The sequence below is a fragment of the Pinus tabuliformis genome, chromosome 5_1 (genome assembly GCF_031772625.1).
Source record: "Pinus tabuliformis cultivar Carrire ecotype Pingquan chromosome 5_1, CPIR1, whole genome shotgun sequence".
Classification (NCBI taxonomy): domain Eukaryota; kingdom Viridiplantae; phylum Streptophyta; class Pinopsida; order Pinales; family Pinaceae; genus Pinus; species Pinus tabuliformis.
Window position 1 is genome coordinate 367,997,971 of NC_142305.1, and position 72,089 is coordinate 368,070,059.

Genomic DNA, 72,089 nt, shown 5'->3' on the forward strand with positions numbered 1-72,089 from the left:
ACTCATCCATAATTGTGTTTGCAATAAGTGTATAACAATGAACCCACACATCAAATCATTTGTATAGTGAGAAGGAAATGACAATTATGGTTGACTCTATCTCATGATGAAAGTATCTCATCCATAATTGTGTTTGAAGTAAGTGTTCGACAATGAATCCACACATCAAATCATCCATATATTTACAAGGAAATGACAAATATGGTTGAACTCCTATAGATTCAACTCATAATGAAAGTAACTCATCCATAATTGTGTTTGCAATAAGCGTATAAAAATGAACCTGTGCATGAAATCATTCATATAATTACAAGGAAATGACAAATATGGTTGAACCTATGTCAACAAAAATATCCCATAAAAATGATGACAGAACTCCATCTTCAAGTGTTCTTGATAACTCTCTAGATTGAATTGATGTACTCAAGAGAACAAGGAAAAAGGAAAAACCCATGATCTATCCTAAGATTTGATACTAGGAATGTAGTTGGATGTATTGTAATTATTAGTTATGAATAAGTGTTGTAATCTATTTTCATTCTTTTTGAAGTAATAGAATTTAATTTAAAAAAAATATATATTATTTATAAAAATATATATTTTAGTATATAAACACATTTTTTATTTCAACTTGTGAACGTTATATTAAATTACATATATCATATTTCACAGTTTTTATAGTTCCTTTCATGGTGCATATGGGAATCTCGAGTGGCTTTACTTAGATTCAACTATACAGGGGACGATATGCCCAAATAACTTTGGGCTCTTGACTCTCGACAGAAGTGAGAGTTGTCACATACAATACAACTGGTCTATCACGGAACAAACATATCTGTACCAGAAAACCAGATAGTTACGAATTTTAGGTGATGGGACAAGATTTCGAGAACTATAACCCAAAGACGCCTAAGTTTAATCTGATTGATCCTCTACCACGCAACAGAGTAATCGCTCCAGTAAGATGGGTGGGTTGCCATAAGATTCAAAGCCAAAAATCCAGGTATATATATAGAAACGCATTTGCTCTTTAATTTTATTATTATCATATTGAATTTATTCCCAAATTACAGCTTCATTTTAAGTGAAAATTACCTTCGTTCTTTAGACAAGAGTGTGGGTTCTACACTACCATTTAGAAGACTGTTGTGTGTGAGTAACGGTTGCGGTCCTTTGCCATGATTGGAGTCTCGCCCTGCAAAATTTCACAAGTGCTAGGTAGGGAAGGAAATATCAAAATACTTCACGAAGTACAAGGATCTGATCGGTCTCGATTTAAAATGTACGACCATTAGTGGCATAGTTAAAATAAGCCGCAAACATGAACGTGAACTGTTTTTTATAGGCTAGGATTGTCTTTTCTTTGGTAAGGACAGTCCTTTTGAATATTCAATTCATGTAAGCTTTTATTAAATAAATTTTCATAGGAAGGAGAATTTATTTATTTATTTTTTATAAAATTGGAATGGAAATATTTTTATATGCCATATTTTTTTTATTTTTTATTTTTTAATAAAATTGGTGTTAAACTCATAAAATGTAAACATCATATGTGAAAGATAAGCATTAGATTGCATATATTATTGAAATGACATATATTTATAGTACATGGTGTGAGCCTTGGCTCCATAGAGGATTAGATGTCCAACATTCCCCCACTTAATCCGAAGGGGTATGTATGAGTCCAAGAAGAGAGTTGTAATACAAAATGTGCAAAAAATGCATGGCAACACTAGGCTCAATGTGCACTCTGAAATGTTGGTATAAGGGGGGTGGTTTAAGAATGACCACCAACACTGGAACTCTTAGTCCAGTTCTGGGAACTCTTCCAAATCTAGCATGAAGCTAAGGTATTCTGCTAGAAGAAGTGCTCTTAATATTTTTAAGAGGGAAACCTTCAACCTTGAAAGGGAGGTCTCATCCCGCATAAAAATGGAGAACCTCGACCTGAAAAGGGAGGTCTCAACATGTGATGGTTTAAGGATGACCACCAACCTTGAAATGCTTAATGCAATTCCTGGAACTCTTCCAAAACTGGAAAGAAGCTGAAGTCTTCTCCTAGAGAAAGTGTCTCCAATTCTTTGAACAGATGTCTCAAGCCGCATATACGGTTTAAGGTTGATCACCAACCGAAGGCATGCTCAGGGGCATATTTGTTTGTGGATACAAATCTGAATTTGGTATGGCATGTTGTGGATCAGACTCACTTGATGTGACTTTTAAGTTTGTAGATAACCATCACTTCCTCACCTATCAGATACAAGGTGAGATTATGGAGAAAACTCAACTGCAAGATTGTTCAATACTCTAGAGCAAGTTCTGATATAAAACTGAAATATCTTCTTGCCTGTTGATTCCCATTGCCAAGAAGCGATCCATCCAAGATCAATCTTTGTTCCTGCAGGAGGCTTGTTTTTAAAGCACCTATTTGAAGAATGACTAGTTTTATGACAATGCTCACATGGATGAAGATCAAAACAATTATCTTTCATATGGCCAACTTAATCACAGTGTTGACATTTAACAACTTTTGGCTGTGAATGTGGAGGAGAAGAATCTGGAACATGTGAAGGTGAACCTTCATGAAGAAACCCAACACTATGAAATTTGATGGGCTTTGAGTAATTTGGAGTATGAAAGGACACATCCTTCTCATATCCAAGACCAATTTTGTGTTTTTTGTGGATATGCTCTTCCCAAGGTCTGATGATTGGCTTGGGAAATGTAGACTAAAATTCTGCATCCGCATGTAGGTTTGTTGCATCATTGGGCACTGGATCAACTAAAATATTATTGACTTGTTGTTGAGGGGGTTTGTTTCAATGTTTTGAATAGAAACATGTTCGAAATGATGACTCCATTACTGTAATTCTTGCTGTTGAAGTTGAGATTCAAGTTGCAAAAAATCAATTTTTTCATGTGCATTTCGTAGACAAGTTTGAATACCAAAAAGAGTGTCCTTGCTAATTTTAATTGTGCTTTCAATAGTAGACATGATCAAAGTTCTTAGTAAATCTACTAACCCATTAATCTTTACAATTATTCAAATAACTCAAATCAAAAAATGAGAGATGTTAGTTTCTCAAGGGCGCATACATTGAGCACAATTCTTTATGTTGTGATGGCCTAATGATGAGTGATGTAATGCTAGCCAACATGATTCACCATTATTCAAATAATTAAAATCAATAAATGGAGAGATGTCAGTTTCTCAAGGGTGCATATACTGAACACAATTATTTATGTTGCGATGGCTTAACGTTGAGTGATGCAATGCTAGCCAACATACTAGCCTAGGATAGTCAAAACATAACCTTTGTCTCATCCTTTTGGAGTTACCTTTTTAATGTTGAAATAAGAATCCCTCTTGTGAAAAGCTTTCCATCTCTCTTGCTCCCAACAAAACTTTATAAACAATATAGAATAACTCGAATTCACAGAAAATTATTTGTGCCAATAAATCTTCATGGCCATTTTCATTTCCATGCCATAAATAAAAGTTAGAAAACCAAAAAGGAAGGTTTTGGCATCATAAAGGAGATACCTGCAGACCTGTCAATCTATCAACGCTAAGGATGCAAGACAGAAAACAACTTTACCTTCCCACCAAAAAGGAATTGCAACACCAATAACCAAACTAGAATGGCTTCAGGAATTCTACATTTGTTAACATTTGAAAACTCATTGGTCCAAAGTATAAGAGATAATCACTCCAAACATAGCTCCTCCAAACTGGAATTAATTCCGAAGAATCCACAGCAAAGAAAAAGGCGAGCCATAGAAGAAGTGGTAGAAAAAATGGCATCAACACTAGAGAAATGCGACTCTCAAAAGCAAAGAGAAGAAGAAAACCACATGGAGCAAAACTGCATTGTCGATGGCCCGTTGTTTCAATCTCCATTGCCCCGTTTGTGGCAGCCTGTAGTTGTTGCCTATGCGGAGCGCCCATGAATTTCTCGAATGGAGAAAATTTTGGCATTTCATCACTGTCTATGCCAACGAATTACAGGCCAATTAGGGCACCTGCTCTCCTAACACACAAGTGGTGATCCTCGCCGCTGTCCCGTAGGCATGGAAGGTCTCAATTGTCACCGCGTTGTATTCCTTCCAAATCCCGTGTAGGAGAAAATCTACCCCCACAGATAGTGAACACTTCCATAATTTGGACTCTGGAAGGTATTTTCTTGGCCTTGTGGTGGCACTCAGTGAATTGATCGATGGTCATAAGATCTCAAATGAATGCCATGAATCCCCATCCATAAAGGGAAATGTCAAAATTCTACTGATTATGGATGTGTCGGCCTTGTGGTGGCACTTAGTGAATTGATCCATGGTCATAAGATCTCAAATGAATGCCACGAATCCCCATCCATAAAGGGAAATGTCAAATTTTTAGGGATTATGGATGTGTGGATCGACGAAATACCACCCATCCAGCAACCTGCGTGGTATGGAAATCTTGCTTTCTAGAAAAGAGCATCTTCAACGTATTTACGCAGTATGGTTAACAATCCAACACAGAGGCAGAGTATAATGACTTTTGTCAGACAACAAATTTTATTGGATCATTAGGACAAAACTGATAAGCACAAAGATGTCATAAAACCACTAGCTCAAACAATATTGAGCAGGTTAGGAACATACTAGCTCTAATACTGGATTATGCAAAAAAAAGTAACGGATCTGCAATATGGCGTTACAAAGATTGCACTAGACCAGGTGTTATATACCTAGGGGGGATAATATGGGGTACCAAGTGAGGTACCCAAGGTAATAATGTAATAATGGGATGGGCCATAGTAATAAATAAGGTGGTTAACCCATGTCATGTAAGGGACCACAAGTAGTTAATAATAATGTAATGGGCCCATGGTATTAGTTGATGGTATGAGGGAACCATGGTAATGACCCATGGTATTGTATATATGAGGCCTATATAGAGGCTAGAGACCCCACATGGAAGAGAGTGAAGGATAGTGAAGGATTATTGTATGAACAGGCATATGGCTTGTGGAGTGTTCTCCTTCCTTAAGGAGTGAATGTATGGTGTTGCCCTACCTTAAGGGTTTGATCTATAAAGAATCATTTCATATTATTTTTGGGTTTATTTGCATTGTCTTATGTTTTTATATCAGATCTATAATATTCCCGGGTTAGATCTATAACACCAGGACTGGACATACCATACCAAAAATAGGCTTGGAAAAAGGCAGCTAAGTCTTAGAGGGATAGATATTCTCTGGTGCAGGTTAGAAACCTGACAAATACAAAAGGTAGACTGCATATAGAAAAATGGCAAGCGAAAATGCACATCAATGAACCCAACACGTATACTGGATTTAATGAATGCAAATTACAGGAGAATGTCCATATGGGATTTTTGAGTACCGTACATATTATAAATATGATTGCACCTAAACTTCAAAATGCATGGAACTTCAATGGTCGAAGTGGGTGACTTGAACAGGAATGAACCAATGCTCCATGGGTTCAAACACATAATTCCGACACACTTACCTCATCACCATCATATTCTGAGAGGTGTAGATAAATAATGCTACAAATGGATGGAAAGGAAAAGCACAAATATAACAGTGATTTGCATAGAGGCGGTAGGTGTACCAAAATACTCAAGGTTATTCAAGAAACCTTGAGCTCTGATACTATGTTAAATTCACATGGAATGTAAACAACTTATGTGAAAGAAAAGCATTAGATTACATATATTATTGACATGATATACATTTATAATACATGGTGTCACCCTTGGATTCATATTCCAAGTGGTTTCTTCGATTCTGGTGGCTATTCACATTCCACACCAACCCATGGAGGATTAGGTGTCTAACAATTGGAATGGGAATATTTTATTCTCATAAGGATTTTCATTTTGGATATTGAGTTCAAGTTAGTTTTTATTAAATCAATTTTTATATGGAGAAGATTTTTTTCAAAATAAAATTGGAATGAGAATATTTGGAGAATGCTTAATTTCTAAAAATGTATTGTGTAAAACTATTTTATAAAGTTCTACTCTAACTTAAAGACGAAATGACCTTTTTCACGACATTTTTTCTACTTAATTTTCATCAAAATATGACATAGATTTTTAAAAAACTTGAGTTTAAATTGCTTAGTTTTCACAATTTGAGTGACCCAAGGATTGATTTTATAGGGTGCTAAGTCCATTTATGCATTCAAAAATATATTTTAAAGAACAAAAAAATCATGAAATTGTATTGCCAGATTTAAGTAAATTTAGGTGAAAAAGACTATTTCCTCTATAAGTTAGACTACACCTTTTATAAATGATATAAAAGGATCAATTACAACATGTCTAGTTAAGAAAAAAAATTATTCATGTCACTACCATAACACTCAAGCTAAAAAAAATTGGCACACAAATTTAAATAATATTTTATATTAACTGTAGAGCTTTGAAATTACACCTCTCCTACACACTTTCCTAGAACTTTTTCCACTCACCTGGACCTCCTAAGCTATCAAAATCATTGCATATTAATTATAAAAGAGAATTTAACGTGGTTTTCTAACTAGGTTTTGTGTTTGCTGTTTGAACTAGATTTTTCTCATTAGTTGCGGAATCCAGTCACTTTCCTTAGCTGATTCAACTTTCCACAGCTGTTTTTGTTAAACTCTATGTTGCAGGTGTCACTAGGAAAAGCAAGCCACATGAGCAAGTTAGAAATGCTTGGACATGGATCAGGTCCTATTGGTTTAGCCGAATTCATCAAGGGAAGCTGTGGTCAATGGTGGTCAAACGATGGTCCTACGTAAGAGTCCTACGGTAGCCAGACTCTGTTTTCCAACACGTGAAGGATTCTAAAAGATGCGTGGCCATTCCTAACTCTCTGGGGTATGTTTCCACTTGTAGACTGACCCATGATGAGAATCTAACAGCCATAGTTGATAGATTTAATATTTTCGACAACCAGTACGCTACATCCATGGACACTGTCTTTTACGTGTCCCCTGTTCACGCAGTCCTACAAGAAAATAGTTATGTAAACAATTATGTAAAATTTGTTATAAATAACGCGTTTGTATAACGCATAGGCTTAGTCTTTGTGAATGTAGTTTTTGCTGTTCAAGCCCACTATGCCGTGACACTAGTTTTATTGTTGTAACCGTGTTATGAAATATATGAGAAGACTCTATTTCTACATGATTGCGTGAACATAATCTTGGATTAATAGCCTATTGATCGAGGCTATGCAGAGGGCCCCTGTACGCTGAGGTTTTGTTTCTCTTGTTGCTGTAAAGTTTCCTACATTGTTTTCTTATTTCCATCTGCATATATTCCACCTGTGTATATTTCAATTCTTATGCTATTAAGATTCCACCTCTGTTCATGATTTTACAACTTTGCATAACACTGATCAGTGCATGCATGTTTTAGGATAGAGTAGGTAGCCTGGGCATCTGCATATAATTTTCACAATGACTAATGACATGGGATTAATTCTCTACTGACTTTGCTTTTCCTAGTTTTTAATTCCAGTTCTGTTTTGTTGATTTTAGTTTTGTTTCCTTGCTTTATTAGTTAGCTTAGATATCAAATTGCTCATATCATTGTCGGTTAGCTCTGAAAGCCATAGCTGGACTACTAGCGAGGGATCGAATTATGAATGTATAATTTGATTTTAGTTTTACTTTTCTACAATTAGATATCAAATTTCTCATGACATTGATGATTACCTCCGAAAGCCATAGATGGATTACTGGTGAGGGATCGAATTATGAATATGTAATTTGATTTTAGTTTTACTTTTCTGCAATTAGATATCAGATTGCTCATGACATTGATGATTACCTCAGAAAGCCATAACTAGAATACTGGCGAGGGATCGAATTATGAATGTGTAATTTGATTTTATTTTTACTTTTTTGCAATTAGATATCAGATTTCTCATGACATTGATGACTACCTCCAAAAGCCATAGCTGGACTATTGGCAAGGGATCAAATTATGAATGTGTAATTTGATTTTTTTTTTTACTTTCCTTGCAATTTTTAATTTCTTTGAGTGCAGTAGCTTAAATCATTTTTCTGTATTTAGACAGCAGTAGAGATGATAGTTTTATGAACATTAATTCATTATTTACTTGTTTTAAATAGCAGCACATTTTCCTTCTTGTTCATGTACCACTTTCATCACTAGTATGTTATAAGACCTTCTGAAGTGTTAATTTTTGGGAACCATTATAGAGGACACAATCGGCTTAAAATCTATAACCATACTTGCCTTCTAGAGACTCAGAAATAGGAATTCCATTCACATTAGGAGATAAACGAAAATAAAAACCCCCAAAACAAAATAAAAACTGAAAAACTACAAAAACATAAGAAAGAGGGTATCTTGCACATATAGTGCGCCACACTTCATCAGTTTACGACTCCCGGATTGATAATTAATGTAGAAATTTAGGACACACTAAATTGACCAAACATTTTGGTGTCGTTGCCAGGGAAGTGTAACTAGGTAGCCAATCTCTTCAAAAAATAAGGGGGGGGGGGGGGGGGGGGGGGGGGATAACTTTTTGAACTATGCTCTCCTCTTGCACCTAGTGTGATCTGGAGGATCAGAAAAGAGAGTTGTTAGTTTAATAATTTCTTGATTATGCTCTCCTCTTGCACCTAGTGTGACCTGGAAGATCAGAAAGAGAATTATTAGCCCGACTTTGAAAAAATAAAAAAAATTAAAAAAATGACATGCATAGAGCAAGAGATTCTAGGGGAAGGTTTATAGCTAGGGCCAAAAGTTCGATTTTTACAACTGTAGATACTTCAAGGCATAGACAAGATACATCTCCATCATCTCCAACTCACACTCACAGCCTTAGGATTCCTGGAATTTAAGGGGTAGCAGCTGAATTAAGAGACTCTCTCACACTATCCATCAAAGCTAACCTAGGGAAAGAACCTTTCTTCACTTCTATAGGGGAACATATTGTAATCAAAGAAGTAGAATCACCTGAAGAAGAAGAGGGAGAAATTCCTCCTCGATCACCATTAATAGAAGAACCAGAGGAATCTGAGAACTCTGAGGAAACTATCATGGCAGAGGAAGTAGTAAACAGATTTGGAGGAGGAGGTAGAGGTAGAGGTAGAGGAGGAGGAAACAACGGAGGAGTTAGAGGTAACAATAGGGGAAATAGGGATGGAGATAACTCATTTGGATTTCCTATAGCCGATGAGGAGACCCATACAACAATGAAAAATATTTCACCATCTGTCCTCCCAAACTTTTATGGGTTGCGAAGTGAGAATCCTAAAACATTTCTATTTGAGTTTGAAGTCTTGTGCTGAACCTATGACTATATGGAAGACTCTCAAAAACTCAAATTTTTTCCTTCAACATTGAAAGGAGTAGCTTTGAAATGGTTCATGGGATTAGTCACTCAATCTATTAGAACTTGGAATGATATGAAACAAACATTTTTGGATAGATACTTGGATTATTGTACGCCCACCAATCATAAGGATGAGGTATTCAAGATGATGCAAAAAGAAGATGAAAACTTGGAGGATTTACTTGAAAGATTTCAATACAACTTAAAGAGAGAAAAAATGAGTAATTTAGATGAGGAAACCTTGAAAGCCCTTCTATTGAAAGCCATTAGAGATGAATGGATAGATATTTTAAACATGATGGGGAAGGGAGATATTTCTCAACTTCCACTCCATGACATAGCAGAACTATGTGTCCATCTCTTAAGGGGAAAACGTTAGGCCCCTATACTACTAGTGTAACCCCTTATTGTTATTAGTACAACCCACTTGTTAGATTGATGTACCCATGTAGTGCCCATATTGCTACTAATGTGCCCCATAGAAGCCCACTATTGTTATTATTGTGCCCTTCCATTATTATTGTTATGTTGGCTCTGATTGTGTTATGACCCCTTAGACTCCTATATATAGAAAGGAGGTCTTTTCATTTGTATCATCCAAGAATTGTTCATTTATGTAATGTAAAGGAGGTTGCCCCCTCGAAGAGGCTGAATTCTAAGGCATTGATCTATCTTTTCTATCTTTTCTTGAGCTGGTTTCATAACATTTGGTATCAGAGGTTTGGATTCTAGGGTTTCGTTGCTCCAAATAGGTCATCGTGGCATTTTCGCTATAACTTTTTTCTGTGACGTTTCAGAAGTCGCAAAAAAAACCCATTTGAGAAGAAATCACTCTGAACCGGGGGTCCAAATTTTAGAACTTTTCGTGCAATATGTTCGGAGATATGATCTAAGGAAGTTGGTCTTTTTGCAGACTCGTGAATTACATTCAAAACAGGTGACCTGGGGAAAATTTTCATAACTTTCTCTCTGAGGATCGGATTGAAATTTCATAAGAAGGTACAGAAAGAGGACGGACTATAGTTTCTTTTGCATCTTTTTTAGAGCCGAAGGTCGAAAAATTGACACGTGGCACTTCATACAAGTTAGCTCTTCTGGAAAGGTCTATAATTAGGTCATCTTGGGAGATTGTGCATAACTCTTTTTTGGAGAATCCAATTTGTATCAGACTAGTGGCATTGGAAAGAGGACATAGAGGGCTACTATAGGTAGAAATTTTAGAACTTAAATATCTCCAAGTACAGAGTTACAGTCGTTTCAAGATCTAGGTCCTAAAATCAATAAAAAGCAAGATGAGGAAGTTTGATGGCAAGGATACGGTAAATTGGATACTTCAGATGGAGCAATATTTTGATCTACATGGTGTACCAATGTTACAAGAGGTATGTATTGCATCTTCATATCTAGAACCGGATCAATTTTTATGGTATAAAGGGCTTTGTTCTCGTAAACAACTTGTTACGTAGTCAATTCTCACGGAGGAAATGATAGCACATTATGAGGATACAAAGAGCAACACCTTCTTTAGAGCAACACCACAACAATTGGAAAGAGTAAAAGGGCTTTTTGACATATTTGAAAGTAAAATTATGGCAACAAGGGAATCTACCACTCACAACTTTAAAGATGGACGTGTTGTTTCTCCTAGCCTTCCACAACCTACAAGGGTTACACCACAACAATTGGAAGAAAAAAGAGAAAAAGGGCTTTGTTACAATTGTGATAGAAATTGCACTAAACGTCATAAGTGTGCTGAGAAGAAATTATTTTACATAGAGTATGAAGAGGAGGAAGAAAAGGATCAAGAAACATCAAAAGAAGAGGATATATGCCAGGACCCGACCCTAGAGAAAGAAGAAATGAATCAGAACATATCTTGTAAACTATTGGCAAGAATGACCACTCCTCATGCTTTCAAGATAGAAGGACATATCAAGAAGAAAAAGGTGCAAGAAGTGAAAGATCACATCAAGAACGAAGAAATGAATCCAACCATATCTTGTAATTCACTCGTCGAAATTACCACTCATCAAACTATCAAGATAGAAGGACATATCAAGAAGAAAAATGTTCAAGAAGTGAAAGATCACGTCGAGCATCAAGAAATGAATCCGACCATATCTTGTAAAGGATTGGAAGAAATTACCACTCCACAAACTCTAAAGATAGAAGGACATATCAAGAAGAAAAAGGTTCAAGCAGTGAAAGATCACATCGAGCATCAACAACAAGTTCTCCAACTTTCAAAGGATAATGCCACTTCGGTGCAAAATCAAATGAAACAACTGGTAGATCAACATCATAGTGAAAAATGTTTTGATGTAGGCGATTGGGTATTTTTACTGCTACATCTAAAGCAAGCTCTTTATGACAAGGAAATGTTGGCAATACTACATGCACTTAAAAAATGGCGACCTTATCGAATGGGAAGACTCTTCAAGGATGAGGATGTGGAAGCATTGTTTTGTGCTATTTCTATTATCCAACCAGATTGGATAAACAAAGCAAGGAATGAATGGAAGAAGGATAAAGAAGTATGGCCACTTATTCAAAAGTTGCAAGAGATCCCAATTCAAACAATATTGCCAGATATGGAAAAGGAAGGAAAAATCATATTGGAGCCTGGAGCAGTCATAGAAACAAGAACCCAACAGCTACGAAATCGATTAATTTCAGAGTATCTCATCAAGTGGAAGAACTTACCCACTGAAGATTCCACATGGGAGGACAAGAAGTTTATATAGAAGCATCAAGAACTACTCAAGCATTGAGGACAACGCTTTTTGAAGGAGAGGGGCATGTTAGACCCCTATACTACTAGTGTAACCCCTTATTGTTATTAGTACAACCCACTTGTTATATTGATGTACCAATGTAGTGCCCATATTGTTACTAATGTGCCCCATAGAAGCCCACTATTGTTATTATTGTGCCCTTACATTATTATTGTTATGTCGGCTCTGATTATGTTATGACCCCTTAGACTCCTATATATAGAAAGGAGGTCTTTTCATTTGTATCATCCAAGAATTGTTCATTTGTGTAATGTAAAGGAGGTATCCCCCTCAAAGAGGCTGAATTCTAAGGCGTTGATCTATCTTTTCTATCTTTTCTTGAGCTGGTTTCATAACAGAAAATCTAAAATTGGAAAATGGCCTAGAGATCCTTCCCTTATTAGAGCAAACAAATCTGCAAATGGATCAGTAAGTAGGGTAGAGATTGGCAATATGATTGATGAATTTAAAATTGATATTCTAAGGAGCCTTAGTGAACAACTAGACACCCTTAAAATACAAAACAAGCGGAAAGCAGAAGTCGAAGCCTTAGCCATCTTTTGTCTAAAATGTAGAAATAAACATGCTTTAAGGGAATGTCCCTTGGATGCAAAAGTTGTAGAGACAAGTGTGATTTGCTCAAGCCATGAGACCAAGGGTTGTCCTTCAATTCCTAGGCTCAAATTTGTCTTTCAGGAAGATCCAAATTTAGTAGAATCCCTTTGTTTCGTTTCAAGAAGACCATGGCAGGGGCCACAAAATTAAGTATTTGACAATCCTATGAATTTTCAGCTCCCACCAAATTGGAATTCTTGGCAACAACCTTGGCCCCAATCTCAAAATCCATACAAATCATGGGCACAAGGGATGTAAAATCCTTATGGGACATTTGCTCAATTTTATCAATATCCTCCATCTTTTCAAAATCAACAAAATTGACAAATTCCAAATCAAAACCCACAACTTTCATTACTATTTCCGCAACAACAACCTTCTCAACAAAATACAAATTCTCAACTCTTGCTTCCATTTCAACAAAAGACGAATCAACTACCAACCCAGCCATTGCCAAATCCCAATAAAAAAAATCCTCAGAATGCGTACATGGTTGAAGGACAACAATTTCCTACCTATATGATTGTTCCTCTCAATGATGTGAAACTCAGGTCTGGTAGAGTTTTAGAAAAACCTTCTATAGAGATTCAAGAGCAAGATACCTCTGAGGAGGAATCTCTTAAAGCCAATAAAGGTTTTGAAGTAACATCTCTTCAAAACCCAACCATTCAAAAAGAAAAAGAAAAATAGTCAACCCCCATAACTCCTGTACTTGAGAAACCTACATCTTCATCCATACCTCCTTTCCCTGAAAGATTACAAGTTGACAAAGGAGTGGAAAAACAAATCTTGTTGCCTGACTATGATTTTCTAGATGAATTAAAGAATGTTTGTATCAAGATTCCCTTGCTACAAGCCATTAGAGAGATTCATATTCTAGCAAAAAAGATAAAGGAGTTTAGACTCAAAAGACCAGGAAGGAAACCAGGAGATACAAGAAGAATCCACCTCGTAGCAAAAATTTCATATATCATGGTGGGAAAAATTACCATGCAGAAATATGTAGATCCAGGTAGTCCAATTATCAAGACACACATAAATGGGATAGAAATTCCAAATACTTTGATCGACTTAGGGGTTGCTATCAACATTATGAGTAGACAGACTATGGAACAGCTAAAACTTCCTAATCTTCTTTTTACACCTACTTTACCGCAACTTGCAAATAGATCAATAATCAAACCAGATGGAGTATTAGAAGATATTTTAGTCTCCTTAGATTCTTGGGAATATCCAATAGATTTCATAATTTTGACTCCCCAGAGTAATTTAGGAGGGCACCCACTCATCTTAGGAAGACCTTGGCTAGCCACAACTGATGCTTTCATTAGTTGTAGATCTGGGGATATGTAAATTTCTGATGGTAGTTTGACAATGAAATTCAATTTGTATCCTCTAGAAAAAGCAATTACAGAAGTAGGAGACAATGAATGGGTCGATGATGAGGACACTATACAACCTGTCTTTACCATTTCTTAAATCAGTGAAGATAGTCAATTTCTGAACACATTAGAAAATTTTGAAACATCTTCAGAATATGACCACACACAATTTCAGTTAGATTCTGACATTGAGTATTTATCATCAAGACAAATGTCTCTTTACTCTATGGAAGAGTTTTGGAGTACTACCATTGAGATTTTTCCAGGTAAAACATTGAATATCAACAAAAACTTGGAAAAATCACAATAGGGAGAGCTAACCAAAATCTTGCAAAAACATTCTACTGCATTTGCATGGGAGTATACTGATATGAAAGGTATTGACCCTAAGACTTGCATCCATCATATCTATATTGAGGAAAACAGTAGACCAATCAGACAACCTCAGAAAAGGATGAATCCAAATCTTTGGGAGATAGTGAAAGAAGAGATCCAAAAACTACTCAATGTAAACTTCATTTATCCAATTTTAGATAGCTCATGGGTTTCTCCTTTGGTTATATACCAAAAAAGAATGGTAAATGGAGGGTATGCATTGATTACAGGGAACTGAACAAAGCAACCTTAAAGGATCACTTTCTTTTTCCCTTTATCGATCAAGTTTTAGATACATTAGCAGGAAAAAATACTTCTCATTTCTAGATGGTTTTAGTGGTTATAATCAAATTCAGGTAGCACCCGAGGATCAGGACAAGACCAAATTTACCTGTCCATGGAGAACTTTTGCTTACCGAGTGCATCCTTCTGGATTATGTAATGCACCCACAACATTCCAAAGAGCAGTACTAGGAATATTTTCTGATCTAATGCATAATTGTGTAGAGGTTTATATGGATGATTTTACAGTTTATGGTAATTCGTTTGAAGAGGCATTAGAAAATTTGGAAAAAGTTCTTATAAGATGTAAAGAGACAAACCTTTCATTAAGCCATGAAAAATGCTTTATGATGTTTACTGAAGGTATTGTTTTAGGACATCATATTTTAGGGGATGGGATTAAAGTTGATAGATCAAAAGTTGAAGTCATCTCCACGTTGCCTATTCCAAATTGTCAAAAAGATGTTAGAAGTTTTCTAGGATTTACTGGATACTATAGAAGATTTATAGAAAACTTCACTAAAATAGCATCTCCACTCTTCAAACTGCTTACAAAAGACTGTGAATTCAAATGGGATCCTGATTGTCAATCAGCATTTGAAACTTTGAAAACAAGAATATATGAAGCACCTAGCTTGAGAGGACCAAATTGGAAACTCCCTTTCCATATTTCTACAGATGCTTCAGATACAGCTCTAGGAGCTGTGTTGGGTCAAAAAGATTTAGTTCCTTATGCCATTTACTATACCAGTAAAAATTTGACTCCCACTGAGTTGAACTATACTGTAACTGAAAAAGAGTTCTTAGCTGTTGTTCATGCAATCAATAAGTTTAGACACTATATAACAGGCTATGAAACTTTTATTCATATTTATCATTCTGTGATTAGATGTCTAATGAACAAACCTGCTACTAATGGCAGAGTTACAAGATGGCTCCTACTTTTACAGGAATTCAATATTACTGTGTTGGATAGACCAGGGAAATAAAATATAGTAGCTAATTTCTTGTCTAGGATTCATAATACTAAATTGGATTCTCCTGTAGAGGGTAAGTTTTCTGATGAATATTTATTTGCAATAACTACTAATGCTCCTTGGTATGTAGATATAGCTAACTATTTGGTTACAGGGAAACTACCTACACATTTATTTCCTAGTGAAAGAAGAAAGATTATTCACAAGAGTTCAAAATATTCATGGGTTTCTAACGAATTGTTTAAAACAAGGCCAAATCTTGTGATCAGAAGATGTGTTAGGGAAGATGAAATGCCTGATATCCTCAAAGCTAGGGAAAATTTCAACAACCCCCCCTAAATTTACATGTATAATAAATGGGCGAATCTCCATGGTATATAGGAAAAATGGAAGGCGATTTTATCAATAATCTGATATGTATATATAATTTTTTGGCGAATCTCTCACCAGGCATGGCGAATATTTTACTCAATTATAAAATCTTGTGTTTATTGAATACACAAATGAAATCATTGCATTCTTTAAAATATCTTTTGAAATCAAGATTACCAAAATTACATATCGATAACCTAGTGGGTGTAGGATAAAATTCATCAGTGCCATTCACAGAAAGCATGAGAAAAAACCTAATACTATATATAAAACCAAGAAAAATTCAAATTCATCACTTCTAGGGACCTGGTAACCACCCTGTCAATACACAAGTATGTTCCTGTTTACAATTAGAAAAATTACCCAAATTACAATTTGTTTACTCCAGCATATGTTGGAAAGTTATAGAACGATGACTAATGCAATCAATCCATTCCTTTTAGCCCTGGATTTATTTAAGTTTAAAACAGAAGTATACAAATATACTTGTCCAATGTCTATGCTTTAACCATTCACCTTAAGATGTTTTTACAATATAATTTCCTAAGTCTATTTAATCTTCATTATCATAAAAACCAACCTATATCCATCTTATCTCCACATATACCACTCTTAAGGGGATGAAATCTATTTATCCCTCTGAGCACGTGGTAGACCAAGAATTAAGATGGATCTAAGATGACAGAATTTCCCCTTTAAATAGTTTATTCTCACATGAATACCATGGTATTACCATGGGTCAATACCATGGGTTATCATAAACGTGGAGCTTAAAAATTACTATTAGTAACTTATAAAAATTAATAAAATTAATAGTTGATTTTTATTATATTTTTTATTTTAACCAAGCTAAAATGTTTAACATACATTAAATTACAACATCCATTTTTACTCTTGATCGGATCAAATATTTTTTCACTCTATGCTAGTTCAACATCCATTTTTACTCTTGATCGGATCAAATATTTTTTCACTCTATGCTAGTTTGCATATCGTGATATTTGATACCTCTCGGGGGTTAGTAGATCCAGAGTAAAGATGGATCTATGTTGGTTTAATTCCCCCATTTAAATAGGCTACATTCTAGGTGAATACCATGGGTCAATACCATTTGCCATTTTGGTGAATACCATGGGTCAATACCATGTGCCATTTTTATTTTTATTAATACTAATATTGGGGTTAATAATGTTTTTTTCATGGTATTAATAACAATCTAGTCCATGGTATTTGTCCCATAGTATTTTTCCCATAGGTTTCACCTAAATATAATGCATTTTTTGAGTGTTCATAAATATAAGGTGACTTACGGAGTAAATATAAAAAAATGTTTTATTTGTTTACCATACCTCTCATTTATTTATATTTTTATTAATTTACCATACCTCTTTTACAAATATGGTATTTGGCCCATAGGATTCACTTAAATAAAACCTCTTTCTTGAGCCTTCATAAATAGAATGAGGATTATGGACTAAATATAAAAAGAGGTCTTATTTATTTACCATGCGTCTAGTTTATTTATATTTTTATTTATTCACCATATCTTTTGAGTAAGTATAAAAAGACGTTTTATTTATTTACCATACCTCCACTTTACTTATATTTTTATTTGTTTACACCCTTGCATGTATATAAGGTGACTTATGGAGTAAATATAAAAAATGTTTTATTTATTTACCATAGCTTCGATTTATTTATATTTTTATTAATTTACCATACCTCTTTTATAAATATGGTATTTGGGCCTTTGGCCCATAGGATTCTCTTAAATAAAACCTATTCTTGAAAATGGGACAATGGAAGTTTGCAACTCCTAATTTCAAGGGCTAAATTTAGCTTTTTTACTCTCTCCCTTAAAATAAGGTGGACTATTTGAGGTGATTTGTAAAAATGTACTAGGATACAAAATATTCGCCCACTAAAAATTTAAAACCCCTTAATTTCGCCAAATGGCGAACATTCGCCCCTAAAATTTTCTATGCTCAAAGCATGTCATGATGAACCATGTGGTGGACACTTTTCTGAGAAAATGATAGCCTATAAAATCCTCTCTTTAGGATATTTTTGGCCATCCCTCTTCAAAGATGCAAAAAAATATGTCAAAAGGTGTGACAGCTGCCAAAGAGTAGGGAAACCTACCCTTTCAAATGAAATACCATTGCAACCATAGGTACTCATCGAACCCTTTGAAAAATGGGCTTTAGATTTCATTGGACCTACTAATCCACCATCTAAAAAAAGAAAATATATATTGGTATGTACTGATTATGTCACTAAATGGGTAGAAGCCAAAGCATTAGTTTCTGCTACTGAAAATTCAGTTGTTAGTTTTCTTTATGAGTATATTTTTACTCGCTTTGGTGTTCCAAGGGAGATTGTGACAGATCAGGGAAGTCAATTCACATCCACCCTGGTGGAGAAGCTGATGGAAGAATACAAAATCAAGCACAACAAATCTACTCCTTACCATCCACAAGAAAATGGCCAGGTCGAGTCTACAAACAAATTTATTGAAGGCATCATCACCAAAACTGTTCATCTACACAGAAGAGATTGGGTAGAAAGGCTTCCTGAAGCCTTGTGGGCCTACAGAACTACATGGAGGAATACGACAGGACATTCTCCCTATGAAATTGTTTATGGGAAAGAAGACCTACTCCCCATTGAGTTTCAAGTCAAAACTTTTAAAATGGTAGTTCAGTTGGGAATGGATCTATCAGAAGCCCAAAAGCATAGAATGGAGCAGTTGAATGAGCTAGATGAGATCAGATAAGAGGCAATCCTAAGAACTGATCTACTTAAATATCAAAGAGCTAAGTGGCATGAAAAATACATCAAGGAGAAAAATTTTCAAGAAGGAGATTGGGCATTGCTATTTGATTCCAAGTTTAAAGATTTTAAAGGAAAATTTTAGACTCATTGGCTTGGGCCATATGAGATTGACAAAATCTTTAGCAATGGAGCGATAAGAATCAAAACTATTGATGAACATCAAACTCCTCTTATTGTGAATGGCCATAGATTAAAGATCTATCATAAGTCACTCTCAAAACAGAAATTTGTCAACATCTTTCAGGATAATTCTGCAATAAGGCTGGTGGAGAAGAATCCTTCTTCTCCACCAGCCTAGCCTTTGTTCCTTTCTGTTTCCAATATATATATATATATATATATATATATATATATATATATATATATATATATATATGCCTGAAAACCAATCACTGATTGATAGTCTTATACAGAAAATACAGGGAGAAAATCAGGAAATCCTGACAGCCTATATTTTCCAAAAAAGAAATAAAAAAAATTCTCTCTCTCATTTCAGAGTTTTGTGACACTCCACTTCATTTCATTCCACTTCATTCCACTCCACTTCATTTCATTCCACTTCATTTCATCCATTTCATTTCATTCCGCCAATAAAAGTTTTTTATGACCATTTTCATTCAGTTAGTTATCATTTATCCATATCCATTCAGTCATATGATTGTTGTGTAAGTTTCCGCAGCTGAACCCAGTTTCCGCAGCCAGAAGCAGATTCCGCAGCCATCACTCTGTTTTTCAAAACTGACAATCAGATGTTAAATGATCATGAAAATAACATGCAAGTATGACCAAGGACCCATTTTGAAGATATGAGGCACCTAAGAGCATCAACAAGGAGTAACTGATCAAAGGTTAATGGACGAAAAGTGGCAAAAATTCCAAGGTATGGGTAAGATTTATTTCAAATAGCATTTAAAAGCACATTTTACATAGTTTTGAAACCATGGCTCCATTATATGCAATGATTGGCGTTGATAGCTCCATAACTATTCCATGACCTCTATATGATTCCTCGACAAGCCTTGTATTTATTTTCAAATGGCCTCATGATCAAGCCTCCGGTTTTAACTCGTGTTCGGCTGTACTTTGACACTCCACCTGTAATTATGGGATGTGGTTGATTTGATCACAGCTTTTCTCCACCGCACAAATTCTACAACCATTTCTTGAGCATGTTTATGTCTACTCCAATTTAAAACTCTGTCGGGCTCATTTTACTCCCCTACTATCTTATTCAAGTCGCGTTTTTATTCCTACCCTATTCACATAAGCCTCTGCTCCGCTGCATAAACGCACTCCCGCTACCTGTTCTCTGTTTTCCATCTACAGTCACTAGTTTTTCTCCATAAATCTTGTCCATCTTATGCTAACCCAGCTGTCTCACTTCCGTTGATCCAATACCCACGCAGACATGTTTAAGACAGGAGAAAATAATGGGTCCTCTGTTGAGAGCAAAAACAAAAGGGCCTAAATTTATGGAAGGGTATCCGCAAGTGAAAGGCATGCTAAGAAAGACCCGGTGGTTACAATTTATTCAGAAATTCAAAGGCTACAACAAGGAAGTTACGAAGAATTTTGCGAGGTCCTTTGATGGCATAGAAGTAGAGATTGGAGACCTTAAATTCACAGTCACCGAGGCACCCATAGCAGCTGCAACCGAACATCCACAGGACGGAGAACGGTGGTTCAAAAATAAGAGCTTTGACGAAAGAGAATGGAGGGTTATCCTACGAGATCTAGGTATGGATTTAAGCATATTTAATAAAGGAATCCCTGTCTCTGTTTTACAAGAAAAACGAGCTAGTTTACTATTAATAATCCAGAAATTCATTACCTGTGAGGGACGATTCAGGTCAATGTACACGTATCACACCCGGTTGCTGATGAATTTTCTAGAGAACCAAACTCTTAATTTGCCCTATTTCTTGCTAGATAGCCTGAAGAAAATGTCCACCACAGTCCAAAAGAATCTGGGGGACGTAGAACCCCACTTGTATCACCACAGCCTTGTGAAAAACTTGATAGAAGAGCAATTAAAAGAAAAGGACACATGGGAGCAGTTTTTGGTCAAAAATTTCCTTAAAGAGCCACAAGAAACCACTGAAAGCAGCACATCAAGGACAAGCATAAGAAAGAGAACAAGTGATAAAATTCAAAGTACTCCTATTAACATAGTTGAAGAAACTAGTAGGGAAGAAAGACTATTTGAAAGTAGGAAGGAAAAGACTGAGGGTAAGAAGCCAAGAAAATCAAAAGGGAAAAAAGTATTGAGGCTGTCCATCAAACCCCAGAACCTTCCTCAAAAGGGGACCACCAAATACTGTCTGAAAGCCTAGTTTACCTTCAGGAACAGTTAGCTGCAACAAAGAAAAAAGGAAAGGAAAAACAGAGTGGGAAGAAAGAAGACACCAGCCCACAAAACTTAAGAAGAAGTTCTAGACTTAAGGGGAAGTTGAGAAAAATACAAACTAAAGGACCCCACTTTATTGATTTAGGAGGGGAAACACCGAAGCAGCCTTCAGCAATCCCTCCTGGCCATGGTCCCACCATACTCCTATCTCTCAGCCAGATTTTGACATGATTCCTTCTTGGCCAGATTTTGAAATCAGCCCTTCTCAACAGTATTTTGGGGTCAGACCAAGAAATACCACACCTGAGATAGACCTGAACTATCATGAAATGTATGATTATATAAATTCCTTGGAGAAAACAGCCGGAGACCCAGGCACTTCATCTACCCAGCCTAATACAGCTCAAGAAGCTCAAATCCAATCACTGAAACAGGAAGTTTTTGAGCTAGATGTCTTAAATAGACACATTAAAAATGAAAATGAAACATTGAAGGAACAAAGCAGGTTAGATAAGATCTTTCATGACAACACCATGTTGCATCTTGCGCTATGGTGGAAGAAAAATAGAAAATTAAAGAGAAAGAACAGAAGGTTGAACAGGGCTCTCATCAACCTCAAGTTCAGGTGTCTAATGAGGAATCCAAGGATGGTAGTGGTCCCAAAGAAGAAGAAAAGAAGACCGGATGTATTGGCAGAGGTCTCAGAAGACATGAACTAAAGGAGGATGATCAAAGTTTTGGTTGCATGGGGACATGCAACACCTTCAAAGTGGGGGTATGTAGAGCTTTGAAATTACACCTCTCCTACACACTTTCCTAGACTCTTTCCACTCACCTGGACCTCCTAATATATCAAAATCATTGTATATTGATTCTAAAAGAGCATTTAACGTGGTTTTCTAACTATGTTTTGTGTTTGCTGTTTGAACTAGATTTTTCTCATTAGCTGCAGAATACAGACAATTTTTGCAGCTGATTCAACATTCCGCAGTTGTTTTTGTTAAAGTCTATGTTGCAGGTGTCACCAGGAAAAACAAGCCACATGGGAAAGTTAGGAATGACCTGGACATGGATCAGGTCCTATTGGTTCAGCCGAATTCATCAAGGGAAGCTGTGGTCTATGGTGGTCAAATGGTGGTCCTACGTAAGAGTCCTACGACAGCCAGACTCTGTTTTCCAGCCCGTGAAGGATTCTGAAGGATGCATGGCCATTCCTCACTCTCTGGGGTTTGTTTCCACCTTTAGACTGACCCATGATGAGAATCTAACAACCCCAGTTGATAGATTACATATTTTCGACAACTAGTACACTAAATCCATGGACACTGTCTTTTATGTGTCCCTCGTTCACGCAGTCCTACAACAAAACAGTTATGTAAACAGTTATGTAAACTTTGTTATAAATAACGCGTTTCTATAACACATAGGCTTAGTATTTGTGAATGTAATTTTTGTTGTTCAAGACCACTGTGCTGTGACACTAGTTTTATTGCTGTAACCGTGTTATGAAATATATGAGAAGACTCTATTTCTACATGATTGTGTGAACATAATCTTGGATTGATAGCCTGTTGACTGAGGCTGTGCAGAGGGCCCCTGTACGCTGAGGTTTTGTTTCTCTTGTTGCTATAAAGTTTCCTGCATTTTTTTCTTATTTCCATTTTCATATATTCCACCTGTGTATATTTCAATTGTCATGGTATTAACATTCCACCTCTGTTCATGATTTTACAGCTTTGTGTAACACTGATCAGTGCATGCATGTTTCAGGATAGGGTAGGTAGCCCGGGCATCTACATATAATTTTCATAATGACTAATGACATGGGATTAATTCTCTGCTGACTTTGCTTTTCCTAGCTTTTAATTCTAGTTCTGTTTTGTTGATTTCAGTTTTGCTTCCTTGCTTTATTAGTTAGCTTAGATATTAGATTGCTCATATCATTGTGAGTTACCTCCGAAAGCCATAGCTGGACTACTGGCGGGGGATAGAATTATGCATTTGTAAATTGATTTTAGTTTTACTTTTCTGCAATTAGATATCAGATTTCTCATGACATTGATGATTACCACCGAAAGCCATAGCTAGACTACTGGCGAGGGATCGAATTATGAATGTGTAATTTGATTTTAGTTTTACTTTTCTGCAATTAGATATCAGATTGCTCATGACATTGATGATTACCCCCGAAAGCCATAGCTGAACTACTGGCGAGGGATCGAATTATGAATGTGTAATTTGATTTTAGTTTTACTTTTCTATAGTTAGATGTCGGATTGCTCCTGACATTGATGATTACCTCTGAAAGCCATAGCTAGACTACTGGCGAGGGATCGAATTATGAATATGTAATTTGATTTTAGTTTTACTTTCCTTGGAATTTTTAATTTCTTTGAGTGCAGTAGCTTAAATCATTTTTCTGTATTTAGACAGCAGGAGAGATGATAGTTTCATGATCAGTAGTTCATTATTTACTTGTTTTAAATAGTAGCACATTTTCATTCTTGTTCATGTACTACTTTCATCACTAGTATGTTCTAAGACCTTCTGAAGTGTTAAGTTTCGGGAACCATATAGAGGACACAGTCGCCTTAAAATCTATAACCATACTTGCCTTCTAGAGACTCAGGAATAGGAATTCCATTCACAATAGGAGATAAAAAAAAATAAAAACCCCCAAAACAAAAAAAAAAAAAAACTGAAAAACAACAAAAACATAAGAAAGAGGCTATCATGCACATATAGTGCGCCACACTTCATCAGTTTACGACTCCTAGATTGATAATTAATGTAGCAATTTAGGACACACTAAATTGACTAAACATATGTTGGGTCTTGAAAATGTCATTCATTTCCATTACACGTTCACTATTATGTCCATTATATCACCTCCATTTCACCTCCATTTCACTACTATGTCACTACATTTATCCCACTTTCATTATCATTGGGCCACATTTATGTTTTTCCGAACTTTATTAATTTTTAGCCTTTTTAAGTGAATTTGTGGTTAAAAATTAGAAAATAATGTGCATATGCTTGTACCTAACAAGTGGGTTGAGATTGCTGAGATGTGTAAGTCAAAAGGAGACTTCTAGAAGACCCTTATGTGGCATTCTAAGGCCAAATTCGAATTTGAGTGGAAAGAATCATGGGATCATGAGGATATGTATCACATCTCCTAATTGTATTGAAACTCTAAGAAGACATGTGTCTTATCAGTTCCTATTTTGATTAGAACTCTAGAGGTAGAGGAAGAGATTCATGGACTCTCATTAATGAGATGGCTTCTCATCTTTTTGTATAAATAGGAGATCTCTCTCCTTCATTTGTTATTTTTTGGGGAGCTTAGAGTTTAGAGCTTAGCTTGTGAGTCTTATCTTGTTAGTTCTTAAGCTTGTTAGCTTGTGAGATGGCTTTGGAAAGCTTTGGAGAGCTTTGTTGTACTTTATAATTTTGAAGAATTTGAATAAGGATTTGATGTTCTCAACATGGAAGGAGATGTGAAGTAGATGTCGTGGAGCATATTATAATGTAAGGTAGAGTAGATTTCATTTTGTAATTTTTCTTTGATTTCATTATATCATTTGATTGCTTTCAAGTCTGATAGATTAGATTTTCCATTCATGCAATTTTAATTCATATAAGTGTGTTCAATCGGTTGATTGTAGATTAGTTTTTCTTTACATGTTTTTGCATCAACTAGTGACATGAGATTAACCTCTCTACTGACTTTGCTTTTCTTAGTTTTTTTTTTCATTCCAGTTCTGTTTTGATTCAGTCTTCTTTACTTGCTTTGTTATTTAGTTTAGAAATAAACTTTCTCATGTCATTGATGATTACCTCTGAAAGCCATAGCTAGACTAACTGGCGAGGGATCAGATTATGAATGTTGTGAATTGATTTTAGTTTTACTTTTCTGCAAATAAATATTAGATTGCTCAGGTCATTGATGATTATCTCCGAAAGCCATAGCTAGACTAACTGGAAACGAATCAGATTATGAATGTTGTGATTTGATTTTAGTTTTGCTTTTCTGAAATTAGATATTAAATTGCTCATATCATTGATGGTTACCTCTGAACGCCATAGCTAGACTAACTAACGAGGGATCGAATTATGAATGTGTGATTTGATTTTAGTTTTACTTTTCTGCAATTAGATATTAAGTTGTTCATATCATTAACGGTTACCTCCGAAAGCTATAGCTAGACTAACTAGTGAGGGATCGAATTATGAATGTGTGATTTGATTTTAGTTTCACTTTTCTGCAATTAGATATTAAATTGCTCATATCATTGACGGTTACCTCCAAAAGCCATAGCTAGACTAAATGGAAAGGGATCAAATTATGAATGTGTGATTTGATTTTAGTTTTACTTTTCTCCAATTAGATATTAAATTTCTCATATCATTGATGGTTACCTCCGAAAGCCATAGCTAGACTAACTGGCGAGAGATCGAATTATGAATGTGTGATTTGATTTTAGTTTTACTTTTTTTGCAAATTTTTGTTTCTTTGAGTGCAGTAGCTTAAATCACTTTTCTGTATTTAGACAACAGCAAAGATAATAGTTTCATGATCAGTAGTTCATTATTTACTTGTTTTAAATAGCAGCACATTTTCCATTCTTGTTCAAGCATTACTGTCATCACTAGTACATTCTAAGACCTTTTGAAGTGTTAAGTTCTGGAAATCATTATAGAGGACATAATTGCCTTAAAAGCTATATCCATACTTTCCTTCTTGAGACTTAGGAATAGGATTTCCATTTGCATTAGACACTTTTGGAGGTAAATAAGAACAAAACCCCGAAACAAAACAAAAACTATAAAACAACAAAGTAAGAAAAAGGTTAACTAAGCACATATGGTGCACCACACTTCATCAGTTTACGATACCCGGATTGATAATTTATGTAGAGCAATTTAAGACGTTAAATTGACTAGACATTTTGGCAACGACGCCAAAATGTTTGGTCAAATTAGTGTGTGCTAAATTGCTACATTAATTATCAATCCGGGAGTCGTAAATTGATGAAGTGTGGCGCACTATATGTGCAAGATAGCCTCTTTCTTATGTTTTTGTCATTTTTCAGTTTTTATTTTGTTTTGGAGGTTTTTATTTTCATTTATCTCCTAATGTGAATGTAATTCCTATTCCTGAGTCTCTAGAAGGCAAGTATGGTTATAGATTTTAAGGCGATTGTGTCCTCTATAATGGTTCCCAAAACATAACACTTTAGAAGGTCTTAGAACATACTAGTGATGAAAGTAGTACTTGAACAAGAATGAAAATGTGTTGCTATTTAAAACAAGTAAATAATGAACTACTGATTATGAAACTATCATCTCTGCTACTGTCTAAATACAGAAAAATGATTTAAGCTACTGCACTCAAAGAAATTAAAAATTGTAAGGAAATTAAAACTAAAATCAAATTACACATTCATAATTCAATCCCTCGCTAGCAGTCCAACTATGGCTTTCGGAGGTAATCGTCAATGGCATGGGCAGTTTGACATCTAATTGCAAAAAAGTAAAACTAAAATCAACTTACACATTCATAAATCGATCCCTCGCCAATAGTCTAGCTATGGCTCAGAGGTAATCATCAATGTCATGAGAAATCTGATATCTAATTGCTGAAAGTAAAACTAAAATCAAATTACACATTCATAATTCGATCCCTCGCTAGTAGTCCAGCTATGGCTTTCGGATGTAATCATCAATGTCATGAGCAATCTGATATATAATTGCAGAAAAGTAAAACTAAAATCAAATTACACATTCATAATTCGATCCTTTGCCAGTAGTCCAGCTATGGCTTTCAGAGGTAACCGACAATGATATGAGCAATTTAATATCTATGCTAACTAATATATCAAGGAAACAAAACTGAAATCAACAAAATAGAACATGAATTAAAAACTAGGAAAAACAAAGTCAGCAGAGAAATAATCCCATGTCATTAGTCATTGTGAAAATTATATGCAGATGACTGGGCTGCCTACTCTATCCTGAAACATGCATGCACTGATCAGTGTTATACAAAGCTGTAAAATCATGAACATAGGTGGAATGTTAATACCATGACAATTGAAATATACACAGGTGGAATATATGCAAATGGAAATAAGGAAACAATGAAAGAAACTTTACATTAACAAGAGAAACAAAACCTCAACGTACAGGGGCCCTCTGCACAGCCTCAGTCAACAGGCTATCAATTCAAGATTATGTTCACGCAATCATGTAGAAACAGAGTCTTCTCATATATTTCATAACACGGTTACAACAATAAAACTAGTGTCATGGAACAATGGGCTTGAACAACAAAAATTACATTCACAAAGACTAAGACTATGCGTTATTTATAACAAAATTTACATAACTATTTTCTAGTAGAACTGTGTGGACAGGGGACACGTAAAAGACAGTGTCCATGGATTTAGCGTAATGGTTGTCGAAAATATTAAATCTATCAACTTGTGGTTGTGAGATTCTCGTCATGGGTCAGTCTACAAGTGGCAACAGGCCCCAGAGAGTTAGGAATAGCCACACATCCTTCAGAATCCTTCACGTGCTGGAAAATAGAGTCTGGTTGACATAGGACTCTTACGTAGGACCACCGTTTGACCATTGTTGACCACAACTTCCCTTGATGAATTCGGCTGAACCAATAGGACTTATCCATGTCCAGGTTATTTCTAACTTGCCCATGTGGCTTGTTTTTCCTGGTGACACCTGCAACATAGAGTTTAACAAAAACAACTGTGGAAAGTTGAATCAGCGGCAGAAAGTGACTGGATTCCGCAACTAATGAGCAAAATCTAGTTCAACTAGCAAATGCAGAACATAGTTAGAAAACCACATTAAATGCTCTTTTAGAAACAATATGCAATGATTTTGATAGCTTAGCATGTCCAGGTGAGTGGAAAATGTTCTAGGAAAGTGTGTAGGAGAGGTGTATTTTCAAAGCTCTACATAAATTAAAAGAAAAACAATTAAAAGAAAAGAAGGATACATGCGAGCAGCTTTGGTCAAAATTTCTTTAAAGATCCACAAGAAACCGCTGAAAGCAGCACATCAAGGAGAAGCAGAAGAAAGAGAACAAGTGATAAAATTCAAGGTACTCCTACTAACATAGTTGAAGAAACTAGTAGAGAAGAAAGACTATCTGAAAGTAGGAAGGAAAAGACTGAGGGTAAGATGCCAAGAAAATCAAAAGGGAAAAGAAGTATTGAGGCTGTGCATCAAACCCCAGAACCTTCCTTAGAGGAAGACCATCAAGTACTGTCTGAAAGACTAGTTTACCTTCAGGAACAATTGGCAGCAGCAAAGAAAAAAGGAAAAGAAAAATAGAGTGGGAAGAGAGAGGACACCAGCACACAAAACTTAAGGAGAAGTTCTAGACTTAAGGGGAAGTGGAGAAAAATAGAAACAAAAGGACCCCACTTTATTGATTTAGGAGGGAAAACACCGGAGCAGCCTTCAGCAATCCTTCCAGGCCATGGTCCCCACCATACTCCTATCTCTCAGCCAGATTTTGACATGAGTCCTTCTTGGCCAGATTTTGAAATCAACCCTTCTCAACAGGATTTTGGGGTTAGCCCAAGAAAGACCACCCTGAGATAGACCCAAACCAGCAATAAATGTATAATTATATAGAGTCCTTGGAGAAAATAGCCAGAGACCCAGGCACTTCATCTGCCCAGCCTAATACAGCTCAAGAAGCTCAAATCCAATCACTAAAACAGGAAGTTTTTGAGCTAGAGGTATTAAATAGACACATTAAAAATGAAAATGAAACATTGAAGGAACAAGGTAGGTTAGACAACATCATTCATTACAACACCATGTTGCATCTTGGGCTATGGCGGAAGAAAAATAGAAAATTAAAGGGAAAGAACAGATGGTTGAACAAGGCTCTCATCAACCTCAAGCTCACGTGTCTAATGAGGAAGCCAAGGATGGTAGTGGTCCCAAGGAAGAAGAAAAGAAGATAGGATGTATTGGAAGAGGTGTCAGAACACATGAACTGAAGGAGGATGATCAAAATTTTGGTTGCATGGGGACATGCAACACCTTCACAGTGGGGGTATGTAGAGCTTTGAAAATACACCTCTACTACACACTTTCCTAGAACTTTTTCCACTCACCTAGACCTCCTAAGTTATCAAAATCATTGCATATTGATTCTAAAAGAGCATTTAATGTGGTTTTCTAACTCTGTTTTGTTTTTTCTATTTGAACTAGATTCTTCTCATTAGCTACAGCATCCAGTCACTTTCCACAATTGATTCAACTTTCCATAGTTGTTTTTGTTAAAATTAATGTTGCAGGTGTCACCAGGAAAAGCAAGCCACATGGGCAAGTTAGAAATGACCTGGACATGGATTAGGTCCTATTGGTTCCGTCGAATTCATGAAGGGAAGATGTGTTCAACGATGGTCAAATGGTGGTCCTACGTAAGAGTCCTACGGCATCCAGACTCTATTTTCCAGCACGTGAAGGATTTTGAAGGTTGCATGGCCATTCCTAACTCTCTGGGGTCTGTTGCCACCTGTAGACTGACCCATGATGAGAATCTGATAGCCACAAGTTGATAGATTTAATATTTTCGACAAACAGTACGCTAAATCCATGGACACTGTCTTTTACATGTCCCCTGTCCATGCAGTTCCATGAGAAAATAGTTATGTAAACAGTTATGCAGACTTTGTTATAAATAACATGTTTCTATAACGCCTAGTCTTAGTCTTTTTTAATGTAATTTTTGTTGTTCAAGCCCACTCTGCTTGTACACTAGTTTTATTGTTGTAACTGTGTTATGAAATATATGAGAAGACTATGTTTCTACATGATTGAGTGAACATAATCTTGGATTGATAGCCTGTTGACCGAGGCTGTGCAGAGGGCCCCTGTAGGCTGAGGTTTTGTTTCTCTTGTTGCTGTAAAGTTTCCTGCATTGTTTTCTTATTTCCATTTGCATATATTCCACCTGTGTATATTTCAATTGTCATGGTATTAATATTCCACTTCTGTTCATGATTTTACAGCTTTGTATAACACTGATCAGTGCATGTATGTTTCAGGATAGAGTAGGCAACCCAGGCATCTGCATATAATTTTCACAGTGACTAATGACATGGGATTAATTCTCTGCTGACTTTGCTTTTCCTAGTTTTTAATTCCAATTCTGTTTTGATTGATTTCAGTTTTGTTTCCTTGCTTTATTAGTTAGCTTAGATATTAAGTTGCTGGTACCATTGATGGTTACCTCCGAAAGCCATAGCTAGACTACTGGCAAGGGATCGAATTATGAATGTGTAATTTGATTTTAGTTTTACTTTTCTGCAATTAGATATTAAATTGCTCATATCATTGACGGTTACCTCTAAAAGCCATAACTGGACTACTGGCGAGGGATCGAATTATGAATGTGTAATTTGATTTTATTTTTACTTTTCTATAGTTAGATATTAGATTTTTCATGACACTAATGATTACCTCCGAAAGCCATAGTTGGACTACTGGCGAGGGATCGAATTATGAATGTGTAATTTGATTTTAGTTTTACTTTCCTTGCAATTTTTAATTTCTTTGAGTGTAGTAGCTTAAATCATTTTTCTGTATTTAGACAGCAGCAGAGATGATAGTTTCATGATCAGTGGTTCATTATTTACTTGTTTTAAATCACAACACTTTATTACTTGTTTTAAATAGCAGCACATTTTCATTCTTGTTCAAGTACTACTTTCATCACTAGTATGTTCTAAGACCTTCTGAAGTGTTAAGTTTTGGGAACCATTATAGAGGACACAATCGCCTTAAAATCTATAACCATACTTGCCTTCTAGAAGCTTAGGAATAGGAATTCCATTCACATTAGGAGATAAATAAAAATAAACCCCCCTCCCTCAAAAAAAAAATCTGAAAAACGACAAAAACATAAGAAAGAGGCAATCTTGCACATATAGTGTGCCACACTTCATGAGTTTGCAACTCTCGGATTGATAATTAATGCATCATTTTAGCACACACTAAATTGACCAAACATTTTGGTGCCGTTGCCGGGGAAGTGTAACTAGGTAGCCAATCTCTTAAAAAAAGGGGGGGAAAAATTGATAACTTCTTGAAGTATGCACTCCTCTTGCACCTAGTGTGATCTGGAGGATTAGAAAAGAGAGTTTTTAGTTTAATAATTTCTTGATTATGCCATCTTCTTTCACTTTGTGTGACCTGGAAGATTAGAAAGGGAATTATTAGCCCGAATTTGAAAAAAATTAAAAAAATGACATGCATAGAGCAAGAGATTCTAGGGGAAGGTTTATAGCTAGGGCCAGAAGTTCGATTTTTACAACTCCAACTACTTCAAGGCATAGACAAGATACACCTCCATCATCTCCAACTCACACTCCGAGCCTTAGGATTCCTGGAATTCAAGGGGCAGCAGCTGAATTAGGAGATTCTCCCACACTATCAATCAAATCTGACCTAGGGAAAGAACCTTTATTCATTTCTACAGGGGAACATGTTGTAATTAAAGAAGTAGAATCACTTGAAGAAGAAGAGGAAGAAATCCCTCCTCATTCACCATTAATAGAAGAACCAGAGGACTCTGAAAACTCTGAGGAAACTATCATGACAAAGGAAGTAGTAAACGGATTTGGAGGAGGAGGCAGAGGTAGAGGTAGAGGAGGGGGAAACAATGGAGGAGCTAGAGGTAACAATGGGGGAAATAGGGATGGAGATAACTCATTTGGATTTCCTATAGCTGATGAGGAGACCCATACAACAATGAAAAATATTTCACCATCTGTCCTCCCAAACTTTTATGGGTTGTGAAGTGAGGATCCTGAAACATTTCTATTTGAGTTTGAAGTCTTGTGCCGAACCTATGACTATATGGAAGAATCTCAAAAACTCAAATTGTTTCCTTCAACATTGAAAGGAGCGGCTTTGAAATGGTTCATGGGATTAGTCACTCAATCTGTTCAAACTTGGAATGATATGAAACAAACATTTTTGGATAGATACTTGGAGTATTGTACGCCCACCAATCATAAGGATGAGGTATTCAAGATGATGCAAAAAGAAGATGAAAACTTGGAGGATCTACTTGAAAGATTTCAATACAACTTAAAGAGAGCAAAAACGAGTAATTTAGATGAGGAAACCTTGAAAGCCCTTCTATTAAAATCCATTAGAGATGAATGGATAGATATTTTAAACATGATGGGGAAGGGAGATATTTCTCAACTTCCACTTCATGACATAGCAGAACTATGTGTCCATCTCTCAAGGGGAAAATCTAAAACTGGAAAAGGGCCTAGAGATCCTTCTCTTATTAGAGCAAACAAATCTGCAACTAGATCAGTAAGTAGGGTAGCGATTGGCAATATGCTTGATGAGTTGAAAACTGATATTCTAGGGAGCCTTAGTGAACAACTAGACACCCTTAAAATACAAAACAAGCAGAAAGCATAAGCTGAAGCCTTAGCCATCTTTTGTCCAAAATGTAGAAAGAAACATGCTTTAAGGGAATGTCCATTGGATGCAAAAGTTGTAGAGACATGTGTGATTTTCTCAGAAAGACATGAGACCAAGGATTGTCCTTCAATTTCTAGGTTCAAAGCTATCTTCTAGGAAGATCCAAATTCAGTAGAATCCCTTTGTTTCGTTTCAAGAGACCATGGCAGGGGCCACAAAATCAAGGATTTAATAATCCTATGAACTTTCAGTTCCCACCAAATTGGAATTCTTGGCAACAACCTTGGCCCCAATCTCAAAATCCATACCAATCATGGGCACAAGGGATGCAAAATCCTTATGGGAGATTTTCTCAATTTTATCAATATCCTCCATCTTTTCAAAATCAACAAAATCCACAAATTCCAAATCAAAACCCACAACTTTCATTACCATTTCTGCAACAACAACCTTCTCAACAAAATCCAAATTCTCAACTCTTGCTTCCATTTCAACAAAAGACAAATCAACTACGAGCCCAGCCATTGCCAAATCCCAATAAACAAAATCCTCAGAATGCTTACATGGTAGAAGGACAACAATTTCCTACCTATATGATTGTTCCTCTCAATGATGTACAACTCAGCTTTGGTAGAGTTTTAGAAAAACCTTCTGTAGATGTTCAAGAGCAAGATACCTCTGAGGAGGATTCTCTTAAAGCCAATAAAGGTTCTGAAGAAGCATCTCTTCAAAACCCAACCATTCAAAAAGAAAAAGAAAAAGAGTCAACCCCCACAACTCCTGTAGTTGGGCAACCTGCATCTTCATCCACACCTCCTTTCCTTGAAATATTACAAATTGACAGAGGAGTGGAGAAACAAATCCTGTTGCTTGACTATGACTTCCTAGATGAATTAAAGAATGTATGTATCAAGATTCCCTTGCTACAAGCCATTAGACAGATTCCTATTATAGCAAAAAAAAAAAATGAGTTGAGTCTTAAAAGACGAGGAAGGAAACCAAGAGATACAAGAAGAATTCACTTGGTAGGAAAAATTGCAGATATCATGATGGGAAAAATTACCATGTAGAAATATGTAGATCTAGGAAGTCAAATTGTTAAGACAAATATAAATGGGATAGAAATTCCAAGTACTTTGATTCACTTAGGGGCTGCTATTAACATTATGAGTAGACAGACTAGGGAACAACTAAAACTTCCTAATCTTCTTTTTACACCTACCTTACTGCAACTTGCAGATAGATCAATAATCAAACCAGATGGTGTATTAAAAGATATTTCAATCAGATTCTTGGGAATATACACCCACTTTAAAAATGATAATAATAACTGATCAAACTTAATATTTATAATAATAACTAATATAATTTGATTTCATTTAAATAATAATTATGTAAACAATTTCCTTTAGTGGAGCTCAAAAATTCAAACATGAATGAGACGTATCTTAATTTTTTAATAGATTTCGAAATTCATTTATGTTCTTCGGTTACATAATTTTTATTTTAAAAAGATTTCAAAGATTTAGATACTAAGGATGTGAATTTTTATTTTTAATTACAAAATTTAAATATCAATAATTAAGATATTTTTGATTTATTAATTATTTATAGAAATATGTTTTTTATTATTATATTTATTTAATTAAACTATTTTTTATTTTAATTTGTGAATGTCATATTAAATTATATTTTTCAATTTTTTTAAAGTTTTAGAATATATAACCATATTCTAACTGATGAATTAAATGATTTCTTTTAGGGGCTTTTTCTATTTAATTTTAACCAAAATTTAGTAGATCTTTTAAGACCTAAGTTTAAGTTGTTTAATTTTTAGAATTAGAGTGCCTTAGAGTTTTTGAGGGTGTTGAATCTATTTGTACATTCAAAAATGTACTTTAAACATTTAAATCAAAATCTTGCTTAAACTTTTATCTTCAAATTCTGGTGAAAAAGTCATTTCGTAAGTTAGACTGCACCCAATATATATAAATATATATGTATGTATGGGATTGAATTAGTTTCACCCAATATATATGCATATATTTGTATGTATGTGATTGAAATATTTTTTATAAAATTTCATACTGTGTATAGGTAGCAGGTGGTTGATTTTCTAGCGGCTTTTGCTACTCATTTGTTACAAATTTAGGCTTTCATGGAAAATGGTTGAATTTTCTTTGGTGACTAGTTGTTGATGGTTAGTAGCAGGCGGTGCCCTCCCTTTTACTAGTTATTATTAAGTTTATATTATGTGCTAGCCATGCTTAGGCTACATCTTGAGTTCTTTCTGTTCTCAATTTAAATCATATTCCATGATAATTTTTAATGAGAGATTTAATTTGCAAAGCACATACATATGATTTAACAAATGTAATCATTGATTGTTAATGATAAGTATTATATTTTGGTGTAGTGTTTAATAATAAGGGTGTAATTATTTGCTAATGTATAATTAACAAGAAATAGTGTTATAGGCTCACTATCCCCATTGTGCCATAATTGTTCTAGATAAACTCATTGCTATAGAGAAATTCATCTATACATAAATATATCTTCTCTCTAACATTAGCATACCCAGAGATAAATTGTACAACAATTTATTGCATTTTTCCTTTTTGATCTAATTCATATCCGTATAATATGAAAAGGGAATCAGAGAGAATAACTCATCCTTAATTTGAAGGTCATTCAACATTTTTTTGGAATAGCTCCCTTAATATCAAGCTCTTAGAAATTTAGTACACTTGATTAATTTCATTAGACAACTAGTTGAGATGGCTTCCTCCAACATTTACCCACTTTTACAAGCTCTCTAGGGTAAACATGAGCTGAGTGCCACTATGATATGACTCAACCTCCAAGTTACACTTATGGAATTTGGGCTTACAAACCAGAAATAAACTATCATCCCAAAAAGACTACAGATCACGCAAGAGCCTACCAACCACCCCAAATGATCAATCCCTCAATTGGAACTCTTTTTCACTAGGTTTTCTGCCCAACCACACCCTTCAGAACATTGTGCATGCGATTATGACACTCCAATCACAACCATAAACATGCATGCATGTAGTTATGACCTAAATTTCCATGTTCAGTGGATGCACTCACGAGATCTTTGCGACATTTTCAGGCTAGCCTCCAAACCACTATCCATAATTGTTGTAACTTCCCAAAATCATTACAATCATTATAGAATGCTAGATAATCAAAACTTGAGCAAGATATTAACCTAGAAGTGGCTAACATCAGATAGACATTTCGTCAAATGGATAGTAAACATATAAGTTATAGGTCTGTTGTAGTTGTTGCAAAGACACCTCCAAAAATCTGGGCAACCATTAAATTTTTCGAGCCCCCTACACCAAGTGTAAAGTTTGGCCCCACCAAGTCTTGCCTGAAAGGTTTGTCAGTGTCAGTAAACCTGGGGAGAAATCCAAGTTTTTGACTAAGTTAATTCAAGTCACCAATTCCTGCCTTGGTAGGTTGGTCGCAGAGTCGGAACGCGACTATTACTAATAATTGCAACCATGGCAAACATTGTGACCGCAACAACTCGTAGGTCACACGGTTGCGTAGTTGAACCTCCATCCTCATAACTGTCTTACGACCTCGCGACCTTCTGAGTCGCATAAGTTGCAAGGTTGCAAGGTCGCCTCGATTCCTGTCAGTCACTTGTGTGACTATGCGACTATGTGACTCCATGACTCAAAAGGTCGCAAGGTCACACCTAATACTTACATCCTTTGCCTCGACCACATGGCTCATGCGACTTTGCGACCTGCGAGTCACAGGGTCGCAATAGTTGCACTCCTTTCCCTCGTGACCCGCACACGTGTGACTATCTTATAAATAGGAGGGCACCCAATCGCATTTGTCAAGACTCTATTAGTTTCACTAGAAGTTGGAAGCCCCTCCGACCCGAATTCGCGAGTGCGTCTAACTCTAGTAAGTAATAGTCCTCCCTCCTGCATCATTATTTCCTTCCAATTGACACTATCTGCCCCTGCTGACCTTTGGCTTATCACTCACCCTAGGGTTTATCCTTTTACTTAACATTTCTCTCATTTTCATGCTTGATAGTTTTCCCTAGCCTTTTCCCAGTGTTTGCTCCTAGAAGGTTTTGTTTTTCCTTAAACCTGGACCCCTCACTTTATCAAGAAGCCAAAATTCCATTCCTCTGAGAGTGACCCTGGCCTCCCAAAGACATTTAGGGCCTTCTCTAAGCTTTTTTGAGCCATAGTCGCATGTCCCATAGCCGCGATACCATTCCCCACATGACTTCACGATTTCACGACTCCACGTCTTCGCGACCTCTGATTGGTTGCGACTTGCAACCACCATACGTTGTGCGAAATGTGACTAGATTTTGCACATCGCTACCTTCGATTCACTCTGCGACTTATGATCTCAATTTCTCAGTCGCATTCTTGAAATCTGCGACCGTGCGACTTGCCTTCCCAGCGACCTCCCTGTCACTGGCTAAGTCTCCTTTTTGTTTTGTTGTTGCAATTGATTATAATGCCATCTCTCTCATCATGAGACTGTGTTTTTGACATGCCAGGTGACATCGAGCTTGATTTCATATTCGTTTCTTCTTTTAAAGACAAAATGGGTCACCCGACTCCTAAAGCTTCTCAAGGCACCTCGGGAAGTGGAGCATGGGAGGCTGATCTAGAAGAACAACCACTTATCTTTGGAGACACTATTTGCAACATAAGTAAAACAACCAGAGTCTCCTGGTATACGATCTACAAGGAATTTTCCAATAAGGATCTTCCAAAAACACAGTAAGCCTTCCAGGTATATATCAACGTCAAGAAGTCAAAATTACATAAAGTAGCAACACATCCACTAGTATTCTTGTGCACAGAAACCATAGAATGGATCTTGCAGTGTACAAGTACACATGACTGGATGATTAGCCATCATGAAGGGGAACCCATAGCCACCATCTCTTTAATAACCATCATCTCCTACTACAGATTTTCTAAGAAGTGGTAGATTTTTAACACCAAGTGGCTTGTTGGGTTCACAATCCCAACGAAAGACGTCTTGAGGGATTGGTAGCAAGAACCCACAAAATTCCGGGTTTGGAAAAACCAAGCTTACAAGACATAGGGGCTACGCAAAGTATATCAGTTAATCATTGTGATGATGTACCGATTATATGGCAAGTTAGACTATGGTGTCTTTTTTGGCACATGGGTTCCTCTCATGTATGCAGTCACCACTCAAGGGACTATTTTTATTTGGGAAAGCATCCCCTCATCATCTTTGAGGACAAACATAACCACTGCCCAAATCCCACCCATTAGGTAGCCCGTAGAATTTTATATGTCACCATACCTCGTTGATGTTGTTTGTTCGAGTTCTACTTCAAGCACTAGAGTTGTAATTGGGACGCATCAGCAGCCCAACCCATTCACTGCCACTACAAAGTCTTATGGGAGACAACTTATAGAAGCATGTTGGATGTAATATCTAAAACATTCCTTATCCCATTATACCAGCTACTGTTCGGGGAGGAACCGCCTTGCATGTCATAGAGAACCATGAAGACCATGGTCAAATTAGCTCATTGATTCCCCATTGATGAAGGAACAATCGTTAGAGTTTTTGGTACTCATAAAGCTTCTCATGCTCTTCCCAAGTTCATCATGGATAGGACACTTCTGCAAGAAGTCTATTACCGAATGATGCAGGGTTTCTAGAAGGTTTTAAACAAAGGCAAGAAGAAACTATGGCCACCTTTCCCTCTCGCTATTGGGGCGTACATGGTAGAAAACTTCAAACAGGTAGAACCAAAAGCTAAAAAAATGGATGGGAGCCATTTCGTGACCCTGAATTACTGAACATGTGATCCCGAGAAAGTCATAGCTTCCCATTGTAAGAAGGTGAAATTCATTTGGTCTTACGCCCACACCACGAACGACCTCGAGGATGGGATTAAGAATTGGTATAACTCCACAAGGGAAGTCAACCTGAGTGAGCAACAGGTCTTAGAAGATGAGCTCCTCGATGATTTCCTGGAGGACATAAGCCTCAGAGAAAGAGCTTCAATCATGAAGAAACAATGGTATGAAACACCAAAGAGAGCTAAGGAATTAGGGAAGTGCAAAGGAAAGGAGGTCGAAGACCCCCTAAGTGACATCAAGGAATAAGAAGTTATGCTCATATAAAGAAATTCCAAGTTGGAAAGAAAGAAGCGAGAACTAAAGAGGCAAAGAGAACTGGAAAGCAAAGAATCACAAGAATACAGTGACCAAAGCTAGAATGAAAAAATGAGAAAACAAGCGGAAGAGAAAAGGCATCAGGAAAAAGGAAAGAAATCACAAGAACAGATAGAGAGGAAAAAGCAAGAAGAAGCTAAAAATAATAAACAAGTAGAAGAAGCTGAGAAGAGAAAACAAGAGGAACACAAAAGGTTAGAACAAGAACTGAAGAACATGGAAGAGGAACTAGAAAGGAAACAGGGAATAGTAGAAGGAGAAAAGAGGCAATAGGAAGAAGAGCTTAGGATAAGCAAGGAAAAGGAAGCTGAGAAAAATGAATAAGGGGAGACAAGCAAAGCAGTTGACTTTGGCTTACGAAAAGCTGAGCTTTCTCCGTTGGATGTAGCTCTTGCTACTCCCCTCACTGGTGGACAGCTTCCCCTCCAAGTGTTGGGCATCTCAGAAGATCAAGACAAGGAGGTTTTAGATCTAACTAAAATCATATTTGATGAAGTAAACCTTAAAATTATCAAGGATAGGAAGAAATCTTGTAGTAGGAACCTAGCCAACCCATTGTCAGTAACTACGGCAACAGATGTCGTGCCCAATATCACAACAAATCCTCAAATGATCACCTCCGTCAGAACAACATTCATGATTGCCACAAAATACAATGTAGCCGAGATGAGTAAATAGATTATAGACTTGCAAAACAATATGCATCCAAGAAAAGGGCCACCATTGCAGAACAAGGGAAGAAAAGGATGGAGGAGGAAAACACGACATTCTGCTTATTACACACAAGCTTAGTAGAATTCCAAGCGGTAATCACATCAGAAATAGAGATCCCGGGGGAGAATATGGTGGTAGTGTATGAAGAAATGGCAAAAATTCACCACACTATAGCACCCATCATGTCCATTCAAACTCACTCAAAAAAGAGGGTCACCATTCTCAAAGAAGCCATGACCACTTTTGATAAAATACATGAATGGTCTAAAAAGTACCCTGAAGCCTCGATAATGGTCCCCAGGAAAGATTGGATCGCTATGCAAAATACTACTGTCCAACTTTATATCAAATTTTAGTCAAGAGAAAAATTGGCCAAAGATGTGGAGAGGGTGCTGGTCTCCTACAGACAGTTGTTTAGCAGTTTGGAATCAGTGATCCAACTACATGGGGCCCCCTATATAGAAGAGATTGGACAGGTAAAAAATCAGGAGGAGATCAACAATGAAGTACAGGCATTTGTAGAGACATATAGACAAGAAGCCCACACAGGAGATATGTCGATCTCAAGAGAAAATATCAAGCACTACGTAGTAGACCTGGTGAGGCTCTACACCATGTTGGGTACCTTGAATAATCGTATACATGCCAAACGGAACACCATCCTCCCAGATGCACTTGAGTGCTTACACCAACATGATGAAGTCCAGCCACAAATCTCTCCCATTGTGGCAGAATACAACATATGGCGCACTTACCTGACATAAAATATTGGGCTAAACATTTTAGAACTTGCCATCTGTAGATTAGTCAATTAGGATAGTAGTCATTTTTGTGACATTGTGTGCTACAATAGCACAAAATTCCTTGTGAACATGAAAGTTCATGTACAATTCCAAGAGTCATATGTTAGATGAAAGGTCATGAGGTAGCCCAAGAGTCAAGGGTATACCAAGGGTCACTCTTATCCTATAAATGTAACCTCATGCCCCATTTGTAACAGCGTTTTGGCTGAGGACTATTTTGGAGATACATATATATATATATTATTTGAGAGAATTGATGTCCTTCTAATTAATACAAGAGTTGATTGTACGTCTTCACTATTGAATTCTTCAAATTTCTATGTGATGGTGCCATGAGTATTTCCCTCACTTGATAGATCGAATGTTGCTGAAATCTATTTGATAAGTAGCCTCCTCACATTTTGTTTGATACTTTAAATCTGGTTTTGCTACATATGAATGGTATTTGGCTTACTAACTCTATGCTCGTGTCAGTGAACTATTTCTTTCGGTATTAGTAATAATATGTCTTGACTGTACAATTATGTACACTTATAAATGGTTGATTGTTTTGTACTAATTTGCAATCATTAAGCATTATTCATCTAGTATACATAAGCCTTATCTAAAGTCTTGCTAACAGTAACTTTATAGAAGATTGTGTTGTTTACATTTTAGCCATTCATGGTATATATGGTACATGATATTTGTCAATTATTCTCTTGTGTTTATTAAAGCTCATACATTCAATTACGTACATATCCCACCTTCGTGAGAAGCTAGATCTACAAAAATGAATGATAGTTGGGCCTACATACCGAAAGTGATCTCCAGCACACACAGTGCAGGCTCTAGTTGGGAACCTACACCAGAGAGATCCCCTTGACCGGTGGTGTAAAATTCCATCCCATCAATAGATTTGGCGCTAGAAGGAGGGCAATGGAAAGGACTAGAATCACTCCTCACACAAAGACTTCCCATCAAGGAAGTAACCAACCTCTGCCTCCCATGCCCCGTGAGATACGATATAATCCTCCTTTCGGGCCACCCTTCAAGAAACCACTCCAGGAAGAATCCCATATTCCCATCCTTGAATACACCCCCGGAGGAGAGGAACACCCTATGTACGAAGTCACTAATGAACAACTCAAGGCTCTGCACCCTATCACAGGCCAATTCGCAAGGGTTCTAAGATGTATTCCCACGACCAACTCCCTAGCCAACTCTCACACCTCCAACCTTCAACATACATGTCAAGGCGTCCTAGTTAACTCCATATCACAGTTAATCAGCCTAGACTTGAATGACTACGTAGACGTTGTTGAAACACTATCCATCAAAGGATTGGAAAGATAGCCTAAATACGAAGAAGGGAAGCCTAAGAATACCTTTACTATCGAGAATAACCAGATACATAGAGAGGAAATACACAGGAACAATGGACGAATCACTGAGGAAACCCCCATTACCAATCAACCTCTCATCGAGGGCACTCATGGGATCTTGGGACAAGGAGTCAGGGACTACCTTAGATACCACATAAACTTCTATAAAAAGTAGTGTCTCCTGATAAATCTAATAAACATTTGGAATGTGAGAAACACTATAGATCTAGGACACCTAAGAGTGCCTAGAAGAGAAGGTAGGTGCCCCCCTCACACCAGTGGGAGGTTAGGCATAGACAATGAATGAGAAGTAAATGATCGTTGCCTCCTTTTCAACCCTAGAGCAAATCGTTGTCCCCTGCCACTGGCCTGGATGGCTCAATCCCCTTTAAACCTTAGAGTCTACTTCATGATATGCCTCACCATTCTAAGAAGCACCTCCCAAAGTTCGACCCGGAGAAAGGGACCTCAACAGATGACCACATTAGCAATTTCTACTTGGCTTTGCAAATGATGAAGGTCCAGTTTGACGATGTAGCATGTTGCTTACTCCCACACACCCTTGAAAATAAAGCGGCCACTTGGTATCGGGCGCTGCTTGTCGCCTCCATCCGAATGTGGGATGAGTTCCGGAAATCCTTTCTGGACAAATTTTTAGAAGATAAGACACCTTACATGCTCTTCACTGAGCTTAGCACGCTGAAATGCCATAAGAAGGAGAAGGTAAAAGATTTTAATCAACATGTGACCGTTATTCGGAATAAATCCCCATGGATGTAGCCCTTGATGATTACATCACGATTGATTATTACACAAGGGCCCTGCCATCAGACATTGTCGTGTTTGTTAAGCACGAAGCAAAACTCACTTTGGTAGAGAATTTTGCCACTACACTCGAGGTCAAGAAGGATCTTCTTTCAATTCATGCCTTGGAACAATGAGTTGCGAGAAGACGCAAAGTCCTCTAGTAAGAAAAACCAGGCCTCCTAAAGTAAAACGACGGATAAGGATAGAGACTCCTTCGATTTCGAAGGATTGACTGAATCTCTAAAGCAGCTAACTAACGAAGTATCCGAGCTAAAGCAAAGAACCAGTGATACTTCGAGAGGGTCCAATCCTGCTAAGCCTTTCTTCTAGAAGGCCAATAGTCTTTGCCCAAAAGTCTCACAAAATCCCATCTCAACCTTCAACATGGAGGAGTTAGGTAAAGATAACTTCTACACTTTCCATCAGACCTTACACTTCAAAAAAATGTGCTCACAATGGCTCCATAATATGACCACCATTTTTACCCAATTGTTAGAAGACCAGGCCATCAAGGAAGCAGAAGAGGAAACTGATGGGTTGGGAGAAGATGATGCTCCCCTTAGTGATGATTCCCTATCCGCTATGTTAACTTTCGAGGTCATCCGGGGACGATACGTGTGCACTACACAAGAAGCATTTGTCAAGGAGACTCTCCAAAAGCCCCCCAAAAGTTAAAGTCTCATGAATAAAGGCACTATAGTAGACCCTTGGAAGACAAGAAAAGGGCTTCATTGTGTAGGATCTTACCCCCGACCGATACCCCCCAACCGTCTTCCTCCTCACTTAGAGGAATAGATGATCTATGCCCAAAATTAATGATGTATGCCTAAAAAAATCACCAACCAACATGAAAAGAGACTATTGCACACCTAAGAATGCATCCAAAGGGGTTACCACTAAAACCACAACGGAAACACTGCACATAATGCCAGAATCTTCATTCATGCATTTAGATTACAATATCATTAAATATTTGAAGAAAACACCAGCTAATATCTCATTATTTGAGTTGTGCAAATTGACTACTCAACCCGAGCTAATAGCCAAAGCCTTCACTTTCTCACTTGCCCATGTTAAGCCCATTGCGTCAAACAAGGGAAACTTTGTAGGCGATACCCAGTTGTGGTTGACCTCCAAGCTATAGTAAATTCTGCAAACACCAACTCGAGAGGCTCAACTCCCCCATTCCTCTTACCCTTCAAAATGTTTAATTTCAATGTCCACAATTTCCTCATCGATTCCGACGCGTCAACCAACGTTATGCCCTAGTCGTTTCGCAAGAAGCTGAATATTCAACCAGAAAAAAGCGACACCAAAATTATCCAACTTGACAGGTCTGAAGTCCCTCCCATAAGAGAATTAAATAATGTCATCATTTGGTTATCTTTTGATTCCTGAGTGCACTAGTGTATCGACATAATTTTCTTGGACATCTCAGAAGCCTACGTTCTTATTCTCAGTAGAGATTGATCTTGCAAGCTTCAAGGCTACTTCACCATAGATTGGTCTCATTTGTTGCTACCTTACAAAGGAAGGAATAACCAGATCAGGGTAAATAGCAAACCTTGTATGAAGCATACTGTAACCAACCTTGAAAATTCTAATGAGCCAATCAGTTGTGTGCAACAAGATTTGCGAGTATGCCTCCTTGAATCTTGGTGGCCTGGGTGCAGGCGATATGGTCAAATGGCTGAAGCCTGATATAATTTCTTCAATTTCTGGCTGAATTCCTCTTTCTGCTTCAATAGGTGTATTAGTTATCTAATGTTAGACTGACCATCTCATGAGGTTTTCCTCTTATCACCCCAACCCTTGTTATCGGGCACAAATCATCTCATAGGCCTATTTTCTTCTATCGGGATTATAATCCCATAGGAACTATAAGGATCCAAAGGAACGAAAATACACTATCGGTGGGTTTTGCAAGGGAAATAATCCACACAAAGGAATACACTATTGGCAATTGCTATCGCTCCCAATTATCGGTGCTATGGAGGTCCGACTTGACATCACTATCACTATCGATGATTGATGATGGCCTCTTTAATATAGATCTGCCTCCCCACTAAACTTCTGATGTGATAGTCTTATGGATCCGATAGACTATCCAATCACTCCTATATTATTTCAGATCTGGAAGTCACACTTCATACGTCGGTGCTTCTAAAGGCTAGTCTCTCCCCACACCAACACAATGATGTGATAAAGGGTTCATACCTGAGGAAGTTATAGTCCACATGTGATAATATTTCAGGTCCGGAACTCTGTTCAGGCTAAGTAATTTCATGATTTCCTGTGTAAAAGAGAGCTTTGCCTCAGAACTATATTAAGCAAATAAATAAGCCAAACTCACCAATATGAAGGAAAACCGGTTAAAGGCTTCAACTATTGTGTTAATTGGAAATTTTAGGCGAAATAACTGATATAAAACTAAAAAGAAAAGAATTGAACTGATACACACATAAAAATAACAGTTTAGCAGAGAATTGTCAATCAGATGCACAGAAAGAGTTTTTGCAAATGATAATGCTTCCGTCTCCCTCTAACTCAAAGCTTCCCTTTATTTCATTTTATAAATAATAGATAAGCCCTCTTGTTCCTATCCATACAAAAGCATGCCTGTTACATCAATTTAAAGCATGCATAAAGCTTGTTACAACTTATCCATAAGCGATTATTACAACATGATTTATTTTTAATTCTATCCTTATCTTAAACTAAAAAAACATGGAAATTGCTGGCTAAAGGACCGCACTCCTTTACCTGTAGATCTTGATGTTGCTATCCTGCAGTTGCTGTTTCACTTGTTCATGTATTGCTTGCATTTCTGAAGAAAAATCTTCACTCTCTACACTTCTCATCTCGTCTTTTCCCAAGTTTCTTAACTCAGATACTTCACTTGGATGCATTCCATAAACAATATGGAATGGACTCTATCCTGTACTCTTGTTAGGTGAGTCATTATATGCATATTCAGCTTATGCTAACACTTGATCCCATTGCTTTGGATGTTTTGCAGTAAGGCTCCTTAAAAGATTGCCTAAACTCTTGTTCACAACTTTAGTTTGTCCATCAGTTTGTGGATGATAGGCAGAACTGAAACTTAATTTAGTTCCCAATTTCTTCCATAGCGTCCTCCAAAAATGTCCAATAAATTTGGAATCCTTGTCTGAGACAATACTTTTAGGCAACCCATTCAATCTTACAACCTCGTTAAAAAACAAATTAGCAATGTGAGAAGCATCACTAGTCTTATAACATGGAATAAAGTGTGCCATTTTCGAAAATCTATCCACTACAACAAAAATGGAATCATTACCTCTTTGAGTCTTTGGTAAACCCATAACATAATCCATACTTACCATATCCCAAGGCCTATCTGGAATTGGTAATGGGATGTACAAACCTATGTTTTGGCTCCTTCCCTTTTCATATTGACAGACTTTGCAAGTTTTCACATATTTTTCCACCCGAGATTTCATTTTTGGCCAGAAATAAAATCTATTCAACTGTTCAAAAGTCTTCTCTATACCAAAATGTCCTGCAAGTACTCCACTATGTTTTTCTTTGATTAAATCCCCCCTCATTGAATAGTTAGGTATGTACAGCTGATTTTTCTTAAACAAGAGTCCATCTTGTAAGAAGTAATCCAACCATTTACTCCTATCCATCAAAACAGGATTTTTACATGCTTCAAATGGCTCTTTAAAATCTGGATCTATTTCATATAATTCCTTAGGAAAATCAAAACCCAACACTTTGATTTGACTCTCTTGAAATAATACATGCCTCCTACTTAAGGCATCTGCAATTTTGATTGATTGGCCATTTATATACTTCAAAACAAAATGGAAACCTTGAAGATACTCTACCCATTTAGCATGTTTCTGGCTAAGCTTTGGCTGCTACATAATATACTGTACTACATGGTTATTTGAATAAATTATGAATTCCTTTGACATTAGATAATGCCTCCATTTCTTCAATGACTACACAACTCCATAGAACTCCTTATCATAAGAAGAATACTTCCTTTTGGAATCATTTAGCTTTTCACTGAAGTAGACTATAGGTCTATCTTCTTGGCTTAATGCACCTCCAATAGCTTCTCCGCTGGCATCACCCTTCACTTGGAAAGGCTTACTAAAATCAGGTAAAACCAAAATAGGCTTTTCAGTGATTTTCTTCTTTAACAGCTGAAATTTTTTTCTGCTTTAGCAGTGCATCTAAATGGTTGTTTTTCCTTCTTTATGGTCTCAATAATAGTTTCATTAATCTTACTAAAATTCTTGATGATTTTTCTATAAAAGCTAGCAAGACCATGAAAACGTATTACCTCAAAAACACTCTTGGGTGAAGGCCATTCCATGATTTCCTTGATCTTCTCTGGATCCATCTTCATCCCTTCAGCGGAAATAACAAAACCCAAGTACACTAGCTCTTCTCTCATGAATGAAAACTTCTTCAAATTGAGCAATAATTTCTCCTAATGTAGCCTTTGTAAGACATAATTCAAATGCCTCATATGCCTCTCCTTAGACCTGTTGTAAACTAATATATCATCTAGATATACTATTACAAATTAACCAATAAAATCTTTAAAAACTTCATTCATGAGACTCATAAATGTACTTGGTACATTTGACAACGCAAAAGACATTACTCTCCACTCATACAATCCCTCATTTGTCTTAAAAGTGGTTTTCCAGTTATCCCCTTCTCTTATCCTTATCTGATGATACCCACTTTTAAGATCTAGTTTTGAAAAATACTTTGCTCCACTCAAGCAATCAATTAAATCTTCAATTCTTGGTAAAGGAAATCTGTACCTGATCATGATTTTATTGATGGAATTTGTACACATTCTCCAGCCTCCATCTTCTTTGGACTCAACACTATTGGCACTACACAAGGACTCAAGCTTTCTCTGATCGGCCCTTTGTCAAGCAATTCTTGCACCCGCTTTCTAACCTCTTCATTTTATGTAGGAGTCATTCTATAAGCTGCTTTGTTATGTAGACTTTCTTGCGGAGTCAAATCTATATGATGGCTAATTCTTCTAATGGGTGGCAAATCATTTGGAAAATCATCAACAATAATATCACAATATTTCTCCAACATTTCTTGAATTTCAATTGGTAAATCAGAAATTTTAGTAGAAGTCATTATTACCTTGGTCTTTCAATTACAGAAACATTTACCTCATTCTCTTCAATCTGCTTCAAGTATTCCTTTCCTCCTAGTAATAGAGTTTTTGGATTAGTCTTCTTTCATGGTACATCTTCTTCCTATAGAGGCAGCAATGTATAATTGACACCATCCTTTCCAAACTTGTAGGTGTTTCTTTTTCCATCATGCATGGCTGCTCTATCATATTTCCAAGGTCTTCCAAGAAATATGTAACACAAATCCATTGGCATCACATCAAATACAATTTTATCTTTATACTTTCCCACCTGAAATTCTACTTCAGACTATTCATTCACTAACAGTTGATGTCCCTTTTGCAACCATGACACCTTGTAAGGTGTTGGATGTTTCATTGTCTTCAGCTTCAATTTATCTACCGCTTCTGTAGAGACCAAATTATCAGTGCTACCACTATCAATGATCATCCAACAACATTTCCCCTAAACTTTACACACTATTCTGAATAAAGTATTTCTTTGTGATGGTTGAACTATCTCCTTTGTTGGCTTGAGAAAAACTTTACTAACTACCAAATATTCTTCTCTCTCTGGTATATTTTCTTCTTCTGTCACTGCTGCTGCTGGTGCTTCTCCCTCAACTGGAGCAACAATTGCACTCCTCTGGCCTGTTCCTGCATTCTTTGAGAACTCAAAAGCTTTATGTCCCAGCTTGTTACATCTGTAACATCTTAATTCTCTTCCTCTTCCTCTACCTCCTCTTCCTCTAGAAAAACTCCCTCTGCCTCTTACATCACCTCCTGTAGGTGCATGTTGGGTTGAGTTATTGCTAGCTCCATATTTAGGTGCTGTATATCTCGCTCTACCACCTTGACTTCCCCTTCCTCAGAAAGTACCTCTCCCTCTGGTAGACTGCTTCCTCATGTGTTTTTCTTTAGCTTTCAGTGCTATCTAATAAGCTTCATGTACTGTTTTAGGAGACAGTAGACTTATCTCATCTTGAATGTCCATCCTAAGTCCATTCACATATCTAGCCACCTTCTCATATCTATCCTGGGCTTCTCCAATGCTTATGCTTAGCTTGTAGAATTCCTCTCTGTATTCTTTCATTGTCATAGATCTCTGTCTAAGATTTCGCATCTGTCTGAACAAAGTTTCCTAAAAATTACTTGGTAAAAACTTACCTCTTAGCTTTGCTACCATTCTGCTCCAACTCTTGATAGCTTGCTTGCCAAGTCTCTTTCTTTCTATCTGCACACTATCCCACCAAAGCGCTGCATGGCCTTTTAACTTGGTGACAGCAAACTTGACTTTCTTCTCATCTTCTGTTTCTTCATAATCGAAGAATTTCTCCATGCCATTAATCTAGTCTATCAATTCTTCTGGATTCAGTCCTCCTTCATATATTGGAACCTTAGTCTTTGGCCTAGATATGATCTCAACATTGACTGGAAGAATCTCATCTCAGGGGTAACTTCTACAACCTCCTCCTCTACAACTTCAACCTCAAGTTTACTAACATCTCCATCATCTATATTTCTACTTGTTGTTAATATATCCAATCTAGCTTGCATCTGTTGCACAAATTCCATTACTTCAGTGTTTGCAATAGGCCATCATCTTCCACCATGTCCTTGTCCTCTTCCAACTCTGAAATCCATAGTAACTTTCCTTCTCCTTCTTATGATATTCAGTTCAATGTCAGCTGGTTGCTTTGATACCACTAATGGTGGCCTGGATGCAAGTGATATCGTGACCGAAGCCTGATATAATTTCTTCAATTTCTAGCTGAATTCCTCTTTCGACTTCATAGGTGTATCAATTATCTAATGTTAGACTGACTGTCTCATGAGGTTTTCCTCTTATCACCCCAACCCTTGTTATCAGGCACAAATAATCTCATAGGCTTGTTTTCTTCTATCGAGATTATAATCCCATAGGAATTATAAATATAGACTATCGTTGCTTTAAAACAAGTGAAAATGCAGTTAAAACGCAATATATACAGGCGGAGGCTTTCGTTCAAAAGGAACGAAAATACACTATTGGCGGGTTTTGCAAGGGAAATAATCTACACACAGGAATACACTATCAGAAATCACTATCGCTCCCAATTATTGGTGCTATGGAGGTCTGACGCAATATCGCTATTACTATCAACGATTGACAATGGCCTCTTTAATATAGATCCACCTCCCCACTAAACTTCTGATGCAATAGTCTTATGGATCCGATATACTATCCAATAACTCATATATTATTTTGAGTCCAAAATTCGCACTTCGGACTTCAGTGCTTCCAAAGGCTAGTCTCTCCCAGCGCCAACACAACGATGCGATAAAGGGTTCAGACTTGACGAGGTTATAGTCCAAAGGTGATAATCTTTCAGGTTTGGAACTCTGTTCAGGCTAAGTAATTTCATGATTTCTTGTGTAAAATAGAGCTTTGCCACAGAACTCTACTAAGCAAATAAAGAAGCCAAACTCGCCAATATGAAGGAAAATAGGTTAAAGGCTTCAATTGCTATGTTAATTGGAAATTTTAGGCCAAATCACTGATATAAAACATAGAAGAAAAGAATCAAACAAATACACGCATAAAAATATTAGTTTAACAGAGAACCATCAATCAAATGCACAGAAAGAGTTTTTGCAGATGATAATGCTTCTGGATCCCTCTAACTCAAAGCGTCTTGTTATTTCATTTTATAAATAATAGATAAGCCCTCTCGGTCCTTATCCATACAAAAGCATGCCTTTTACATCAATTTAAAGCAATTATTCATAAATCATGTTACAACTTATCCATATGCGATTATTACAACATGATTTATTCTTAATTCTATCCTTATCTTAAACTGAAAAACATGGAAATTGCTGGCTAAAGGACCTCACTCCTTTGCCTATAGATTTTTTGGATTTTTGGAATAAGTTTGAAGATTTTCCCTCCAAGTCTCATGCTCCTACATCAAATCTTCATTCAGGTGCTATCAGCCTCAGACATCAACCATTTCCCCGGATACCCAACTTGAAATCCCCATGCAAACCCCGAGCTATGGTGACGAGATTTTTTCCTTAAACTTATATACGTCAGGTTTACCTTCCCCAAGCATGGAGATGTGGACATTGTATTATGTTGGATCAAAAACCCATGAAAGAGTAGGAGTGGGATGTGTCCTGCTAAATCTGAAAGGGGATATATTTTTGATCTCGTGCAGGTTAGAATTCTAATGTACCAACAACACTGCAGAATATGAAGCATTGGTGCTCGGCCTACAAAATGCCATCGACTTAAAAGAATACTGCTTGAAATTCATTTGGGATTCAGAAATCATTACGAGACAGGTACGCATTACCATCGATTGTTTATCCCCACATCTAAAGAATTACCAACAAGAGGTATGGCGTCTCATAAATTCTTTTAAAGCTTTCAATATCATTTATGTTCCTAGGTTTAACAACGCTATTGTTGATACTCTAGCTAATGCTATAGCTAGATTCACACCCCTTAGAGATGGTTTTTATATTGAAATTATGTATAAGCCAACAATTCTAGACAACATAACTAACTTTCACGTGTTCAATGATGATGAACAGATTATGGGATTCATGGAAAACGTGGAAGTTTTTAAATATGCGACTATCGACGAAGAGGAACATGAGAAATCGTTACAAGATGAAGTGGATTCACAGAAAGGAAATCCCTTACCTAAAGGGGTGGTGTCATTGGAAAAATTGTTCGACCTTCAGAATCATTTCGGAGGTCCGCCAAATACTAAGATGCATAGTTCCACTCTCTTACATGGGAAAATCAACCTCGGAACCATGTCTAACCCCAAGTACATTAACCTGGGAACAAGTTGCACCCCAAAGGAAAGACAGACCATCAGTTTATTTCGAAACTACCACAATGTCTTTGCTCGGAGTTATGATGACCTGAAAGCGTATGATACTTGGTTTATTCAGCATGTTATTGCTACTAGAGAGGGAGTCAAACCATTTCAACAGAAACTGAGGGAGGTACATCCCACATTAGAACCCCTCATACAAAAGAAATTAAAGAAATTTTTGGATGCCCGCATTATTTTTAAGGTTAGATACTCGACATGGGTATCTAATCTGGTGCTAGTGAGGAAAAAAATCTAGAGAAATGTGCCTATGCGTCGATTCCTAGAACCTTAATTGGGCGTCGGACAAAGATAACTACTCGATTCCATCCATGGAGCAAATCCTCCAAACCATCTCAAGAGCTGAGGTATTTTATCTACTAGATGGATTCTTCAGTTACAATTAGGTTTTGGTATCAATTTTAGACTAGATTATGACAACATTCCCAAAAAAGTGGGGGACATTCACATTTCGCCGTATGCCATTCAAAATCATAAATGTTGGGGCGACTTTTCAAAGGGTTATGGATATCGATTTTCGAGGGTTAATTGGTCAGAGTGTAGTGGTATACCTAGACGATGTCATCGTTTTTTCAAAAAAAAGAAGTGACCATCTACAGCACTTGAATTTTTTTTTTAAAAGATGTTGGAAATATGGGATCTCTCTCAACCCTAAGAAGAGCATATTTGCGGTTTCAGAAGGCAACCTGCTAGGCCACATCATCACCAAGAAAGGAATCATGTTAGACGCTGACTCTGTAAAAGCCATAGCACAGATCCCTCAGCCAAACATCAAGAAAGGTATGCAATCTTTCCTCGGAAAAATTAATTTACTTCGCAAGTTTATTTTAGATTTTGCACAAATTCTTAAGCCTTTACAGAACATGATAAAGAAAGATAGAATTTTCAAGTGGGATCAGGAAGAAAAGGAATCTTTTTATCGGATTAAGGCAGCTATCGTGGAAGCACCTTCCCTTTCAAGCCCTGATTTTAGCAAAGATTTTATCTTGTACACTTTCGCTTCAAATTCATCATTGGTCGCGGTCATTACCCAAAAGGACTGCGATCATGACACACGTCCTATTTCATTAATGAGTACAAGAATCTAATGGACAAAGCTAAACTACCAGGACATTGATAAGCAGGTTTATGCAATTTACAAAGAAGTGAGAGACATCGGGCCATACATCCTAAAGAATCATGTCACCGTGATGGTCCCCCATCCTGTCGTCAGATCCCTCTTTGTACAGCATGAGCTGGGGGAGAGAAGAGCCAACTGGATGACATCCCTCCAAGAATATGATTTAGAATTTAAGCCCTCCCACACTGTAAAAGGGCGTGGTCTCTGTAAACTCGTCGTCAAGGCTGCTGATCATTAAGACACGGAGTCCGATTGACTGGCTTAGGAAACAGAAGGATGGGAGCATGAGATTGAAATGTACCACAATGAACTCCACGGATCACGTGACTCCTCATCTTGGTACGCTGATTTAAAACAATACTGAATGCAAGGGTCTTTGCCTAAAGCCATGTCCACTAAATAGGGGAGAGCCATTAGGCTTAAATCTGCCTCATATCAAATGGTCCAAGGGAACCTTTTCAGGAAGCACTAACTCGGTATGTTACGAAGATGTCTAGATTACGATGAAGCTCAAAAGGTGCTGAAAGATCTACATGACAGACCAGCAGGAGGTCATTTTGCAAGCAACACCACAACTCACAATGTCATACGGGCAAGTTTCAACTGGCCCAATCTTTTCAAAGGTTCTCATGCCTATGTATGAAAGTGTTCAATTTTCCAAAAGCATGCATGCAGATAGGCAAGGTCATATTCTCCTCTACAACCCATAGTAGTCGAAGAACCTTTTCAACAATGGGGTCTGGACGTCATAGGCGAGATCATCCGTAACTCATCAAAGCAACATAGGTACATACTCACGGCCATCGACTATTTCACCCAATGGGTAGAAGAAATCCCATTGTGAAAGGTTAACGATAATGAGGTAATATCCTTTATTAAGTAGTACATCATGGCTAGGTTCGGTGTTCCAACCTCGTTTTTGATAATGCTACTTACTTTTCAACTTTGAAATTGCATGATTTTGCTCTAGAAAATAACATCGTGTTAAAACATTCGGCCAATTACTATCCCCAAGGAAACAACCTAGTAGAATCAACCAACAAGAACCTTATTCGTATCACCAGGAAAACACTGCGCTCGCAGTAGAAGAATTGGCACAATGCCCTCCGTAATGCTCTTTGGGCTGACCAGGTCACTCCCAAAACTTCAATCAACACACCTCCATATTTCTTGGTCTATGAGAAAGAAGCCATCTTGCCACCCAATATGTATCTCCCCACCCGTAGGCTAGCTCAAGAGTCACAAGGCACCGCATGCCCATCCATTCAAAGTTGAATCGATACCTTGGTAAAACTAGAGGAAGAAAGGTCCAAAACTAAGGAGAAGTTTTCCATCAACCAAGCCCAAATAAAAATATGGTTCGATAGGAAATCCACAAGGTCCCAAAAATTTGAGGTAGGGGACCTCGTGCTCAAATGGGACCGGGGAGCTCGTGCTCAAATGGGACCGGGGACCTCGTGCTCAAATGGGACCGGGGACCTCGTGCTCAAATGGGACCGATTTCATGAGGATAAAGGCAAACACACAAAGCTTTAGGCTTTGTGTATAGGCCTGTACCAGATTGTAGAAAAAATTGGCCATCACACATTCAAATTGCAAAGCTTGGGAGGGTGAGTGGAACCCCTTCCAGTGAACAACCACTACCTCAAACATTACTTCACCTAGGAACCTGAGAGTTGTTGGCCCCACCTTGTACTATAGTTCACCATTGCCTTCATAGATATTCGTCATTTGCTGTCAGTTAGTTTCGATTTCTATTTTAATTATGTATTTCAGAATAAAGTAGAGATGGCATGTTAAAGTTAAAGCGGCCCTGCACTTTGGATCCCACAGATGTTTTCTAGATCCATTAACAATGTTGGGTCCCTATAATACTAGTGATTACCCCATTAATATTGTAGTTATACCCCTTATTAATATTTTTGTGCCCCTATTGCCCCCATATTGTTATTAATCTGCCCCATAGAATCCCTGTATTGTTATTTTTGTGGCTTTATATTATTATTGTTAGGTTGGCTGGTTTATATTGTGACTCCTTAGACTCCTATATATAGAAAGGAGGTTTTTTCATTTGGATCATCCAAGAATTGTTCATTTATGTAATGTAAAGGAGGTTTCTCCCTCGAAGAGGCTGGATTTTAAGGCGTTAATCTATCTTTTCTATCTTTTCTTGAGCTGGTTTCATAACATTTGGTATCAGAGCTTTGGATTCTAGGGTTTCGCTGCTCCAAACAAGTCATCGTGGCATTTTCGCTATAACTTTTTTTTCTGTGATGTTTCAGAAGTTAAAAAAAAAAAACATTCGAGAAGAAATCACACTGAACCTCGTGTCCGAATTTCAGATCTTTTTGCGCTATATTTGCGGAGATATGATCTGAGGAAGTTGGTCTTTTTGTAGACTCCTGAATTACATTCCAAACAGGTGACCTGCGGAAAATCGTCATAACTTTCTTTCTGAGCATCGGTTTGAAATTTCGCAAGAAGGTACAGAAAGAGGACGGACTCTAGTTTTCTTGTATATATGTTTCAGAGTCAAAGGTCGAAATAGTGACACGTGGCACTTCATACAAGTTCGCTCTACTGAACTAGTCTACAATCAGGTCACTGCGGGAGATTGTGTATAACACTTTCTTGGAGAATCCAATTTGGATCAGACTAGTGGCATTGGAAAGAGGACATAGAAGGCTACTACAAGTCACAATTTTAGAGTTGGATGATCCGAAATTACAGAGATACATCAGATTCAATATCAGGCTTCTACAAAGTGAAAAAAGGAGTGTAGTTTTTTTTTTAATTTTTGCATAAGCTTGGTTTGAAGGAATTCAAAGGGCATAGTAAAGCATTATTATCGGTAATTGATGCCCTGAGGAAAGAGAATGAAAACACCTAGTAAGAAACCTGAAAGCTCTAGCATGACTTATGAAGAAGAAGAAGAAATGCAACATGATATAGCAAAATTACGAGACCAAGTGCAACAAGTGTCACTTTCACAAAAAGGAACTGAATCTAAGATGGATGGTTTAAAGAAAGACATAGAAGCTAAGATGGATGGTTTAAAGAAAGGCGTAGAAGCTAATATCGACGATTTGAAGATAGATTTGAAGATAGACATGGAAGAATTGAAGATAAATATGAATAAGTTGCTACAAGAAATGGTCACTAATGGTGAAAGGGTACTAAGGGAAACTCATGATGACAACGAAAGAAATGTTAATCATGATTCCATAGACTCTAATGTTGGATTGAAGACTCACCATATTCCAAAAATCAATATGAGGAAGTTTGATGGCAAGGATCCCGCCACATGGATATTACAGATGGAGCAATTTTTTGATCTCAATAATGTGCAAAACACACAAAGGGTACGTATGGCAACTTTATATTTGGAACCAAATCAGTTTGTATGGTATCAATGGCTATGCTCTCGTAAACAATTTATCACTTGGGCAATTTTTACGGAAGAATTGATAGCACATTATGAGGATACAAAAAGCAACACTTTTTTTAGCCAATTGATAAGCCTCAAATAAAAGGGTTCAATAATGGAGCACATTGAGGAGTTCCAAAAATTGAACATAAGGGTAAAGGATATTCCAGAGGAGCATAGGATTGATGTGTTCATAGGACATTTAAAGGATAATATCCAACATGATGTTTGCCTTTGGGAACCTGATTCATTAGTGAAGGCATTTAGGTTAGCAAGAAAAATGGAAAGCAAAATTATGGCAACCAGGAAGTATACCACTTACAACTATAAAGAAGGAAGTGTTGTTGCCCCTAGTCTTCCACAACCTATAAGGTTGACACCACAACAATTGGAAGAAAAAAGAGCAAAAGGGATTTGTTACAATTGTGATAGCAAATACACTAAAGGTCATAAGTGTGCTGAGAAGAAATTATTCTACATAGGTTGTGAAGAGGAAGAAGAAAAGGAGCAAGAAAGGTCAAAAGAAGAGGATATACTCCAGGAACAAAGCCTAGATGAAGAAGAAATAAATCCGACCATATCTTGTAATGCATTGGCGGGAATTACCACTCCTCAAACCATCAAGATAGAAGGACAAATCAAGAAGAAAAAGGGTAATAGTGTTGATTGATTCAGGAAGCACCCACAATTTTATTCATTGTAAGGTAGCAAAAGAATTGAATTGCTTCCTATATCCAGTACCAGAGTGTCAAGTGATGATTGAAAATGGAGGAACAATAAATTGCTCTGGAAAGTGCCATAATATCAAGCTATCCATGGGAGAATATGTATTGACTAGCTCAATGCTTTCCATTCCAATGGGAGGTGCTAATGTTGTACTAGGAGTCTAATGGCTACAATCCTTGGGTACAAGAGCTTTTAATTTTCAAGAACTTTTCATCAAATTTTCTACGGAAGGAAAGGAAGTTGAATTAAAGGGTATTGCAGGGAAACCAGGAAAGATAATCAGCTCTAATGGTATGAAAAAGCTTCTAAAAAAGGAGCAAAGAGGTGTAATTTCACAATTATGTTCGCTAGATGTTTCCACATCGGAATCATCTATGTCTCCAGATATCCAAAAAGTCCTAGACAATCATTCCAAGGTATTTGAGACTCCCAAAGGTCTCCCACCTATGCATAATCATGATCATGCTATTCATCTGATTCCAGGAAGTGTTCCTCCAAACATCGGGCCGTACAGATATCCCTATGTCCAAAAGAGTGAAATTGAACGTATGGTTGTAGAAATGCTAGAGGCTGGTATAATTCAACCGAGTCAAAGTTCTTTCTCTGCCCCAGTAGTATTGCTGCACAAGAAGGATAGATCATGGTGCATGTGTTCGGATTATAGGGAGCTCAACAAGCTCACTATTAAAGATAAGTTCCCCATTCCCTTCATTGATGAATTACTGGATGAATTGCATGGATCAATTTACTTCACCAAGTTGGATCTTCGTTCAGGATATCACCAAATCAGAATGAAGACTGAAGACATTCTGAAAATGGCATTTAGAACTCATGAGGGTCATTATGAATTTTTGGTCACGCCTTTTGGCCTTACCAATGCACCTTCAACATTTCAAGGTTTGATGAATTCAATTTTCAAACCATTCCTTAGAAAATTTGAGTTAGTATTTTTTCATTATATACTAATCTACAACAAGTCTTGGAGGGATCATGTTCAACATGTTGACAGGGGGCTACAACTATTGGAGGAGAAACAATTATATGCAAAAAGATCCAAATGTTTCTTTGGAGTCCACGAGGTGGAATATCTGGGTCATATTGTATCTCATGAAGGAGTTAAGGTAGACCCTAGCAAAATTAAAGCAATTAAGGAATGGAAAATCCCCACATCCATAAAGCATCTGCGAGGATTTCTCGGGTTGACAGGGTATTATCACAAGTTTGTTAAGAATTATGGGAGAATAGCAGTGCCTCTAACAAAATTATTGAAGAAAGATGCATTTTCATGGACTCCGGAAGCAACAAAGGCCTTTGAACATCTTAAAGAGGCAATGTGCCAAGCATCGGTCTTAGCTACACCGGACTTCACAAAAACCTTTTTTGTGGAATGTGATGCTTCAGGAAATTGAATTGGTGCTGTTCTAATGCAAGATGAAAGACCCATTGCCTTTGAAAGTCGTCCAATCAAGGGAAAGTTTAAAAAAAAAACTATTTATGAGAAGGAAATGTTGGCAATACTCCATGCACTTAAGAAATGGTGACCCTATCTAATGGGAAGACACTTCAAGGTAAAAATGGATCATGATAGCCTTAAATACTTTTTAGAACAAAGATTATCCTCTGAAGAGCAACAAAAGTTGGTCACAAAGATGTTGGGTTATGACTTTGAAATCATCTACAAAAAAGGGAAGCAAAATGTGGTGGCAGATGCACTCTCAAGAAAGGATGAGGATGTGGAAGTATTGTTGAGCGCCATTTCCATTATCCAAACAGATTGGATAAACAAAGCAAGGGAGGAATGGAAGAATGACGAAGAAGTGTGGGCACTTATTCAAAAGTTACAACAAGATTCCAGTACGTCTGATACATTTAGCTGGAAAAATGATTCATTATGGTACAAAGATCGCTTATACCTCTGTAAGAATTCCCAGCTAAAACAAAATATTCTTATGGAATTGCACACTTCTCCCTTAGGAGGGCACTCAGGATTTTAAAAAACATACCATAGGGTTAAGAAGGAATTTTTTTGGGATGGCCTTAAATCAGATATTCAAAATTTTGTGGCAGAATGTTTGGTTTGCCAACAAAATAAAGTTGAAACAATTAAGACACCAAGTCTATTACAACCTTTATCCATTCAAAGCCAACGTTGGGAGGACGTTTCAATGGATTTTATCACAGGTTTACCCGAGTCTGAGGGAAAGAGTGTCATCATGGTGGTAGTTGACAGACTTACCAAGTATGCACACTTTTGTGCATTATCACATCCATTTAAAGCCAGTACAGTTTCTACTGCAATTATGGAAACAATTCAAAAGCTACATGGAAACCCAAAGACTATTGTAAGTGACAGAGATCCCATTTTCACTGGAAATTTTTGGACAGAATTATTTTCTTGTCTTGGTACTCAGTTAGCTCATAGCTCATCTTATCATCCTCAATCTGATGGGAAAACTGAGATAGTAAACAAATGCTTGGAAGGATATCTTCATTGCTTTGTATCTGATATACAGACACAATGGGTCAAATGGTTGGCTCTAGCTGAATGGTGGTATAACACTTCCTTCCATACAGCAACAAAAATGACCCCATTTAAGGCACTTTATGGGTATCAACCACCATCCATCACATCATATTTAAGAGAAAATTCTAAGGTTCAGGTAGTGGAACAAGACATCGAACATCAACAACAAGTCCTCTAACTCTTAAAGGATAACCTCGTGTTGGCACAGAATAGAATGAAACAACAGGCAGATCAACATCGCAGTGAAAGAAGTTTTGATGTAGGTGATTGGGTATTCCTACGGCTACAACCATATAAGCAAATGTCCCTCAAGCAAGCTAAGAAGGATAATAAAGTATCACCAGAGTATTATGGTCCGTACAAGGTGTTGCAAAAGATTGGTACTATGGCATACAAATTGGAGCTTCCTACAGCTTCTCGATTTGCACCCAGTTTTCCATGTTTCATGTTTAAAGAAGGTTATAGGCAACAAGCTCCTAGTTCAAACAATATCTCCAGAACTTGGTGAGGAAGGAAAAATTGTATTGGAACCAGAAGCAGTCACAGAAGCAAGAACTCAACAGCTACGAAATCGATCAATTTCGGAGTATCCTATCAAGTGGAAGAACTTATCTGTTGAAGATTCCACATGGGAGGATCAGAATTTTATACAGAAGTATACAGAACTACTCAAGCATTGAGAACAACACCTTTTTGAAGGAGAGGGGCATGTTGGGTCCCTATAATACTAGTGATTACCCCATTACTATTGTAGTTATACCCCTTATCAATATTGTTGTGCCCCCATTGCCCCCATATTGTTATTACTTTGCCCCATAGAATCCCTCTATTTTTATTTTGTGGATTTATATTATTATTGTTAGGTTGGCTGGGTTATATTGTGACTCCTTAGACTCCTATATATAGAAAGGAGGTTTTGTCATTTGAATCATCCAAGAATTGTTCATTTATGTAATGTAAAGGAGGTTGCCCCCTCGAAGAGGCTGAATTCTAAGGCGTTGATCTATCTTTTCTATCTTTTCTTGAGCTGGTTTCATAACAAACAGACCAAAGCTTAAGTCACGACAAGAGTATTATGGGCTAGATTGGTGACAATGGGGAGCTTGTGGCACATACAGTTCCTCATTCATGCTTACATCACTCTGTCCTAACTGCTTATATGGTCAAAATTCTTGAAGTTGTTCTAGCTCAGCCACAGTTCTGGGAACAAAATAGAAACTGAAGAAACCAGTAATGAGTATACATTTATCTTGGAAAAATAATAAGGACTCCGATAAACGAGAAACAACCTCTTTGCAAATCAAAAAAGTTAGGATCCCATATCTGCCTAGGCTTTAGGCCTTCATCAAATAAGTGCATATATGCATAGGCAAATAAGTGCTACTAAGCACCTATATATTTTTCATAATAATGGCTAAAGGACTGAGAAAAGCTTCTTGCACAAAGAGGTGAAGCAACGAATCCACTGGGGTACTGAGCAGGCTCACTTGTAGTTGAGAAACATTCACGATTTCTAGGTACTGACTCCAATGGCGTACTGTTCAGGCTCGCTGGTAGTGGAGCAACACCAGAGTACCATGACCACTATACTAGGAATACCTCAAAACTTATACTGTAACTTCAGTTTCCATTTTGTGTCCAAGGCAGTAGGAGGTAGTGCCCTATTGTGTGTGCAAAGATCATGTCAGGCCAGTGGGGACAAAAGACCATGTTCGAAAGGGATGCCTAGAATACCATCAGTGGGACCCACATCTCCATGAAGTGATATTTACTTAAGTCGCCTTAAAAAATTCCCAAAAACGTCAGAGATCTTGGATTCTTTGAAGGAATCGCCAATTGTTCTAGAGGCTACAACAACACCTCCAAAAATCTAGGCAACCATTGAATTTTTGGAGCCCCCTACACCAGGAGTAAGCTTCATCCCCGCAAGGTCCTGCCCAAAAGGTTCATCACTATCTGTAAACCAGAGGAGAAATCCAATTTTTTTACTAAGTTAAGCCAAGTCGTTAGTTCCTGCCTTGGTAGGCCAGTCACAGAGTCAGAACACGACTATCAATAATAATTGCAACCATGGAAAACATTGCGACCATAGCGGCTCATGGGTCGCAAGGTCGCGTATTCGCACCTCCATCCTCATAACTATCTTGTGACCTTGCAACCTTTTGAGTCGCATATGTCACAGGGTCGCAATGTCGCCTCGATTCTCATCAGTCACTTGTGCGACTATGTGACTATGTGACTATGAGACTATACGACTCTACGACTATGCGACTATGAGACTATGTGACTCTGTGACTATTCGACTTTGTGAGTCACAAGGTCACAAGATCGCAAGGTCGCGCCTCATACTTACATCCTTTGTTGCGACCACACGACTCATGTGAGTTCGTGACCTGCGAGTCATAGGGTTGCAATAGTCACACTCTCAACCCTCGTGACCCCCAAACATGTGACTATCTTACAAATAGGAGGGCACCCAGTTTCATTTGTCAAGACTCTGTTGGTTGTACTGGAAGCTCCTCCGAGCCGAATTCACGCACGCGTCTGACTTTGGTAAGTAGCATTCCTCCCGCTTGCAATCATTATTTCCTTCCAAGTGTCATTTTCTGCCCCTCTGGACCTCTGGCTTATCCCTTGCCCTAGGGTTTATCCTTTTACTTAGCATTTCTCTCATTTTCATGCTTAATAGTTTTCCCTAGCCTTTTCCTCGTGCCTGCTCTTAGAAGGTTTTGTTTTTCCTTAAACCTGACCCCCTCACCTTATCGGGAAGCCTAAAGTCCATCCCTTTGAGAGAGACCCTGGCCTCCCAAAGGCACATAGGGCATTCTCTGAGCTTTTGTTAGCCGTAGTCACGCATCTCGTGGTCGCGATACCATTCCCCATGTGACTTCATGACTCCGCGACTCCACATCTTCACGAACTTCGACTAGTTGCGACTTGTGACCACCATACCTTGTGTGACCTGTGACCAGATTTCACAGATCACTAGCTTGAATTCACTCCGTGACCTATGATCTCAGTCGCTTAGTCGCAGTATTGAAATATACGATAGTGTGACTTTCCTTCCCCGCGACCTCCCTATCACTAGCTAAGTCTCCTTTTTGTTTTTCATTGCAATTGATTGTAATACCATCTGTCTCATCGCGGGACTGTGTTTTTGACATGCTAGGTGATGTCGAGCTTGAGTGCACCTCGGAAAGCATGGCATGGGAGGCCGATCTAGAAGAACAACCACCTATCTTCGGAGACACTGCCTGCAAAATAAGTAAAACCACCAGACTCTCCTGGTATATGATCTACGAGGAATTTTCCAAGAAGGATATTCTAAAAACACAGGAAGACTTCCAGGTACATATCAACGTCAAGAAGTCAAAATTATATAAAGTAGTGGCACATCCACTAGTATTTTTGTGCACAAAAATCATTGAATGGATCTTGCAGTGTACAAGTATAGATGACTGGATGATCAGGGGTCATGATGCGACACCCATAGCCACCATATATTTAGTAACCATCAACTCTTACTATAGGTTTCCTGAGAAGCAGTAGATTTTTAACACCAAGTGGCTCGCCGGGTTCACAATCCCAAAAAACGACATCTTGAGGGATTGGTGGCAAGAACCGGTAAAATTCTGGGTCAGGACAGAACAAGCTTACGAGACAGAGGGGCTATGCAAAGTATATCAGTTAATCATTGTGATGATGTGTCAGTTATATGGAAATTTAGTCTGTGATGTTATTTTTCACACATCGGTTCCTCTCATGTATGTTGTCACCACTAAAGGAACTATTTTTAATTGGGAAAGCATCCTCTCATTATCTTTGAGGACAAACATAACCACTGACCAATGCCCATCCCTCAAGAAGCCCCCAAAACTTTATATGTCATCATACCTCCTTGATGTTGTTTGTTTCAGGTGATACTTTAAGCACTAGACCTATAATTGGGATGCATCAATAGCCCAACCTGTTCACTGCCACTACAAAGTCTTCTGGGACACAGATTATAGAATCATGTTGGATGTAATATCCGAAACATTTCTTATCCCATTATACCAGCTATTGTTCAAGGAAGAACTAACTTGCATGCCACAGAGAGCCATGAAGATCGTGGTCAAAGTAGCTCATTGGTTTCCCATTGATGAAGGAACAAATGTTAGAGTGTTCGGTACTCATAAAGCTCTTCACACTCTTCTCAATTTTGTCATGGTTACCACACTTCTGTGAGAAGTTTGTTACCAAATGATACAGGGTTTCTTGAAGGTTTTTAAAAAAGGAAAGAAGGAACCATGGCCACCTTTCCCTCTCACTATTGGGGCGTACGTAGTAGAAAACTTCAAACAGGTAGAAGAAAAAGTTGAATAATTGGATGGGAGCCATTTTGTGACCCTGAATTACCAAACAGTTGGTCCCGAGAAGGTCATAGCTACCCATTGTAAGGAGGCGAAATTCAGTTGGTCTTACGCCCACACCAAAAAGTTGAGGATGGGATTAGGAATTGGTATAACTCCATAAGCCTGAGTGAGCAGCAGACCATAGAGAATGAGCTCCTCGATGATTCCCAGGAGGACGTAAGCCTCAAGGAAATAGCTTCAACTGTGAAGAAACAACTGCACCAAACACCAAAGGGAGCCGAGGAATCATGAAAGCGAAAAGGAAAAGAGGTTGAAGACCCCCTAAGTGACAAAGAGGAAGAAGAAGTTGCCCTGATACAAAGAAATGCTAAGCTGGAAAGAAATAAGCGAGAGCTAAATAGCCAAAGAGAAATGGAAAGCAAGCAATTGTAGGACTCAGGCGACTAGAGCTAGAATGAAAAAAGGAGAAAACAAGCGGAAGAGAAAATGCGGCAGGAAGAACGAAAGAAATCACAAGACGAGATAGAGAGGAAAAAGCAAGAATAAGATGAAAAGAAAAAACAGGCAGAAGAAGATGAAAAGAGAAGACAAGAGGAACACAAAAGGTTAGAACAAGAACTAATGAACATGGAAGAGGAACTAGAAAGGCAACAGGCACTAGCAGAAGGAGAAAAGAGGCAGCAAGAAGAAGAGCTTATGATAAACAAGGAAAAGGAAGCTGAGAAAAATGAACAAGGGGAGACAATCAAAGAAATTCATTTTGGCTTAGGACAAGGTGAGCTTCCTCCGTTGGATGTACCTTCCACTACTCCCCTCACTGGTGGAGACCTTCCCCTCTGAGAGCTGGGCATCTCAGAAGATCAAGACGAGGAGGTATTATATCTAAATAAAATCATATTTGATGAAGTAAACCTCAAAATTATATAGGAGAGGAAGAAATATTGCAGCAGGAACCAGCTGACCCGTCAATAACTACGGCAATAGATATCATGCCTAAGATCATGAAAAATCCTCCAATGGCTGCCTCCACTAGAACAACATCTGTAGCTGCCACAAAACAGAACATAGCTCGGATGCGTAAACAAATTGTAGACTTGAAAAACAGGTTATACGCATACCAACAAAGGGCCACTGTTGTGGAACAAGGGAAGAATGGGATGGAGGAGGAAAACGTGACACTCTGCTTATTACACACAAGCTCAACAAAATTCCAAGCAGTAATCGCATCAAATACAGAGATCATGGGGGAGACTATGGTAGTAGTGTATGAAGAAATGGAAAAACTGCACCACACAATAGAACCCATCGTGACCATTCAAACTCACTCAAAAGAGAGGGTTGTCATGCTCAAAGAGGCCATGACCACTTTGGATAAAATACATGAATGGTCTAAAAAGTTCCCTAAAGCCCCGAGAGTGGTCCCTAGGAAATATTGGATCGCTATGCAAAATGCTAAGGTCCAACTTCGTATCAAAGTTTAGTCTAGAGAAAAATTGGCCAAAGATGCAGAGAGGGTGTTGGCCTCCTACAAACAGTTGTTCAGAAGTTTGGAATTAGTGATACAACTACATGGGGCCCCCTCTATAAGAGAGACTGGATAGGTAAAAAACAAGGAGGAGATCAACAATGAAGTACAGGCATTTGTAGATACATATAAACAAGCAGCTCGCACAGGAGATATGCTGATCTCAAGAGAAAATATCAAGTGCTACGTAGTAGAACCAGTAAGGCTCTACACCAAGTTTGCCTTGAATAATCATATACATGCCAAAAGGAACACCCTCCTCCCAGATAAACTTGAGTGCTTACACCGACATGATGAAGGCCAATGACAGATCTCTCCCATTGCGGCACAATACAACATATGGTGCACTTACCTGACAGAAAATATCGGGCTCAACATTCCGGAACTTGCCATCTATAGATTAGTCAATTAGGATGGTAGTCATTTTTGTGACATTGTGTACTATGCTGGCACAAAATTCCCTGTGAACGTGAAAGGTCACACGAATGCCAAGAGTCATATGGCAGATGAAAGGTCATGAGGTAGCCCAAGAGTTAAGGGTATACCAAGGGTCACTCTTATCCTATAAATGTAACCCCATGACTCATTTTTAAGGGCTTTTTGGCTGAGGACTATTTTGGAGACACATATATATATTACTTGATAGAATTGATGTCCTTCTAATTAATACAAGAGTTGATTATACGTCTTCACTATTGAATTTTTCATATTTCTATGTGCTGGTGCCATGAGTATTTTCCTTACTTGACGGATCAAATGTTCCTGAAAGCTATTTGATGTGCGGTCTCCTCACATGCTGTTTCATACTTCAAATCTGGTTTTGCTACGTATGAATGGTTTTTGGCTTACTAACTCTATGCTTGTGCTGGTGAACTATTTCTTTTAGTATTAGTAATAATCTGTCTTGACTGCATAGTTATGTAGGCTTATAAATGGTTGATTGTTGTGAACTGATTTGCAATCGTTAAGAATTATTCATCTAGTATACATAAGTCTTATCTAAAGTCTTGCTAACAATAACTTTATATAAGATTGTGTTGTTTACATTTTGGTTATTCATGGTATATATTGTACAGGACCTCCTTCTGAAGCTAGCTCTAAAAAACTGAATGGTAGATGGGCCTACATACCGGAAGGGATCTCTAGCACACATGGTGTAGGCTCTAGTTGGGAACCTACACCAGAGAGATCCCCTTGACTATTGGCATAAAATTCCAGCCCATCAACAAGGTCGTGAAATCATATTTGATCATAAACTTCTAAGCTTCATCTAAAAGTCACCAAGAATGTTTTATACCCTCTCTAGCTATCTATAATAACACTTTTTAGCCCATGCATTCATCAACCATCCAGTAATATATCAAATCATGAACAAGAGCCGAAGCTATACCACATCATAAGACCATGCATATAACCATAATAGAAGCTATGGAAAATCATCAATAATATCACCTTAATAACCAACACAATCATAATAAAAAATTGGATCATATTAACAGGTGAAAATTCCAACCAAATCACGGACTTCCATTACCACCCGACTCTAGATTGGTTGAACCAAAATCTCTCTTTTAGCCAATCACCCCCACGCCATATTATAAGCATGAATGTGTGATCATAAGGGATATAAACCAACATGGAACCAATCAGGGCTTCCAAAGGCTAAAGCACTTCAACCCTCACACATAATGATCTCATCTATGCAGTCCATAAGTCACTAACATAAACCATATTGGTCTCTATACAAGTTTTCGAGGGCTTGAGGAACTAGTAACTGAACCCACAACCTCCACAGAACCCAAGTTGTTTCAAGGCTCCAAATAATTTGTCCCAATCCATAGGCTCTAGGGACTAGTAACTCAACCCATAGGCTCTAGGGAACCTAGAGTTTTTCATGGCTCGAGAGAACTTTTTCCAACCCAAAATCATAGGAAGCTAGAGAACCAATCAGAAAGCAAAATGGGGAACCTACTACACCATGGCTATCTAAGGAATGGAAAAGAAAGGTTGAAACCATTGTCACTCCAGGCAAGTCTCCATGCCAATGAAAGCACATAACTAAGGAACCACATACATGTACCATGCATCCAAAAACAATCAAAATAAGCTTATTGTAGTTTTTGATCCAGCTATCTCCATATGCTCCCTTGCTTTCCTTTTCTTTCTTACTTGTCTTCTTCCAAATCCAAGTGAATGTCATAGTGCTCCAAGAGTACTCTAAGTATGCAAGAGTATATAAAAGAGAGAATGAAAGGAGAGAGACAAAACTGAACTACCAAAAGTTGTGAACTGATTTGGTGATGCCTTTTAATACTAATGTCTCATTTTTCTTCATTCTCCTTCATTTCTTCCTCTAATTTCCCTTGCATGCAAATTTGTGTCTCTTCACCTTCCTTTTCTCCTATTATCCTTTATTTTCATAATTAAATGTCATTTATTACCTCTTTTCCTTTTCCAATTTCCATAACCATTATTAAACCACAAGTGATGCCCACTATAATGTTTTCCCAACATTCATCTTGGAATACATGTCCCATGACCTTGGTTTTATTCCTATTTACACATAAAATCAACCAGGGGTTGTTACAAACCCATCCCCCTTAGGGGAACACCATCCTCAATGTTTAATGAAACTTATAACCAAAAAACCATGTTCCCCATGGATCTTTCTAACATATCTTGATGCAACATTTACATCATACCAAATAGCAGAAACCATGAACACTATATTGCTTATTAGAGCTTTATAAAATAACTCGATGCAATATTTAAAACATACTTCTTATTGGAGCTTGATAATATAACTCATTGTAGTATTTCCAATACACATACACATATATAAATATAAACCAAAACACAAAAACCAAGCACGTCTTCTCAACTCGAAAATAAAGAAGGATACAAACCCTCCATCTAATCAACCATCTCCCATGTAGCTTCATCAGGCACAAAGTGCTTACACTGCACTTTAACTTGCTTGATTTCTCAGTTCTAGAGCATGAGTTATTTCCACTACAAAATACATTGCATTTATGGATGGAGTTCTCCCTCTAGTTCCACCTCCAATATAGACCAATCAATCACATGACCAACATCCTATGCATATCTCTTAAGAAATGCAACATGTAAAACATCATGGAATTTCACTGTTGGTGGTAGTGCAAGTCGGTAGGCCACTAGTCTAGTCCTCTCAAGGATCTAAAAATACCCACAATATTGAGGTGCCAACTTGTCACATGATCCAATCATCAAGGAGCCCCTCTTGGGCTCAGTGCACAAGTACACATGCTCTCCAACTGAAAACTCCTTGAATGATTTATGTTGATTTGAATAACTCTACTTCCTATCTTGTGATTCCTTTAAATTCCTCTTGGTAACATGTATCTCTTGTTCCATCTCAGCCAACATATTTGGTCCAATCAACACCCTATTCACTGGATCACTCCAGCTAATAGGAGTATGATAACTCCACCTGTAGAGAGCCTAAAATGGACTCATCCTCAAGGTTCCTTAATACCAATTATTATATGAAAACTCTACAAGTGAAAGATCTTTCTTGCACCTCCTATGTTTATGCACGATATACATCCTCAACATGTCCTCAAGGATCTTGTTAACCCTCTTTATATGTCCATATGTCTATGAATGATAAGACGTACTCAAAGATAACTGTATCCCCAAGCTTGCAAACAATTCCTTCCAAAACTTGCAAGTGAAATTGACATCTTTGTTTGATATAATCTTGCTGGAAACATCATGAAATCTCACTATCTCCTTGATGATGATCTGAGCTACCTAACTAGATGAATTTGTAGACTTCACTGCAATGAAGTGAGCTACCTTTCTCAACCTTTCAACCACAACCATGATAGAATCATGTTGTCTTGATGTCCTCGGAAAACCTGTAATGAAGTCAATGGAAATGACCTTGAATTTCCATTCTGGAATAGGAATAGGCTGCAATAGACTAGACAGATGACTACACTCTACTTTCACCTGATGATATTCCAAGCACTTTGTAACAAACTCGGCCACCTCTTTCTTCAAGTTCAACTAAGGATAAATATTCTTAACAAATGTCAACGTCTTATGGTATCATGAGTGGCGTAGATATAGCTTGACATAAAACTCTCTCAATATAAGCTTCTTGAGCTCATTGTTATCTGGCACATAAATCCTATTCCTGAATCTAACCAAGCCATCTATTATGAGGTGATACTCCTCATCCATAACACCTTCAACCTACTACTACAATATCTTCTTCAGTTATTAATACCTCTCATCATGTAGCCCTACATGCAAGATACTCTCTTGTAAATATGTCCCATAAGAGCTCACAACTAAAATGTGATTCACTTGCACTCTTCTACAAAGGGAAATTGCAACCCTTTTTTCCTTATTCTTGATGTATCAAATCTTAAAGTCAAACTCATTGAGGGTAGCTAACCATCTAGCTTGCTTTACTTTTAGATTTGATTGTTCAAGCACGTACCTTATCTCTCTATGATCACTAATGAAGACAAACCTCGTGCCAAGAAGATAATGTCTCCACATCTTCGATGCATGAATGATAACTGCCAACTCAAGATCATGAATCACATAGTTCCTCTCTTTCTCATTCCACTTCCTTGACTCATAACATACCACCTACCCTTCCTCCATTAGGACTCCACCAAGTCCTTCCTAACAAGTATCTGTACAAACCACAATCTCCTTATTAGGATTTGTAATCTTTAAAATTGGATCATTTTGTGAGAAAATGATTCAACTTCTCAAAACTAGTTGCACACTCCTCAATCCATTCAAACCTCTTCCCTTTTCTCCGTAAAGATGTAATAGGATAGTCATTCCCTGATATGTTCCTGATGAACCACCTATAATAACCTACTAGTCCCATGAAAGATCTAACCTCATCCACTTTTCTAGGATTTTGACACACCATAATAGCTTTAATCTTTTCCGAGTCCACTATTATCACTTCCTTAGAAACAACATGTCCCAAGTAGCGAATATGAGAGTGAAAGAAACTGCAGTTGTTGAGCTTGGCATACAATTGATGCTCTCAATAATCTTAACACTTCTACCAGGTGCTCTGCATCCTCTTCGTCATTCTTCGAGTATATCAATATATCATCAATAAACACTATCACAATCTTGTCTAGGTAAGGATGCAACACACTATTCATCTAACATATGAAAGTGGCTGGAGCATTGGTAAGACAAAAAGGATCCACCACAAACTCATAATGTCCATACCTTGTATGGAATGTAGTCTTGTAGATGTATTTTTCTTTGATGCACACTTGATGACATCCCGATCTCAGATCAATTTTTGTGAATATTGAAACTCTCTTCAGCTAATCAAACAAATCATCAATTTGTTGCAATGGATACCTATTCTTGATAGTCACCTTATTCATCTTCCTATAATCGACGTAAAATATGAAAGTACCATCTTTACTCTTTACAAAACATATTGGTGCACCCCAAGGTAACACACTTAGCCTTATGTATCCTTTATAAATCATTTCCTTAAGTTGTAACTTCAATTCCACCAAATCTAGAGTACTCATCCTATAAGGTGACTTAGACACTGGTGATTCTCTTAGCATCAACTCAATAGAAAATTCCACCTCTCTATGAGGAAGAAACTATGAAATCTATACATGAAACACATCTAGAAATTGTTGTAATATAAGATACCTATTCCCAACTTCCTAATCCTCAATATCCTTCCCTTTGTCACTAGAAATATGCACTACAAACAACAAATGTCATTTTCATAAATTGCACTTTGTCTGCATATTTATCCATTCTCAATGATGTAGGATTATTCTTTCCCTACAAGACTGTCCTTTCCCCATCATCAATAGGTACTCGATAGCATTATCATAGAACTCCAATTTAGTCCTTTGAATAAACAACCAATCCATGCCCAAAATAATAGTATAAGACCCCAAAGGAAGCACATTACATGTGCTGATGTAGGCATACCATTCAACTCAAATGCATAAGATCTCATCCAATGATGAACTCTTCTTTTGGTCCCTATAACCAACTTCACTAACCAAGTTTTTTCATGCACTTATTTATTCAAGAAACACTTATCCACTAGGTCAAGGCTGATATTACTATAGCTAAATCCAAGATTAATCAAAGTGGAAACAAATTTATCACAAATATTAACTTCCATATTGGTAATGGATACAAGATGATTAGCCTGCATATGATCTAGTGTTGCATAAATCTGACAAATACTCTACCCAAAATCCCCTACTGTTTGTGCCTGTTGAGCATTGTAAATATGAGGTCTACCACCCTGGTGTGATGAACACTCATTATGGAAATTCTCTCCACCACAAACCAACCCCTCAAATATTTCCTACCATTATCCTTATTCTGCACCTCAGGCTGAAATCTGTGTCCCCTGACAACTGCATTAAACTTCTTAAAGGGTGCTACATTCTCCTTATCACCTGCATCTTGATACCGATCTATCAACTACTAGAACTAACCAAGATCTTTTACTTCAGTGATGTTAGTAGAATTACATGTGAAATAATTTGAAAAACCACATGTGCATACTTTAAAAAATAGGAAACATG